The sequence below is a fragment of the Magnolia sinica genome, chromosome 1, assembly GCF_029962835.1.
Source record: "Magnolia sinica isolate HGM2019 chromosome 1, MsV1, whole genome shotgun sequence".
Classification (NCBI taxonomy): Eukaryota; Viridiplantae; Streptophyta; class Magnoliopsida; order Magnoliales; family Magnoliaceae; genus Magnolia; species Magnolia sinica.
In genome coordinates this window covers 132,969,151-133,039,439 of record NC_080573.1, presented here as the reverse complement: position 1 = coordinate 133,039,439, position 70,289 = coordinate 132,969,151, and the positions used below count along the sequence as shown (strand labels likewise).

The window sequence follows — 70,289 nt, the reverse complement described above, 5'->3', positions numbered from 1 at the left end:
AATCAATAGAGGAAATTGTTTCTTTTTTCATGGCCCACCAAAGTCTATTATCAGGCTGAAAGTTTGGCATTTGAGGTTTCAAAGGGTGCCGCATCATGTGGGATTTTGTGCCCATGACACGTGTGTAAAGGCGCACACAAGTGCTCACATAAGAAAGTGCACAAGCATTCCTCTATATATAGAGAGAGGGTTGGCCTAATCAATCAATCCAAATTATATCCTAATTAAACCTAAACATAAAAGGAAAATAAAAAATAAAAAATCAATTCTTTCTTAATTTTTCCTTTTAAGTTTGTGGGGGAAATCCATAATGTCTAACTTATGAGTAAATGATCAAATTAATCCGAACCAAGAGGTTTTATGAAGCTGTGAACCCGTAATAACCACAAAGAAGAAGACACTAATAGGATTTCTAACAAAGGTTCAACAGAGGATCAGCTAAGAAATGTGATGATCATGTGCAGCATACTATTGGAGTAGATTTCAGTGTCTTATCCTGAGCATGGACGAGATCTGTCCATAGAAGGGGCCACTGAATCAATGGCTTAGATCAAGGGATGTCTATGATACCATGACAAATTTGAGAAATAAAATATGAGAGAAATGGATTTTTTGTATTTTTCTTGTATTCCAATTAATGCAATACTCCGTATATGTATACAGGAGGGATGCCCCCAATTAAGGGAGATTACAATCAATCAAATCAAATCATATTATAATCAAATCTAAATATAAAATTAAAAAATTTTAAAAAGATAATCAAATCTTTCCTAATCTATTAACAAGGTAACATAAACCCGAATGAAGGGAAAAAAAAAAAAAACAACATATTATCTACCATCATTCACATTCTTAGCTATTATATTTCTATACATTTTTATTTACCTTGTTCGCTTGCTCGGGGGTTGCTCATTTCTGTATAGTAAGGCTAGGACTTATTGTGGACTTATTCTACCTTTGCATGCCCGATCCTATTTTAAGATTACGCTAAGCATGGCTAGACATATAATATTTCCGCAAGTTAAACTTCCCTTAAAAGTCTCATATCCCATAAAGTAGATATCACACGATGCGCGAACAGAAGATGGTGTGTAATCCTTTCCTCTTCTATAACCGAGACCCTTATCTAGATTTTTACAATCGCAAGCCAATCCTAAGAGTCATCTAGGTCAAGGGGTTTCACAATCCCCCGACCACGAGGTGAATCCACAAACCCCAATCGACCATAAATATAAGCAAGTCTGATTGAACTAGTGACGACTCCAAATATTCAAACGTACTTTTTTCAGTCACTTTTAAAAGGAATTGCACAACTAAAGAAATGAGGTAAAGCCAATCAAACCATAACACACCTTACATTACACCAAAGGGTAAAAGGCATGTGAGCTTTCTCCCTCCTCGTGATCAACTGCATTGGGATGGGGATCGAGCCCGTGGGCGGTGTTACGCCCCAAACTTGGAAACCGGGCTCACAAAATTTTTGATTGCCGAATCCGGCACGACAGCCTCCGTAGTACCCCATTCTCGGCTCCTAGCGCCCATATGCCATATTTCCGATCCTGGGATCCTATAATGAGGATTTTCAGTGTAAATTTTTTTTATAAAGGAGCATAACCACAAGTGTACCCAAATCATAAGAGCAACATCATCATCACATATCCACTAATATAAATCGTTGATTACAATGCTGAAAGGAAGTACATGTATATAATAAAATCTCTACAAAGCTCGGCCACAAGCTCCTACCTCAGCGTTAGTACGTCCTTGCGTCACCTACACACATTATTGTGCATAAGCTTATAGAAAGCTTAGAGGGTGGTATACGTGTATGCGTAACACAGGTGCCAAGTATACAATACAAGTCCGCAATTCATACAATATCGAAAATATTGGCAAGTTCATGAGTCATACAGTAACAGAGTAAGCAGAAATACTGACAAGTCCATGAGTCATACAATATCAGAGTAAGCAAAAATACTAACAAGTCCATGAGTCATACAATATCAGCGTATATAATGCAGATTGGCTATGTAATACGGGGTCATCGTAAACCAAATGTCATGTGTTGCGGATGCAATGCAATATGCGGTGCGAAAGAAATGACCAAGCTAGGGCGTGAAGTCGGGATGATAGTACGTAGTATCGCAGGCTATAGGGTCCATCACAGAGGACTTCTATCCAAACCAGTCTCATACCTAAATTTGGATAGGTAGAGTCAATGTGGTAAACTCCTGAACTTAGGTTGGTCGCGCGCCCAAACCAAAATCCTAGCCATTGCAAAGGTATACACAATGATTTAATTGCACACCACCAGCCCGAGTGGATAGTGAATGAATGAATCAATCAAATGCTAAGTATGCAACTCCTGCTCAGTAGGTCCACATATCAATACCGTACATCTCTGGGATCATCACCGGGGTCTAGTATAATCCACACTGACCGCCGCCTCCCTAGTCGCGCAACCAAGTGAGGGAAAAAGACCTCACTACCTGCCTACCAATGTCGGTCCAGATTGTCAGTAGCAGACCCACTCATGAGCTGGTCAAATTCAGCCTAGCTTACAGCCCCCTCACTCGGTCGAATAAAGCCACACCCCCTTCCAACCAACCACGACACAATGGGAGATGCGGCCTAATGGTATACGGCCCTCATGCGCTCATATATATCCACTCAGTTTAGACGTTGGAGCATCCTCAAGTACCATGAAGGTTTAGAAAATTTCACCCAAGGACATCTATTGCACCTCATGTAAAAAAAAAAACTGGTGTCCTATCTGACCATCCATGATATGTCTGTGAAGGCCACAGTCCTGATGTCGCTTGGGTTTACAGTGGTCATATCAACAAATGTGAGATACATGAGTCATACCATCCAGTCATGCATCAGACATGCACTTACCGCGCACTCATGTAGGGCAACTCCATCTCACAAGGAGTTCCATAATAAACCAACTCAATGGCATATGCTATGATCAATCACTCCTCATAACAAGCATACATATGATGCGTATGGGCATGTATCATGATGTAATAAAGTACATAAGCATGATTATCTGATAGGGTAGACAATAATAATCCACAATCGACCATCACCAGCATATCACATACAAAGAGTATGAGCTAAACGACATGCCCCTTCTACAACGATAGGAGTCCATGTGGTATGTCCTATATTAGACTAACATTAGCCTCCCAAAGCACCAATATATCATATATCCCAAGACGGGGTCCACTGGAAGGACAGCGGGTCTAACCCATACATCGAGATAGGCTCTACACAGTGGATATACTAAATCTGGTACCACATATTCTCCTATCTACGACAAGAGGTGATAGTGTACTAGCGTCAAGGATAGGCCTCACACTTGTCCCAAAGAAGTAAATGAACAGTGTGGATGATATATACGTGACACTGAAGTCCTAGCACTGGATATAAGGGTAAGATATGTCTCATGGGGTGAGTCAAGTGGGTATACAACAAGTGGGCTTTCCTTTCCCATGGGGTCCAGTATGAATACAAGGCGGGCCTCGGTATGGTCCATACATCTAGGACTATGTGTCCTTACAAACGGGTCAGTAGTTCACCCATCATCTAAGTGGGCCTCGGTCTGGGTCACTAAGCTTGGGCAAACCCATGCATCTAGGTGGATCACATTTACTATGGAAGGTCTGATACAAATCATAAGGAGGACTCCAAGGTATGGTGGAAAGCATTATTATCAATGAGGCCCAATGTTTTGGGGTAGCCCGTCAATACATATGATGCATATGGGCAAGAATCATGAGGTTATACTAAGCATGATCTGCGGTAATGATGTACTCATATATATATATATATATATATATATATATATATATATATATATATATATATATATATATATATATATAGAAAATTTCATGCAAAGACCCGAGTACTACCTCAATCCTTTAGAAGTTAAATGCGGGTTAACTAGCGCTAAACTTGATTACCTGTAAAATTGGTACCGATTACTTTAAATTCGATCTGTAAGACCCAAAACCTGTAGAATTATTAGCGCTATGTTTTATGGACTTATAAGACTGCTTATAAGACTCCGATTGGAATATCCCCATACACATTAGTGTATGGGAAGGCTTGTCACTAGCTTGAGGAATTGGAACATAGATCTTACTGGGCAATAAATAAATTAAACTTTGATATGGATCAAGCAAGTGGACAAAGGAAATTAGAGTTGAATGAATTAAAGTAGCCGAGGAGAGACTCTTATGAAAGTTCTAAAATATACAAAGAGAGTACCAAAGCTTTTCATGACAAAAACATCATGAAGAAGATTTTTGAACCTCGGCAAAAGATACTATTATACATTCTCGTCTCCAGTTCTTTCTAGAAAAATTAAGATCAAGATGGACATGCTCCTTCATTGTAAGGAATGTTTATACTCATGGGGCTGTTGAAATTGAGAATCCACGTAATGACATTGTGTATAAGGTTAATAGTCAGATATTGAAGTCTTATGTGAAAAACTTTCATTTGGGACAGGAGTCTGTCCCTCTTCATGAGTCAGAATATTCAGATTAATGCTCCTAATCTGACGGAGCATTTATGTAGGATTTGTATCGTATTCAATTTTTTTTAGTGTCACCTAGGTGAGTTCTTCATGGTAGGTAGTATCTACCATTTCTTTTATTTTTATTGTTCTCTGCATTAGATTTTAGGTTTAGGGTGTGGATAGGCATCCATGTGAGTTTTTTTTTTAAAAAAAATTTAGGTTTAAGTTTAATTTTTAGGTTTATAGACAAATTTTTTCAACATGTTCAAAATAATATGTTTATATACAAGAATGTGAACATGATATTATGCGAATTCCAAAGGCAAAGTTAATATTTATTTTAAGTTAATATTAGTTAGAATTCTGATAACTAAAAATTATAGACTTGAGTTCGATTTTCTAATCACTAGTTTAGAGTGAGTTGTAATTTGATGTACTAAATTTATAATATATCTTAGCTAACTAAGTGAGGAATATGATATGTGTAACGCCCTAAAAATCGGGGGTCGAGCAGAAGCTCAACTCCCGAGTTTCAACGCATCACTTATGCAACATAGATAATGATGTTTAAATATTGTCCATATTAGAGCATTAAACTTGAGTGAGATTATACTAAAACAACATATCATACTCCAAAAATAATTAAGTTAAGCAAGCGGAAGACTGAGATAGGTATATAATGTATAAAGGTGTTTCTCAATCCTCAGAGTATGAGTATGATTCTAGGCTGAATATATACATGTATTGTCCCAAAATTTTATAAAATATGAAAATGTAGATGTCCAACTAATCTTTATAGTCCATGTAATCCCGTCGATCAGTACATGGTCTATATAGACCTGCCTGATAGTTGAACATAGGAGAACTCCTCCTCGTCTATGAAATCCAAATCAGCAGCGTAGACATCGTTGCCACCTGCATCTACAATAGAATCTGGTTGGTATTTTAAAACACCAACCCAGGTGGGAATGAGTAGTTAATTCAGTGGAACTATAAAGCAAAGGTTAACATGTTATCAATTCAGTCAAGTAGTAATGATAAATCAGTACAACAATCATGTCCTAAGTACTCTTGTTAATGCAGGGATGATATGTTATAACAATGCATGCCCGCGCCTGCACTCCCTCATCGATATTATCTCATGGTCACACATGCAACACTCCCACTGTGCTCAACTCCATCACCAAAGGCACATGCATTACGATGCATGTGCGTGTTAGCCAAGCTCTTAATTAGACCTATTCATACAGCAAGTTTGGAAAGTTAAGGTACCTCCTTTTATATCATTTACCCAAATAATGATCCATCTAGGGTCATCAATCCTAGTTAATCACATACGATAGGCAAGTTCGAGAGTTTACACTCTAAGTCGCTACGAGAAGCTCGTCACCTTCAGCGTAGGCCTATTTTGTACTCAAGGTCACACCACCAACGCCCTACCAACTGGTAGTCTATTTTTGAAGGCTCATCACTAACCCGACTGGGGACCACAGCCAAGCTACGCCGAGGTAGGCCTATTTTATACTCGAGGTCAATACAGGAAAGGTTCGTCACCTTAGCGTAAGCCGACAGCTCGAATACAGTTTTCCATACCACCGCATTCGGCTTACGAGTTTGGGTTGCTCACTGGTCACTACGGGGAGGCTCGTCACCCCAGCATAGGCCGACAGCTCGACCACGGTGTCCCATACCATCGTGCTCGGCTCATGAGTTTTAGCGGATCGTGGTATCAAGGTTAAACGGGCTTTGCATTGGTAAGTGGTACCTTATATTCAAGCAGTAACATTCATACATAGTGAACATACATTAGGCCAATCGGGTTACTTGGACAAGCTCGACTGGTACGAGCGCACGTTGACTTAATTGACATGGAGCACATAAACACTCCGCGTGGCCTAACCACTGTTGACAAACAGCGTACGACTCGGATTCGTCGAACATGTCTTGTGTGGCAAAACAATCTCAGCCACTAATTTGGGAATCATTACTGATTGTCTGGACTACGCAGTAGTCCCGATCATATTCATACACAATAGGCATTCATATGTGATAGTCAAACAGCATGTGACAACCAATTTCAGTATAAATCTCATTTGAGCATTTTTAACAAATACATCGTATACATATTGTCATACATAGGCATTTCATCCATAAAGCACGTAGTAGTAAGATAGGTTACATGAAGAAAACTGTAACTATAGATAAGGTAATCGAGAATCCTATCTCAACACCTTCATCAAATACATTTCCACCAGTATTTTCTCATTCAGGCATTTTATCAAACACTTAGACTATACATATCAACATACATGTAATAAATTAGTTATAACGTATATTGTAGTAAATCCTTTCATAAGGGAGTTGCCACATGTACAACAATCATATATTCTCAAACAAAAATCATGGCAAGCACAAATCATAATTCCATATTCATACAAACATTTCAATAAACACATGGAATGCATTAATTTCAACATAGTTTATATATATGTGTAATACGCGAAAAGCATCGCATCTAAGCATAATTGATAGCAATCAAGTCAGTCATAAATTATTAACTGACATTGAAAGCCTTGAAAACCATAATCTAAACGTTTATAGTCCGCACCTTTCGTCGGTTAACTCGTTTCGAACTCGGTTCGAATCCTGCGCTCCCGTATACAGAACAACGAGTACTTAAATCACGAAACATGTTAACTATTTCACTGATTCCTCTATTAGATTCCTAAAACAAGATTAATGTTAGGATTTCTTACCCAAATCGAAGTTGGATTCGACGGTGTAGCCAGATGTAGAGGCGATTCAATGCGTGGAGAAGCAAGAAGGAACCACGACAGCAAACTCTAGGGACCTCCCTTTAATCTCCACTCCTTTCTCCCCTTTTCTCTCTTCTTTCTCCTATGGTTTGAAGAAAATCGTATGGAATAGAAATGGGATGGTTTAAGGCCCTTATATAGGCCCAGAATTGATGTCAATGGCCCCAGGGCCATGATATACTTAGGTCATAGCCAAAAGTCGTCTGTTTCGGGCTAACGAAGCTCATCTGGAAGTCCATACCTCGCATACGATCTAAAGAAAGTTTTCTGACAATGGATCTATGCCAGGTTAAAGTTTCGGTCTGATCGAATTTGTGGATCAACCATGGAGAACCTGTTTCAGTTCAACGGATATCGTCACTCGATCAGGGCCACAATTGCACTGACATGTGAAGAAAAAATTTTCTGATCCAAGGGTGTAGTTAGGTCAAAATCTGACGGTCTGAAACCTTAAATTTGGCCTACAAGCGAATGGCCCAATTCACTTAAGTTGGAGTTCATTTTCTAAAGATATTTGCGTTTCTCACACACTTCGCTCCGGGCTCAAGTTGTGCGTTTTTGGATACTATTGGGACTTGATTTCTAAGATGGTTGTCAAGCCTAGTAAGGCGACCATAACCGTATAGTTTCGTGTTAATCGGACTTTCGACGCGCGGTTCAGGTCCGATACGGAGTTTTAAGATGCTCCCGAGAGCAACTGGGTTTTGAGATTGATCCTAGGTTTATAGGAGATGTTGGGTTAATGATTCTAATGGTTTTAGGTCTTGCAGTTCGTATAGAAATTGGTTGGAGCTAATTTTACTGATTACTTAGTTTAATACTTAATCAATTTTTGTCTAATGTCTAAAGGATTCGGTCCTTAGTGATTTCTGGCTGAGATAATACTCGGATCTTTGTACGGATTTTTTCGAGATGTTACAATAGGTAAACTAGAATAACAAATTTTGATTCAAACAATGTTGAATGAATTAGTGTCATTAATATATGCTTAAAAAAGAGAATATTGAAGAAGAAAAGTGATGAAAAAAGGAAATTTTTTATTATAGAGCGTGAATGCAATGACCATAACAATCGTGTCAGTAATCCGAAGTAAGGATACCTAAGTATCCATTGCTGTTACCGTTACAATTATAATACCTTAGGTTATGAAGCAAACTCGGTGGGAATCTTCATCTAAGGGTGGTTTATAATAATAAGGATATGATGATAAAAGAAGAAAAATGCATGAAAGAAATGAGATAACTAGAGATTTTATATTCTTAGGATAATTGAAAGAAGTTAGGATAGGGAACATTCATATTTCTCAAAGTTAAACTAGTGTCAGTGAACACCTAAGTATATTGGATTATAACTATTTTAAATTTTGATTAGATCTCTAAACTCAAGGATGTAATGGATTATGAAATTGAGATTCTAACTAACTTTAAACTTAGGACAGGTATTGCTTTGTTTTGGAATTCATATAATGAATGGAGGCATAATTGTATAAATTTCTAAGTGTTGAACTATTTCTCATGTTTTCAATGTTTGTGGGTAACATTTCTGAAAACCCTTATGAGATTATAACTCGTCCACTAGAGGAAACCTAGGGGTTTAAAGGCTTGTTGCATATGCTAAATGTAATCAATATTACTTACAAAAGTGGTGTAGTTGAAATTTTTGTTTTCATTTTAATTTTGTTTATATAATTAGTTTTTATTTTTCTTTGCTTATTTTGCTCGGGACTAGTAAAATGCTGGTTGGGGGGTGTATTGAGACTCAAATATTGCATAATTTTCCCCATTTATATCTTGGTTTTATGAACAAGAATTAACTTAATGTTCTATTTTACTCATGTTTGTGTTGCAAGGTGAATTTAAGAGCTTGGATTGAAAATGGTGCTAAAAGCATGAATTTGATGCTCAAGAATCACCAAGGTAAGGAATGGATCTTAGAAAACCAAGATTAAAGAATTCACATGCCAAAGACCCAAGAAAACCACGTAAAGAATGAAGAGAATCAAAGATTTGAATTGAAGAATCTTGAAATCGTCCTGAAAAAACATATTTTAAACTCTGAAGTCTATTTTGAGAAACTGTGCAAAATGAAGTCTATTTTAGCAAACTGCGTAAATTTGAAGCGGTTTCAGAGTTTTCCAACTAGGTGCGAAAGTTGAAGTTCTCCACTTATAAATAGAGATTCTCAGAGCATTCCTAAGCATTATTCAAGGCATTCCAAAGCAAGATATATGATTTTTAGAATCTTTTCTCTAGAGTTTTTGAAAAGTTTCATAGTTTTAATTTATTTTTCTTTGCAAGCTTTTTATTTTTTCTTGTTGCTTTTTATTTCTACAATTTAATTATGTTTTTCTTAGTTCCCTCTAGCCCAAGATAGAAGGAAAGCACATAGGTTTAATAATTCTTTAAGTTTTGATGATTGACTGTTTTAATGACAAGATGAATGGTGTATGCATGCTATTAATTGTTTAGGTTTAGTTTTTTATCCTCATGTGAGATCCATATGTTCCCATCATATGAGATCCACATTGATGGATAGGCTTACCTTAAAATAATTAGATTTCATAGTTAAGAGAGGTTCTCAACCTGTTACATTTCTCTTATATTCATTATCGTATATATATGAATTCTTAAAATCACTGGCGCTTAAGAATATATATTAATGGTGCAAATTCATGATTTTCTAATCTTTTATATCATTTATTTAAAATGTTTAAATTGTTTTATTTTTCGATTAAGCTGACCATAGTGCTCGGATATTAGTTGTGTCATCAAAGTCATCATGATTTTGGAACATTAACTTATGTGTGGAACTTTGAAGCTTGGACGTTGTTTTAATTCAGTTGAATTACATCCATTTAAAACTCCCAAAATCAAAGCATCAGTTTAGTTGTTATTACATAGTTTGTTTTGCATTTGATTTTATCATTCTCGTAATTCATTTCCTTGTGGGATCGACTTTGTATTCACGGGATATTACTTACGAACATCTACACTTAGAGGCAAGCAATCAACTTCCAAAGATAATCTTAACAATTTTGATATGTGGATACATATAATCATATAATGATCAATGGTTTAAGTCCATTTTAGAATGGTCAAAATCATCCTTACAGAAAAAAGGACCATCCATTATGGTCAAACCGGGGTGGGCCATATACCCCTTAAGCAGGCTGACACTGATCACTTGGTCCAACCGGCAGACTACAATTTCAATTCATAACTCGCGACTACCTTCCTTTTACCCATCTTTAAATATTGAAACATGTATAAGATAATTACGGGGAAGATAATGTGCAAGTTTGCCCTCGCGAAATTACAATAATATCCTCATAAGATTTGCTTTTCTGTAGGATAAGCTGGTCATTATCCAATTAAAATAAATCAACGGTTATTTAATGACCATTGATTATTATGTCCTTAAAGGCACCTAATCTGACTTCAAAATAAACAGGAGTTTTGTTGCCCTTGCAGTGTGTGATGTTGATACACAGGCACTAAGAAATTGTATAAGTGGCATCCGATCGGCACAAACTAAAGCGTCCGAATTGTGACTCAATTTAGATTGATGAAATTTCAAACTTTACACTGCCGATTGATGATTATTTTAATTTTACTAGGAACGTAGACAGTCAATGGTCTGAGTTCAATGCGAAACATCCATTATATTTTTTTGGACGTAGGAAAAAAGGTCCACTAACCTTAGAATTGATCCCTACAACCTATTGTAAGCGAACCTAACATGTGGCACATTTTTCAACATTTTTCAATGGGAGCAAATTTGGTATAGCTGAATGTACCATAACTTATTGTCTGCCCAGGTCTTTCTCATCAACATTTAACCTGTGTAGGAAATCCGCACCACGCAAACCATTGGGCCCATCATGAAGATCACCTAATACAAAAATCAGGCTAGCCTGGTGTAGACGCCCCATCTTATGTTCATAAATTGATTGAGATTAAACAAACCCTTATCTATACTCTCCGAACCCAATCCAAACCTTAAACCCTAAATCTAAATACTAAAAATCTCAAAACTTTAGGAATCAACCCTAAAGCCAATAAACTTAGTTATATAAACCTGTCAAAAATTTAAACCTAAACCTAAACTCTAGGAAAACCTAACTTATTGACTCTACCCATGAGTTAACTCGTTGAGCCAACTCATTGAATCAACTCACCTAGTCAACCCATATAGCCTACCTATTTAACTCACCATGTCAAGATAGGTGCATAAACCCATTTTAGCCCAAGCCCATGCAAAAGCTCAATCGATGTAATAGAGAAGACAACAAAGTAGCTTTGGATGACCAAAGTTGTTCACGTGTACGGAAGAAGCCTCCATTCAAAGCTAAAGCAAAACCAAATGATGAGCGGCCTTCATGGTGCCACTTGCCATGTGATGCTGGCTGTACTTTTGCCAGCCACTCAGTCTTGTGCAAATTGCCTCTTTTTTACATCCTTTTCAATCTCATGCACGTGCATAACGTTGAAGTTACTCTAATGCCACTCCTTTAAGTTCAAATTACAACCTATGCCATCAATCCAACTCATAAGATCTTGTCACATGACGGTCTCAAATCTTAGCCATCCAAACTCTTTTTAGCCACAAGCTAGGCTGGAGACTTCTCTTTTTTTCTTTTTTCTTTTTTTTCTTTTTCTTCTTCTTCTTTTTTTTTTTTAGGTCAGCTTGTTAGTACACACCCATGTCAGTACACACACTCCATGTTAGCCACCCCCGCTAGGGATCAATACCAAGACCTCAAGTGTTGAAACGAGGTATCTCCACTCAGTCTGCCAGTTGATTTATGGATCTGGGTATAGGTTGGAGGCTATAAATACCCCATTTCCCTTCACATTTCAAACATTCATAAATTCACATACACTCTCATTTTCAGCCTTTTCACTCACTTCTTAAGCCTTAGCCTAGCCACTTCATCCCTTCACTGAGGAAAGAAAAAGAGTCATAAGAAAGAGCATAGCCCAGGTCCAGCTAAGTCCAACCCTAACCAAATCCAAAGCCACCTGAGCCATCCAGATCTCGATCTAAGCCTCTCAACTTGACCCTTGCAACATTACTGTACACCCAACCATTCAATCTTCAATTAAGCTTCATCTAATCCAAGCATTTGCATTGTGCAACATTTATCTCATTCATAGAACACACATTTGCACTAAATCGGTTTGAAAGTATGCTTTGCGGCTTACTGATATAATCGGATCGTATCCATCAGAAACCTTGCCGATTCAGTCACAAGCATTGCATTAAATACAGTATTAGCATACGAGAACTTATCCTTAACCCTTAAGAATAACAAAATCTTGTGAAGCAAAGACCATACATCAATACGGGTAGAGTGAGTGCTTAACACCTTCTCTTTTTGTAACTGCGATCGCTTACTTAGAATCTCTAATCACATCCCGCATAATCACTTTAGGGGGTGCTTGGTGCATGGTATAAGATGGGATTAAGTGGTATGAGATTAAAAAAGTATAATTATTATATGTGACAAGATTGTCCCCTATTACCATAGGATATCATGGCACAAACACAACTTCATACCCTATTTGCGTCATGGTGACATTCGGTTGTTAGTTTATTGCCCATTTAATAGTTTTACTAACTATCATTTGGAATTATTAAGAATAACATATGTGTTATATTTATACCGGCCATTCATTTTGCAACTTCGTTTAATGGAATAGGCCCAAAAACGAGGCGGATCTAAAGCTTACGTGGACCACAACATAGAAAACAATGGGATAATGATGCCCACCATTGAAATCTTCTTAAGGTCCACTGTGATGTTTATTTGCCATCCAACTTGTTCATAAGGTCAAATAAACCTGGATGAAGGGAAACACAAATATCAACTTGAACTAAAACTTCAGTAGGCCCACGAAGTTTTCAATGGTAAGCATTCAATCCTCATTGCTTTCTATGGTGAGGTCCACTTGAGCTTTAGATATACTTGATTTTTGGGCTTATGCCCTAAAATGATCTCGAAAAATAGGTGGACAATGTGGATATAGTTTATATATCATGGTGGGACCTACAAAACTTACTCATATATACAAAACTTTTAAAAAATTTAGGCGGGAGTTATCCTAATCCAACAAGGACCAAATAGAAATCTATCTAACTTAATCTCAACCTTTTTCATTCTCCACATGTGGAATTTGCACGGTACCAAATACAATTTCATCCCACCTAATCTTATATAATACCATGAGCCAAACACCCCCTTAAGTTGAGAATTCCCGGATTCTCTATCCCAACGTTTCTACAAGGTCTAGTCTGTTATAAGAATGAACAACGTTTCTACAAGGTCTAGTCTGTTATAAGAATGAACAATTGGTTAGTGACAAATCTAGTCAAATTTAAACTCTCAATTATAACTAAAGGAGCCTTCAGAAAGGAGCCTTCAGAAAGGCACATGTGGAAAGCGAGCTGATTCCATCCCCCATGATCCAACGTCCACACCCACTTATGTGGTAAGCCACAACTACATGTTAAATCAGGCTCTAGGTTTTCCATTTATTCCAGCAGTGTGGTCCACCTGATGAGTGTACCAATGTGATTTTCATGCTTGGTGATCTTCATGATGGTCCTACCATGTACATTTTTTCTACATTGGTGGCACCATGCTGGGCAAGTGTGAGGCCATGCGTTTTAAGTTTACTATCTGGGCCTGAAAATTAGCTCAATCAAATTCTCTGGTGGCCCACAGAACTGGTAAAAAGGTGGGACGGGACACTGACTCTTGATACTAGTCAGTGCCTACTTGTGCAGAAGAACAGCCTAATTTTGTTTTTACCCTTCACGCCGGACAGATAAAGGGTTCGAACGGAATAGATTTTGCATAGACAACACGGTGGACCCCATACAAACCAAAGGTGAATGTAACCTCTAACTCGTTCCCTGTTCCATGCCCAAACGGAGTTTCTGTTGGAGCTGATTTTTGAGCCCTAAGTTAAAGTGAGGCGATGCGTCCGATGTACACATCAGTTACATCAGGTGGGCCCCACCACGCCGAATAAATATTTAGAAGTCCCAAAAAAGTTTGTTGTACCATACAACTGGTAGGCGATGCACTCTCTCAAAATAAACATTTTACTTATGCTCTGTCATTATTTAATACTTAAACAATCTCATTTATACTGATTAAATTGTGAATTTGTTGGAATTTATATCCCTGTTCATGCCATTTATTACTAAAATATCTCAACCCATTACAGATCAGAATGACCCATTTATCTCCACACGTGGTAAATATTGCGATTGTTTGGGAAATAATGTAGAAATTACACGTTTTATAATGGGTAACAATCCAACCAGCCGCAGAGATCCATGCATGCAACATATGTAGCAGAGATCCGGACCGTTCTTCAAGTACTGAGTACTGTGAGCATACCATGTACTGAAAATTAGGTGGTATACTCATCAAGCGAGACACATATTTATATTGAATTATCACCGTTGGATTTTTCTAACTGCCTTTCTTCTTGCCACGGGAGCTATCTCTGACTGATTATTGGTCCATGATATGTCCATGGTGTACCCTACTTGATGAATGATCTAGATCTATAACACGTGTCACGCTGCAGATCTCTGACAGGCAATCCACCTCCTCAGACAAGGGGCCGCTCGCCGAGTCACAGCCCGTTTTTTAAGGGACAGGAAGCATGATACTCTTTTAAAGGGCACAACATCAACGTGCAGAAAACATCTAATGTCATTTAAAGATGGCCGGCAAGAATCCAGTCAGCATTTCAATTTGCAAATTTGGCAACCGCCCATTTTGAAATTAAGATTCTCTGCAGCTATTATTGGCCGGTGAGACGTATGTGTATACGGATCATCCATGCACACCATGCACATTGAAACATTATCCCTTTCTAGAGTATACTTATTATAAAAATAAAAAAAAAAAAATCAAAAAACAAAACATGGGTCTTTTTAAAAATTTCACATATCTTGGATACTAACTTCTTGGATCTTAATTCTACTTCCTTAATAATTAATTTCCTTAAAAAATAAAAAACTTTTACGTCCCTCTTTTTTTTTTCTTTTCTTTTCTTATTGAATTGTTTTACAAATGTCAATTCATCCAGCACTTTCACAACTCACGTGGCACTTCTTACACTAATAAAGTTTTGTTAAAATCAAAGCATTTTGAAACTTAGGTGGGCCTCCTAATAAGAATTTAGGGCCTGCTTGGTGCGTGGGATTAGGTGGTATGGAATTGCATTTGGTCTCATTTAAGAATTTGATTAATCCTATATTATAACATCTAGTGCCGATGGTAGCCAAAATCCATTACATCTATAGGCTCCACACTAATCCATGTGTTTTGTGCAAGTTGTCTATCCCTATGTGCCCTTTATATAGGACATAGGGACTGATATCATTTGTGGAATCTAGCATGTTAATTATAATTTCATAGTCCGCTAAATGTAAACTTAACTTGGTATAATATAATTTTCAAAAGAAGAATTTGATCTCAAATATTGGCTTGAATGGTTGAAATACCATAATATTTGTAGACATATATTTGTTGTGTAATAATGATGTTAATTTCATCTAATACAATTTTATACCATTTAATCCTATGTTCTAAATATTGGATTAGAGGTTTTAAGTATGATTTTACACTGTTTCCTATGATAGTCTTACTTAAGATTTGGATCAGTCCAATGCTTGAGTTTAAGGGCACATCATATTAGGTGGCACACCTGATGGACATGTAGTAGTTAGCTCCACATCGGTTCCCTAGTGGGGTGTGCACTAACAAGCTAACCCAAAAAAAAGACAGAAAAAAAAGTGGTGAGCATGACCTTTGTACGTAAGCAAGGTAAGCTTTCACTGAATTATAGTCTTCATGGGCCATGTTTTAAGTGGGTCCCATCATCTTTAGCGGGGACCAAAATCGAAGTAAGGATATAATTGTAAATTTGTAATGGGTTTCTGCCTGTACCTTTTCTCTTTCATTGATTGAAGCTAACCAATCTCAGATTTCTAGTTCAACAAACTCCACGTCACGTTCTTGCAAATTATGATCCCCAGCAGGTGGTAAGTTGGTTAGGTCCAGGTTGGGTAAACGTCAGCTCATACCTGGTCCATTTATTGAACGGCCCAGCAACTATACCTATGAAAATATTATATGGCACGGCCTCGTCCGCTCATTTAAAAATGTATTGGAAGGTTTTTTAATGCACAAAATGCATTAAAGAGGGAGATAAAATTAATAAAATTAATTCTTTTAATTCATTTTGTCAAAAGAAAAGCCTTGTACCACAAGTAGCTGTGCAATGTAAAAATATCCTGCGCTCATGAACGGGAATTGCATGTTGGAAATTATATAGATTGATATAATTTATGTATAATGTGGAAACAAAAAATTGCAAATAAATCTGAAATATGGACAGGCTGAAGCACGTCTGAAACGTTGTCCTTAAAGCGTTGTTTGCCCCTACTCAATTGAATTGAGTATGCTGATAGGTTACAAGTAAATCGCTTCTAGGATACGATGAGCCTGGTGCGGGTCTACGTTCAACAAACACGAAAGCCCACTTATTGGAACTCTATTACACTCAATCTGACAGAAATACAATAAAAGAAAAATCTCAGAAGAAAGAAAAAGAATAAAATTATGATTTAGACCACTGCACTGGTCAAGTCTTTGGCCACTGATTCAATTGAACCGTTTTAGACCACGCTGTTGGTCTGTTCTTCTTGCAAAGGTTTAACCGTTGCTATCTTATTGAAATTACTGGAGTATAGAGAGAGGAGTAGTGAGTTGTCTCAATTCGTATGGTAGTGCTGGATTGGGTTGTGAGATGGTTTGGAAACCCATCCAGACCCTCCTTTTATAGGCTATGGTGGCTGGGAGTTATGGTCGAGGAAAATAAATCTCATGACCATTTTCTAACTATTGGAGAAAACTAATCGTTTTATGATCGTTTTCTGACTGTTGTGCATGGGCCATTAATCTATTGCATGCTGACTATTATGAGACAACAGCTAGCTGTTTTCTAGTTGTTGGGCTAGTCATGCAGCAGTTTTATCTGGATCCTGCACTTATGGCACAACTGTTACAGATTTTCTGCAATAACTCTTTTTTCAGCCATCTATATATTCTGGAGGACTCTTCTTCAGTCCTCTAGTCTCTCATTCACCCAACCATTTGCCTTAGCCACTTAGTCGCACCGCGACTCGCACACGTCTTACTCTGGTTCGCGAAGAGAGCGACCCTCTACGACACAATACGCACGTGCGAGGTGTAAAGTGTGTCACTAGCGCCTCTACAACTACACTGCCTCACATGCCTACTCTCTTGCACTGAGCCCATGCCCCGTGCCCGTGCACGTGCCCGAGATCGAGACCGAGCCCGAGCCCGAGCACGCGGGTGTTCCAATGTCCATAGTCCTTGGAATAAGTAAGTAAATATTATAATAATTCACTATTTTCATTTAAACCATTTTTTCTTCTCTTCCCTTTTCCATGTGGGACTATTCTTAAAAACTCGCAAAAGGTATTTTTCAAACATATTATATATTATATTATATTTATTTTAAAATATATATTATATATAAAATCAACATTTTTTGTAACAATCTCCTACTTGATTTTTATAAAATATATTTTCTCAGTTAAATATTTCTATTAGAATAATCAGCTTATATGCATAAAGAAAAATATCTTTTGATTTTAATATTTCCTTAGTGTAAGTATCTAAAAACTCTGTCGAAATGACTGGTAGCCGTAGCGTTGAACCAGTTATTCCTAGATAATAGAGTCGGAGAAACCACACACATATTTGCTATGTATTTGTTAGAATTCCCACAATCTTACTTAGCACAATTAATGGTCATGTGTTTATCCTAATTCGTGAACGATCATGAGAGAAAACTCCTAACTCTCATGAGAGATGACACCATTTCTATGTTCATATAGGTAAAATCTTTCCAGTGTCTCCGTTATTATAAGACACTTGTCCTATAGATTGGATTTCATTAAAAGTTCTATGACTCAACCCTCTTTCGTAACGCTCAGCACTTATCTATTATGGATGAGATTTTATAATTTAATGCTGAAAATTTTCCACATATCAGTGACTTGTTCTCACCCATTAAACCTAAAATTATAAATTTTTTGACTTTAGGTTGGGTTACCATCACTGGTGGAACTTTAGTTGAAGAGTTTCAACTCCATCCCTCTAGATGTAGCATTTATTACCTCTCTCGGTAGAGGTTTAGTAAAATGATCTGCCAGGTTATTGTTTGATTTCACACAGGAAATACCAATGATTCCATCTCGAACCAATTGTCTGACATAATCACGTCGAAAACTGATATGTCCAGACTTTCCATTATATATGCCGCTATAGGCTCTAGCTAATGTGACTTCACTATCACAATGTAGTGACACAACCGATATAGGCTTTACATAGAAAGTAATTTCCAATAGAAGATCCCTTAACCACTCAACCTCTTTGCTTATTGCAGCTAGAGCTATAAATTCAGACTCCATAATCGAGTGCGTTATGCAAGTCTGTTTCTTAGATCCCCAAGATACAACTATACCTCCTAGGGTGAATACCCACCCTATAGTAGACTTGTTGTTCCCTGCACTTGATATCTAGCTCGCATCGATATATCCTTCCAATACGGTAGGAAACTTTGAATAAAATAGTCCTAAGTCTCTGGTTGCTTTTAAATAATCAAAAACTCTACTGATTGCATTCCAGTGTTCAGTACTAGGGTTATTAGTAAACCTACTAAGTTTACTCACAACATATGCAAGTCTAGTGCATTGCATAACATACATAAGACTCCCTATAACACTCGCATATTGTAATCGTGCAACTGTTCTTCCAATATTTTCTTTTAACTTGATACTTGGATCAAATGGAGTTTTTGCTTCCTTTATATTTAGATGGTTAAACTTGTGTAGTATCTTATCAATATAATGAGATTGACACGAAGTATAATCCCCACAATGTTTTTTAACTTTGATACCTAGGATGGTATTAACTTGTCCAAGATCCTTCATTTTGAATACGGAAGATAGAAACTTCTTTGTTTCAGTTACACCTTCCATTTTATTACTTATTATTAACATGTCATCAACATACAGACAAATAATAACGATATAACTACCATCTACTTTAAAATATATGCATTTGTCAGCTACATTATACTTGAAACCATGATATTATATATTAAATTATATTTATTTTAAAATATATATTTTATATATTATATTATATTTATTTTAAAATATATATTTTATATAAAATCAACATTTTTTGTAACATTGCATGCTGACATGGTGGACGGCTCTCTGTGGGCACTATGATGTATGTGTCCTATCCATGCCATTCATTTATTTTCAAGCTCGTTCTAAGGCATTAACCCCCCCCCCCCCCCCCCTCCGGGGCAAATTCAAATATCAGGTGGACCACACTATAGGAAATAGTGGTGATTGAACGTACATAATAAAAAATGTCTTAGGGCCTCAAAAGTTTTGGATTAAGCTGATATTTGTGTTTTCTCTTAATTAAAGTATGTGTCATCTAATCAATAGATTATATGGCAAATAAACATTAAAGTGATCTTAGGAAGTTTTTAATGGCAGTGTTAAATTACCATTGCTTTTCTGTGATATAGTGTACCTAAGATTTGGATTTGCCTCAATTTTATATGGTGCTCTCAAAAAATAGATGCACGGCTTGAATAAAACACATAAATCATAGTGGAGGCCACACGGTACTGTATCAGTGTCCGCATACTAACGGCTTGTGGCTAATTACATTACCACATTTTGGGGAGCGGATTAGGTGGAAATTGGATTGCGTAGTGAGTTACTCAGTATGCTAACGGTGCTGAGTAAATCCTGTTGAGCCCACCGTGAATGTATGTGGTTTATCCACACCGTCCATCCGTTTTCGCAACTCATTTAAGTGGTTGAAACTAAAATTGAAGCACATACGAAGCTCAAGTGGACCATAGCACATGAAACATTAGAAATAATGATTTCCATCGTTGAAACATTTCTAGGCCTCACATTGATGTTTATTTATCATCCAACATGTTCATAAGATCAAAAAAACATGTATGAAGGGAAAATACAAATGTAAGCTTAATCCAAAACTTCAGTGGCCCTCAAGAAATTTTCAACAGTAGATGTTCAATTCACACTGTTTACCGTGGTGTGGTCCATTTGAGCTTTTGATATGCTTTATTTTTTGAATTAATCCATAGAATTATCTGGTAATACGAATGGAAGGAGGGGATAAAATAGAATTATCCGGTAATATGAATGGAAGGAGGGGATAAAATATATAAATAATGGTCGACCCAAAGAGTTTACGCAGTACGCAATCCGCTTCAATTAGGTGCTACCAATCGGTGTGCGGAGTGGACCTGCAACGTGTTAGGGCCTATTTGGCTGGGCGAATCCCATGGGATTAGGAGGGATGGGATGGATTTTAAGGTAATGATGGTGGTGTCAATGGATTGGTTTAAGATCCATGGGATTGCTATATCTTCATGGATCTGTTTGGCATGCCCAGCATATCTCGGGATTTTACCTTCCAATCCATCCAACCAAGGGATGGGATCAATTTTAAGGTATTGATGGTGATGTCAGTGGATTATTTTAAGATCCATGGGATTGCATATATCCCGGGACAAGTTCATCGGGTCTGTTTGGCTTGTCATGCATATCCTGAGATATCGCGATTCCATCTCTCCTAATACCGTGGGATCAATCCGGCCAAGCAGGCCCTTAGGTGTTACCCAGTTAACCCGATAGTGGGTGTTAGCCAACAGTACAATACCCACCTCAATGAATTTGTTATATATCCATCCTGGCCATCCATTTTTCCATCTTAATTTAGGACTTAATCCTAAAACTTAAGCAAATCCAAAATCTCAAGTGGACCATACCACTGGAAACTGTGGTGATTGACGATTAAAAGCCTTTTGTGGGCCATAAATTTTTTGGATCAAGTTGATCTCTGGTTAATCCACGTCTGTTTAACCTTATCAACAGGTTGGATGGAAAATAAACATCACGGCGGTCCTAGTTAGTTTTTAATGGTGGGTATTAGGGGAAAGTGGATGGAAGGCGTGGATATAAAACACATTCATCAAGGTGGGCCCTACGGTCCAGTTAACAAGTGAGTGTTACCCAGGGTAACACCTAATCCTCTCCCCATACGTTGAGACTTGGCCGTGGGATTAGATTCTTTTTTAATGACCAGTCCATGTACGTGATAGGACTGCTAAGAAAAATATAATAAAATAAATAAACTAAATATTTTAATTATTAGATTAAACAAAGGCTACTATGGCCGTTCATATTCATACCTAAAGAGCCCTATCATCATCAACGTGTAGAAATGATCTAACATGGGTGCTTTTATTAATTAGCATCCATCATACAAGGTGAGACCCACAATATAAACGGTTTGGATCATTGCAAGATAAATCAGACTCAAACGATAGGGTCCCAGCGTCTCCTAGCTATCCATGGTGATGCATTCAATGGGAGCGGATAAGGTAAGACCCCCTGCCCGTTTTCCACCCTGCCCGTTTTCCAAATCATTTTAAGGCATTATCTAGAAAATAAAACAATGTGATTATTAGGTGGTCCATTTTCTAGGAAACAGTGGTGATTTACCATTGATGGGCCATCCAAGTTTCGGATCAAGCCACTCACGTGACCTTATTAAGTGATTGGATGACAAATAAACATAATGGAAACATTAAAATGGGCCTAAGAAGTTTTTAACGGTAGGATGTTCAATCACAACTTTTTCCTGAAGTATGGTCCACCTGATAATTGGATCTTCTTCATTTTTTAGATCACGCCTTAAAATGACATGGAAAAGCGGATTGACGGGGGTGGATACAGAATAAACACATCAAGTAGGTCCCACGGTCTTGGGTGAGGCCGGGGCATCACCTAATCTGCTAAACGTGTTTCTCAAGGTTTTCAACAACCCGCGGGCAGTGGCAGACACGTTTACACACTCAAACCTACCATGTTACGCGGCAACCGTCTCGGGGTGACCCGAACCGTTCATATGCTAGGCCATCATGTAAACGGTTCATAATTCAAAGTTTGTGGTGATTGGACAACCATAGCTAAATGATACGGAAGCGGATTGGCTGGTGTACCACACACCAGCTACATAACTGGCGTATTGACGTCAACAAGTTACGTGGATAACATCACGGGGTATGTGTTATATCCAAACCGTCCATATTTTTTGAGCTAGTCGTAAGGCTTAAGCTTAAAAATAAGGAAGATCTAACGATAAAGTGAACTACACTGCAAAAAAAAACAACGGGGATCAAGCGTCTACCATTCAAACTCTTTTAGGGCGACAAAAGTCTCGGATCAATATAAAATTTGCTTTTCTTCTTTGGTATTTGTAATCTTATGAATAGATTAGAAGGAAAATAAACGTTACTCGTGGGCCCTCTTATTCTTTTAATTGTGAAAATTATTAACCTGGTGCTATTTTTGGTGTGGTTCATTTAAGATTATTTTTGGTGTGATCCATTTAAGCTTTGGATATGATTCGGTTTTTGGCTAATGCTTTGAAATGATATCAAAAAATGGATGAACAACGTCATTGTGGGGCCATGTAACTTTGATATCCTTTGAACCGTTCGGACAACGCGGAGCTCGAGGAGCGTCAGCGCTCGTCTTTGCACGCCACGTATTTACGCCCGATATATAATAGCTGGTGTGTGGTACACCAGCCAATCCGCTTCCATCTGATACCACCGAGCGTGGACGCGGATTTCCTGCGAAAGCCTTTCGCAGGAAGTTCCTGCGCAAGGATGCTGGGTAGGGCCACCACCATTGTTTTTGGGAAATATACTCCGTTCATCCGTTTTGCAAGATAATTTTAGGACAGTCTAGAAAAAACGAGGTGGATCCAAGACTCAAGTGGGCCACACGAGAGGAAACAGTAGGGATTCAGTTAGAACCGTTGAAGCATTCTTATGACCATAAAATCTTTGTTTCAGGCTAATTTTTTTATATTTTCACTTCATCCTTGTGTTAATAACCTTATAAACGGTTTGGATGGCATATAAACATCAAGGTGGAGCCCAGGAAGCTTTCAACGCTAGGTATTTCTTTCCCTCTTGTGTGGCCCACTTTAGTTTTGGATTCACTTCGTTTTTGGTCAATTCTCCTAAAATGAGCTCACCAAACGGATGAACGGAGTACATTTCCCAAAAACATGATGGTGGGCCCCACACAGCATTCTTGCGCAGGAACTTCCTGCGAAAGGCTTTCGCAGGAAATCCGCGTCCACCGAGCGTACTGTTGCTTGAGAAGCGACCATTCTCATTTCTCGATCAACTGTTTCTAAACCGTACATTGCTCCCCCGTTGACGCAGGGGTTAGAATAATTCAATGGCCATGATTAGTGGCACGCAACCTGTGGAAGGATTGGTCTGCTGGATCCATGGCTCAAAATTCAAATCACTTTGTAATAGGGATGTTGCCCAGCGAAAAAGGGCGGAGCAAAAAGGTATGAAACATACCCTATGAACGGTACTAGCATACATCGCGCTAGTTACCCACCGCGGCTACCATATCAAACCGAGAGCCACTTGGGTGGTGCTTTCATAAGATCTACCCCGTTCATCAGGTAGGATGGCTAATTTTAACCATTGAATTCAGGTATGCCACAATGTAATAAGCATATGTAATGAACACGCCTACCATTAGTGTTATAGGGCCCAGCGTGGTGTTTATGTGCCATCCAATCCGTTCATCTGATGTACCTCATCAGGATGGAGGTATCACCCAAAAATTCAGAGATTTTGCACCTGATGGACGGCGTGGATTTCATGCACGTTAATTCGTTTCCCCACGTTACAGAAAATGACCCGGTAGGCACCTAGTGCGCGGTATACAAGCGTTCTCCATACTCTATCGCAGCCACGCATTTGCACGTGCAAGATCATGACCGTTGATCAGCCAAGCCCTGAATTTACTTTCCCTTAGGATCCAAAATCCAACCTGCCCACTCATCATTTGGTCTGCACCTCGACCGATGCTCATCCCTTTTCATACGCACCCGCGGCTCACCAACCGGAAAAGTGCACCAGCGCGATTTTGCACTAAACGTGAGGCCCGACCTATGAACGGCTCAGAGCCCGCAGGCATTTTCCTCTTTCCACGTGTACGGCTGTCCCATCTGGCGTGTGCACATAAATTAGGACTCTTCAAAGCGAAACGGAAAAATGAAAAAAGAAAAAGAAAAACCTATAATTGTCGTCGCCTCTTGGAGCTGAAAAGTCCAGCTTCGATTACATCAAAGAGCGTGATGACGCGGGACACCATATTATCATGACGCCTCATCCGTCTTCCTTCTCTCCTCCCTCTCTTCCTCTCCTCTTCTGCAAATCCATCCTCTGAAAATTCTCTTTAAATATATATATATATTTTATAAAATCCCGTTTTTACCCTCGCCTTTTTCTGTCAATCCCGTCGTCGTCCCTGTTCCGGTTATTCCACTCGTTGAGTCCCATGGCTGGTTTCAGTCCGTACACGCTGCCAGTTCCTGATCCCCAAGGGTGAATCGGTAAATACTGCGCGATCGGAGGGTCTTTTTGTCCTTTTTGTTCCTCATTCCTCCCGCTTCTCCTGGGTTCTGGTATCTAGGGTTAGGGTTAGGGTTTTCGCCTCTCTATGGAGCCTCGCGTGGGGAACAAGTTCCGCCTAGGTCGCAAGATCGGCAGTGGATCCTTTGGAGAGATCTATTTAGGTTCGATCATTGCATTCTCTCTCCCTTTCTCTTTTCTTGTCTGATATCTTCGATTCTCTTTGGATTTTTAGGGTTTTGATGGCTGCTGATATTTTTGTTTTTATTAAAATTCAGGTACGAATATTCAGACGAACGAGGAGGTCGGCATCAAGCTTGTAAATTTTCGCCTTTTTCTCTCTTTAGAACAAGAGGATCTGCAAATTATCTTTTTTTTTTTTTAAATTGATTATTTGCTTTCGGGAGCTGCGTTTTATTTATTCGATCTTGTAATTGTGTTATATTAGATGGGAAACCGGTATATGTGGAATGTCATGGATGGAGATTTAGAGAAATTGTGAATGCGTGTCTTAGGGTACATTTGTTAGAAAAGCGGGGAAATAATCCGTGGATTAAGAAGGGAAGGTTCCGTGAATTTTTAAATTAGGTGAATTTTCTATGAGAATTCTGGTATAGAACTGCACCACCAGTATCTTATGATTACTATTGTTTGCTTCTGTCTTAAAATCATACCATTTGTTTATGAGATTTGGTGGGTTTAGTATATATATTTTTTGAAGTTTTATTAATGATTGGCATTTTACTTATGCTGAGCCCACTGCATGAGTGATAGGCTATTACATAGCATTTGTGGGAGTTCTGTACTCTCATTGCCAGTGTCAAGCCCTGATCATAAAGGAGGGTTGCATCAGTTTGGCAGCTGGTGTGATACTTTTGCTATAAATTTCATCGCAAATCTTGACAATGTGGCCCTTGATAGAGTGGAATAGGATTTTCATGCAGCTGACCCCAGTTAGTTGGGATCAGGCTTAGATGATGATGATGTGGAGCTCACCGCCTTGGAGTGCTTGGACATCTAAACTTTGTTATTTTGGGTATATATTGTTGTCGGACTCATGCCGTTGATTGGGAAGTTGACCTGTCCGTCACTGAAAAGCTTATGGTTTATGTTTCCTTTGACAAGGCTTTTTTATTGTATGCTTCATGACAAATGGATGTTACTCTATGGCGTAGCCTAATTCGTTGCTCTTGGAATTGACATGCAAGAGCACATTTGCAGACTCTGCACATGCTATTGTGTTTCTGTATCTACCCAAAATAGTTAAGTTTCACCATCTCCATGCTGTGATAAGATTTTTATTGTGGTCATCATTATAGTTTAGTCCATACTCAATTTATACCAATAGCATTGGATTTCTTGTATGAATTAAAATAATAGTCTGTGCATATGGTTATATTGCATGTACTTGTTAGTTGTACCACTGTGATATGAATGGTTGTATGCTAGGGGCAGAACATTCTTGAACTAGTAGTGTTCCATGTGCCTGTTCCTGTACCACATACTGGAATGACCTATGTTCTAGTTATCCTTACTTGCCTTCTACTTAAGGTGGGGAAAAAAATCTTGTAGAGAGTCTGGTGACTGTGCTATGTCTATTTTGGAAGGAATGGGATAATAGGTTTTCTCGGAGTAAAAAGGAAAGCTACATCTCTGGTAGAAATTAGAGGCTGGATCGCGGGTATTGGTGTGGACAGAATTTGGGTTTGTTAGGTGTGACAATTCTAATGAAGTGGTGGTTGGAAGTTAATTGTGAGAGGACTGTACAGATAGGGCAGCTCAGTGGATACTCCAGGAAATGACTTTTTGAAACTTAACTGTGACGGACAACCCGTGTCGGCAGGTGTTGAAGCTTTAATCAGAGGGTGGGATTAGTTGCAATATCTTTGTAGGTGTTTCTCCTGTTTAAAATCGTGCTCCAGCTTCCTAGTTATCTGTACTTGATAACATTTTGAAACAAATGCTTCTATTCCTGCTTCACTTCATGCTTTTTGCAATGTCAGGGAGGCCAATATTCGGGTGTTGTGGAATGGGATCAGGGAGTTGTGCAGTACTTCGCAGGGTCTGGAGGTGTGATAGAATGTGCTTCAGCTAAGGCTATTCAGTGGGCTAGTTGTCCGGGAGCCTTACCCTGGATTCCGTAGACTGGGTAGAAGAGGTTAGGGCCTTAAGTGGGGATGTTTTTCTATTTTCCTCTCATCCTGAGGGAGGGTTATTCCATAGTGGGTTCTTTAGCCAAGCAGGGGTTTTCTGGAGGAGTCTTGCTTTTCATTAACACTATACCTCTGCTGGAATGTGTTTCCTTTTCTCTTCCTTTGGTAAAAATCTCCATTATCGATCTTACATAAAAAAAATCTATTATAGTGAAAGTTCTCTTGCCTAAATTGATCTTGCCTGTTACTGGATATTCATTCTGTATGCACCTTTCTGCTTCAATTCAACATTGCTTGTTCTTTCACATGGGGTTTTGTTAATACATGGTGCATATATTGCCTATCTTTCATCTATATAGTATGATTTTTCAACATTAGTTTCTTACATATTGATTTTATTTTTGCCAGGAAAATGTCAAGACAAAGCATCCCCAATTGTTATATGAATCGAAGCTGTATAGAATCCTGCAGGGAGGAAGTAATGACTTTTTTTTTTCTTTTTAAACTTCTTCTGGTTTTCAGTTGATCTGTTATGTATATAATATTAATTTATTGTTTCCTCTCTCTCTCTCTCTCTCTCTCTCTCTCTCTCAATGTGGCAGCCGGAGTTCCGAATGTGAGATGGTTTGGTGTGGAAGGGGACTATAATGTTCTTGTGATGGATTTATTGGGACCAAGTCTGGAAGATCTTTTCAATTTTTGCAGCAGGAAACTGTCTTTAAAGACTGTTCTCATGCTTGCAGATCAAATGGTAGGACTTTCATCAATTGTTTTCCCACTAGTCTCTTTATAATACTTTGTTATACTTCTTCATTCTTAGTAACCATGATGTTTCCTGTTAAGATCAACCGAGTTGAATTTGTTCATGGCAAATCTTTTCTTCACCGAGATATCAAGCCTGATAATTTTCTCATGGGCTTGGGGAGGCGTGCAAATCAGGTGTGATTTTAAAGTTGATTTCTGATGTTCCCTTCATGAGCCACCCTCATTGAAGCTAAGATGCTTGATTTGATGAATTATGTCCAATTGCACTTGCATATAGGTATACATCATTGACTTTGGGCTTGCTAAGAAGTATAGAGATACTTCAACCCACCAACATATTCCTTATAGGTAAGTATGTTTGATTTAATAGGTGAATTTGTTGGCTTTGTAAAATTAGCTTGTCGATTTTTGCCTTCTTAAATATGCTGCTAGTGTACTTGATTACAGTCAATCTCTTTTGGACCTGGTCCATTAGTCAGTATTATTGTTAACTGCATGGAAGTCCTTGGTTCCTGGAGATTCTGAAATGTGCCACATTGTAATTTTATTATTGTCAAGGATATTTGGATATTTGGCTGTAGAAGCATCTCTCTGAGAGCAAGAATTTAATTTTTCACATCTTCTGAAAGTCACTGTAAGCTTTCCCTTGTTGATTAAGGACACCTCCTTATTTCTATGTAGAATCCGTGGCCAAACAGTCCAAAAGACATAATCATCTAATATTATTTGATCATAGAGGACTCACTCATTGGGTTCAAGGTGTTTGACAGTGTCATTGAGCTTTTGGTTCTTAACTGCATATTACTGATTAAAAAAGTGAAAGAAAGAAAGAGTAATGCTGTTCATATGGGTCTGTTTACACACCACCTGGAAGTTCAATAGATCCAATACAATACATTTTTTTACACACATTTCTTATGCAGATATCTTCTGTATTTCAGACGTGAGAGAAGTGTTTCTCAGGAAAGAAGGGTTTGCGGTAGGGTTCCAGCCAGTTCCATTTGGTAAACTCTTGGATGTGTGAGGAGTTCAAAATAACTGCCTTAATGATACTTGAACTCAAGTCATTGAACTGGATAACCGATGCCTTGTTCTAGCCTGGTACATTAAACTGGAATCCAAATGGATCAGTGTTGATCTATCAAAGTCGATGTTAACAGGTACAGGTGACCGCTGCTCTGGGTTTTCTTGAAACTCTTTTTTTTTTGCAACCAGCAAAGAGGTTTTAGCAAGAAAGAAGAAAAATAATGCAACAGCCATTAAGATAGTGGACTAGAACTGACATAAAGCATAGAATGTTCCATCGCCTCTTTAGCTTTGAAGTCGGTCAACACATTAGCTTCTTGAGAGCCACTATAAAAGATACAGAAAGAAAGGAAAATGTCTCTTATCCTCTTAAAAATGAATGAGAGGCTCCAATGTTCCTTGCAATAGGTCAACGCCCAAAGAGTGTTCTAAGGGTTAGCTAGAACAGGCTCCTTTCAACATGTTGTTTAAGGTATGACAAACCCCATGGGGTGTAAAGTAGGATCGTTGCCCTCCACCTATCTTCGACTACCCCTTTGCGAAGGCTTCCATCCAAATTGTAGTGGGATCTGTTGATTTTTAGGTTGGAAAGAAGATTGGCAGCATAGAAAGGTAGGCACATATCATTGGGTGGAAGATTTGACTCTCATAAAGGCAGCAATAGCAATAGTGCTGGTTTATTTTATGTCTCTTTTTTGATGTCCAACCGACCCAATTAGTTGGGATAAGGCTTAGATGATGGTGATGATGATTTTTCAATGCTTGACAAGCATGGTTTCTAGACTCGGGAAAATTCAGCCTGGTTTCCTTTGGCACGGCTCCGAATGTAAACATAAATTTCACTTGTTGGAATGGAAGGAGGTTTGCAAACCTACTAGTAAAGGGGGCCCTGGTCTTCGACATCTGAAGCTGACAAATGAAGCATTGTTTGGCAATGGATTTGGCATTATGCAACAGAAAAGGATGCTTTCTGGAGACAAGTTCCAGTGGAGAGATGGAAATTGAGAGGATGATCGAGGTACACTTGCTTCCTCGAGATACAGGGCATCAAGACGTTGGAAAGGAATTTGTCAACAGAAAGTATCGTGTGGCAAGGGTTAGAGGTGGAAATCGGCAACGACAGTTCCACAAGCTTTTGGCTTGATAAATGGTGTGGCATCTCTACGATGTATCTTTCCCCCATTTATTTGTAGTGGTGGTGGTTGGAAAGGAATTTTGTCAGCAGAAAGTGTTGTGTTGTAAGGGTTAGAGGTGGAAATTAGCAATGATAGTTCCACAAGCTTTTGGCATGATGGGTGGTGTGGTATCTGTACAATGTGGGCATCTTTACCCCCATTAATTCGCAGTGGCAGCGGTCAAAGAATCAAGTGCGGGGAACTGTTATGAAGTGGTGGGAAATCAAGTTTGGAATCCAATCTTTAGAAGGGACTACCTTGAGGAAGAAGAAACGGAATTCATTAGCATGATGAGGATTTTCTTAGCTGTTGGGATTGACCAAGCTAGGGAGGACTTTTTGTGGTGGCACAGGGATTCTTCTGAATTGTTCACGGGCAAATGCTCACTTCAAAGTTGATTTCTGAAGATGGCCTCAGCAAACCAACAGGTTGGGCTTGGAAATCAAAAGGCTCAACAAGAGTAGTGGCTTTTGCTTGGCTTGCTGGTCAAGATCGAATCCCTGAGGGACACAGAATCAATCGACTATCTTCTGATTCTTTGCAGTTTTTCATCTTTGGTTTGGGGCTGGGGCGGGAAGCAATTGCAGATGGACATGGTCAATGGCTGCGCGTATTCAGTGGTTGTGTTGTGTGAGGCTTGGAAGATCTGCCATTCTTGGAAGAAAAGGAAAAGTGTTTGGGAACTGAGCTTCCTGGTAGCATTTAGGGTGATTTGGAAGGATCAGAATACTGTCCTGTCTCAGATACTATTCTAAGAGTTAAACGGCTTGTCTGTTACATAATGGTAACAGTTGTTATGGTTGTTACGGTAAAAATGGCCTGTTATAGTTTTTTTTCTTTTTTGTCTTTTTTTAATTTTGTTGTAATGGCTGTTGTGGCCCATATGGTAACAGTAATGACGGTGGCCATTACGGCCACAGTTATTGAATGCCTTCAGAAGACCCCAAGAAAGCTAGCTTGATCTCACTTTTATTCTTGTATGGGCTGTGCTCTGCTGGGGCTCTTATGAATCCACTGCATTTAACTGCACACACCCCTCACTGTTTACCAGATGTTCATGTTATAGCCTGCTGGTGCTTATTTTCCATCTGTTATATGGCCTGCTTCCTAGAATATCGGGTCCATCATTTGGTTTAAATTGGATGCAGCAATTTGTTATCTAGTTACTGAAGCCTGTTTGTTGGCATGTTGTGTTTCATGGATATCGCACAGAGAGAATAAGAGCTTGACTGGGACAGCTAGATATGCAAGCATGAACACTCATCTTGGCATTGGTATGTAATATTTATATTGGCATAAGCAATCTTTGTTTCCAATCTATAGAGTCAGTAGAGTGAACATCCCTTGACCAAGCACTTCATTCTTGATCTGCTACTGTAAGGGTCTCTATCTTTAATAGTATATGGAACACCTTGCCCTTACTATTCTGGTTATTATATGACTTTCTGACTAAGTCGTTCTTGTTCTCCCAAGAACAAAGCCGGAGGGATGATCTAGAATCGCTTGGATATGTTCTTATGTATTTCTTAAGAGGAAGGTGTGGGTCTCTCTCTCTCTCTCTCTCTCTCTCTCTCTCTCTCTCTCTCTCTTCTGGAAGTTAATGTTGCTCTTTGCTGCGCTCTTGTTTAATACATGCAGTCCTCTTTTAGTCTTCCTTGGCAGGGTTTAAAAGCAGGAACTAAGAAACAGAAGTATGAAAAAATCAGCGAAAGAAAGGTTTCCACATCTATTGAGGTAATCTCTATTTGAATAAGGAACTTGGTTACTTCCCCCTAAATCTTGTGCTTTGCATCATGAAATTATTACAAGAATGTGCTTCCTTTGCCACAGGCCTTATGTCGGGGTTATCCAACTGAATTTGCGTCATACTTCCATTACTGCCGTTCGCTTCGTTTTGATGATAAGCCAGACTATGCTTATCTGAAGAGAATATTCCGTGACCTTTTTATTCGTGAAGGTTTGTGCTTTTCTACTCTTTATTTGCATCCTTGGAAGTCTGGACTGGAGGTAGAAACTGTAAAAAAAAGGATTAAAACATTAGCTTTTAAAATATAGAATAGAAAAACTGTAAAATAACAAAAGTTTGGCATTACATGTATTATACAATGCATAATTGCATATATTTGTAGGATTGACAATACCGATAATCCAATTACTCATTGGATTTTGTTGATATCTCGTCGATAATCGATATTATCCTATATCACTGATATCTCGTGCTTCTGTTGAGTATATAAGTTCCAAATATAGTCGATATCCTCTTTCGACAGCAGGCATAAATAGCGAAAAAATCCCCCCCCAAAAAAGCAGAATCTCCCAATTTTTTTTTCCCAGATCTTAGTTTCAGTGTGGAAATCGACAACTCCCTTTCATTCCCTGTGGATTGAAGCTCGAATTTGGGGGTGAAATCGTGGGTTGAAAATGTGGTGGGCTGGAATCAAGAAATGAAGGAGAAAAATAAAAAGCTGTTTTTTAAAGATTTTTATTTGTAGAATGGTTGGGGAGTAGTGGATTTTGACCTCTTCCATTTTCGTGGGAAAATTTGGGAAATACGGAAAACATGCGTAACTCTATAAAAATCAGAAGAAAATAGAAAATTAGTTTTTTTTTTTTTTTTAAAATTTTTTTGGGGATCTAGTTGCGGAGTAGATTTCAATCACTCTTCCATTTCGTGAAGCAAATCTCTCAATTTGGAGAAAAAATTGGGAAAGGGGGAAAACATGCGTAAATATGTGAAAATCAGAAAAAATAAAAAAATAAATATTTTTTTTAATTTTGTGGATCTGGTAGGGGAGTGGATTAGACCACTCATATTCAATTTTTGGATTTTTTAATTATTTAAAAATTTGAAAATGGAAAAAAATCTGTTTTAATGACACTATTTCATGAAAAACTTGTTAATGTTTTCTTTTTATGGATGAATGTTGAGTCTTGACGAGTGATTTTTTTTCTTTTTTCAATAAAAAATATTTTTTGTAGTTTTAAAAATTATGAAAAATAAAAAAATCCGTAAAATTTTAAAAAATAAATAAATAATTTCATAATTATGTATGCATGTATGGGTGGATGTATGATATATGCATGTGTGGATGTGTGCATTGATGGATGGATGAATGGATGTGTTATGCATGTATGGATGAATCATGTATGCATGTTTGTGTGCATGGATGGATCGGTGCATTATTGTATGCATGGATGGGTGGATAGACATTTATGCATGTATGCATGGATGGTTGGATAGACATGTATGCACGGATGGATCATGTATGCTTGGTTGGTTGGATGGATGGATCATGTATCCGTGTATGTATGCATATTTGCATGGATGTATGGCTGTATTGGTGTATGTATGCATGGATAGACATGTAGAGATGTATGAATGGATGGATGGATGTATTGGTGTATTTGTGTATGCCTGGATGGATGTATTAGTGTATGGATGGATGGATGGGTAGACATGTGTGTATGTATTAGTGCATGCATGGATGGATGGGTAGACATGTGTGGATGTATGTATGCATGGATGGATGGGTGTATGACTTTTTCTTTGATTTAGAAACAACTTTATGTGATTATTGTGTTTCTAATGATATTATTGGTATAAAATGAACTCATTTTGGTAACTATTGAATTGATTTCTTACAATAGTACATAGCTTTTAGGTCCTTGTTAAATGGAAACTTATTATGTATATATATATATTTTTACAATTTTTTAATTCCTAAATATGAAAATATTCGGATTTTAGTCTCCTGAAGTTTCACCTGAAAAATACTACCATGTTCCCCATGTTTCCTCAATGTTTTCCTCAGTAATGATACATTTTCGGGTATCAATAATATCGTCAGTGATATCGATACATGTTTCTGTGTCCCAGCTAGTGGCACTTGTAATGATATTGATACTATGAATGCTGCTTACATTCTCGTAAAGTAGACTATCTGACTTGAGCCCCTCTATTGTAGATAAGAGTGACAACCAACAAATACTTAACAAGACAACACATAAAATGTTGAATTTTGTATTGCCATCACTCCCCACAAACTCAGCATGGTGGAAACCAAGATCTATTATAGCTTTAAATTGGGCTTTTGACGTCCAATGATCCTTTTCTTAAAATAGTAGGTCATAACTAAACTTGATAACCATCGAGCCATCAACAAGTCATTCACATTTGAAATCCTCTTAGCAAGACACAAGTGCTATACAAAAAGTGTGGGCTTCATCCATTGGGAGGCAATATCGGCATTTGAGAACACGAGTACAACACTTCATAATGGTGAGTGAACTACACAAGTGCAATATTACACAGTGTGTGGACTACATCCTCACATTGGTTGGGAGGCAATATTGGCATGTGAGAACACGAGTACAACACTTCATAATGGTGAGCGAATTGCACCGGCAAGTCATAACCATGGTATACTGTAATGGTAATGGTTAGTGTTTACCTTATCGGTATTGTGTTACGTATCACACCCTTGGGATACGGATACATATTGGTTATCGCATGGGATATATCGGACATATCGGGGAATTTTTCGCACATTTTGGGAACATGAGGAAACATTGGGCAATTGGTCAAATTTTTCAATGAAACTTCAGGGATTGTTAACAAAGACGTCAATGCACACTTTTAAATCATTACATCACAGAAAATTATTACATTCAAAAGCAAAAGAAGTAGAAATTTATAAATATACTTGTGAGTGATGTGTCTAGCCCAATTGGCCACTGATAGAAGTGGAATTTCGAATTTAAAAAGAATATTTTTTTAAAACTATTTTTAAATAAAAAAATATATTTTTTACAAAAATCCTCCAATACAACATGAATCAATAGATCAAGCCTCGTAGATGTTTGATTTTGTGTTTGGACAAAAAGACCAATTTCTCCCAAATTGGATCACCTGGCCTCAAAATTTGAAATCGAAGGTTCAAATGCTTGATTTTCCTGGAAAAACATGAAGAATCAAGCATTTCACCTATTGGCACTAATTTGGTACGATTTAAACAAAAAAAGGGAGCAAAATGCAAAAATACTCACCGAATCAAAACCGGCACCAAATATGCTTTGATCTTGATTCCTGCTTGATAACCTTGTTTTTCTCCCAAAGAGTTCAGAAGGATGGACCGAAATTCACCCTAGACGTGTTTAAAAGAGGGAAGAATGAAGGAATTATGCAAAAAATGGAGTATTTTGCGGTTTTTTTGAAGATAGCTGCAGTTACCCTGGCGTTATTTGTCGATATTGACAGATTATCGATGCATAAGAAAAATACAAAAGGAACAGTGACGATATCGAGTGATAGATAACGATATCGGTGAAATCAAGGATTTTAGATACTCTAGTAGGGTTTCGTATCGCGGACCTGCGATATCAATAATATCAGCTGATATCGCAGGTCAGATAATATCGGCCAATGTTGCATGTCTGATAATGTCGATCCATATATTGATATTGCAATCAATGGTAACAGTATTGTTACTGTTACGATATGGGCTGTAATGGTTGTTATGAGGTTTTTTTTTTTCGAAAAAAAGGCATGTATCGGTCCTGTAGTGGACCATTACAGCTCATATCGTAACAGTAACAATACTGTTACCATTGATTGCAATATCAATATATCGGTCGACATTATCAGACATGCGACATCGGCCGATATTATCTGACCTGCGATATCGGCTGATATTATTGATATCGCAGGTCCGCGATACGAAACCCTACTAGAGTATCTAAAATCCTTGATTTCATCAATGGTAACAGTATTGTTACTGTTACAATATGGGCTGTAATGGCTGTTACGAGTTTTTTTTTTTTTTGAAGTAAAGGCATGTATTGGTCCTGTAGTGGGGACCATTACGGCTCTGTTACATGTCATTTTTTACGTAATGGCCGTTACAACCCTTTATTGCATAATGGGTGCCACCGTTACCATTACAACACACCATGGTCATAACAGACGCCTAATAAATGAAGAGAAGATCAACGAAAGGAAAATCTTTTGTGCAGGTTGAAATCCTCCACATCAGGTTGGGTTGAACATTATGTTGAATAGTTTCCATGCATTGTGAGCCATATCGCTGATACTTCATTGAATGAATCAAAGATTCCTATAGAAAGTAGAAACTATTGGGATCAAAGAATATGACCTTCATTTATCACCCATTAACTAAAATAGTGCAAACGACCACATTTTCTTTTGCAGGCTTTTAATCAGACAGTTTATGCACACAACCCGCACCATTGTCTCCTTTGGTATTTAGTTTAGTAGAATCTGGAACCCTCAGATTTCTTGCTGGGAACACCACTATGCTGACCACACTGTGGCAAATGGGTTATAGTGAAGAAGCGAGGCACAACAAAAATAGTATCAAAGCTGCTGGTGGACAGCAACTCCTACTGGGTGTGCAATCCACCATGAAGACGAACTTCTGTAACGATGACAAGTGACCATGTAAACAACAACAATGGGCTTCTCGCTAGTGGTACCTACACGAGGGCTGACTGGTATGAGAACAGATGGAGATGAGAATGGAGGGTGACAAGGTGAAAAAGCCAGATTTGTTTTCCTCTCGGGCATCATCATGAGCATATCCAAGCCCTCATCTCCAACTTCAACAACAACCACAATAATAACAGCACAAACACCACCAAAAGGCAAAGTCAACAGGATGCAACCTGCTTCATATCATGTTAAAAGAAGAGATTTATATTAAAGGCCACGGGGCTCATTGGAGCTCCCAGGTGGTCGGGTGCCCAAATGGCTACACTGCATACACTCTCTCCTAACGTAGACTATTCGACTTGGCCCTCTTTATGCAGATAAAAGTGACAAAAAAACATTCCCATAAATTCCTTATGTGGGATGGAACTATCAAGGCAATACCATTAGAAAAAAAACCAAAATGTTGAGTTTGTGTTCTCAACATGGACGACCATCCTGTTCAACAGGTTCACTCCACCATGATGTGCACCTAGATAAAAAAATCTGCCCAATCCAATCACTATGTGGGCCACATCGTAGAAAACAATGTACAACCGCATCATCATCATCATCTAAGCCTTTTCCCAACAAATTGAGGTCGGCTACATGAATCCTGTTCAACCATTCCACTATCAAATTCAAGGGCCATAACTTTAGTTAGACCATGGATCATCAAGTCCTTTCTTACCACCTCCACCCATGTCCTTTTGGGTCTTCCCTTTGCCATTTTAGAGCCTTCAACTTGTGCCGAAGCACTCCTAATTGGCACAGCTATTGGTTTCCGTTGAACATGACCAAACCATCTAATTCTACTTCTTCTCATCGTATTACCCATTGGTACCTACTCGTATGATCCTCGAATGCATTTGTTTCTAATTCTATCCGTCCTCATCTCGCCACTTATCCATATCAACGTCCTCATTTCGGTTACGCTCATCCTATGAACATGTTGTTCCTTGACTGCCCAACATTTTGTCCCATAAAGTATGGCTAGTCTTATAGCTATCCTATAAAATTTCCCTTTCAATTTGAGCAGTACACAAGGATCACATAAAACTCCAAAGGCACATCTTTCTTCCACCCCGCTTGAATTCTATGGCCAATATCCTTTGCAATCTTAACTAACATTTCCACTCCTATTATTACTAAAATTTCACACCATATTCCTCATTTCCACTCCTATAGTTACTAAAATTGCACTCCATATACTTTGTTTTTGTTTGACTAATCCTAAATCCTTTAGATTCTAAAAAGCATGCCTCCATAACTCTAGCTTTGTGTTTATGCCTCCCTCATCTTGTCAACTGAAACTATTTCATTTGCAAACAATTACAACACATCATGGGGTTTCTTCCCGCATAAAATTAGGTACAACCACATAAAACCCTCAAATGCAAGTGTGGGGCCTACGTGGTATGTGATGGAATCCAACCTGTCCAAAAGCTGTGTTCCACCAATATAATGGGATTGCCTTAAAATTAGGGCAATCAAATTGTTAGTTGTGCCCCACCACTTGAATTTGTTGGTTGGTTTGTTTGTTTGTTTTTTTTTTTGTTTTTTTTGTTTTTTTGTTTTTTTTGTTTTTTTTGCATTTTTCATTGTTTTCTATGGTGTGAGCTACTTGATGGTTGAATTAGCCTAATTTTTAAGGCATCTAACCACCTCGATGGTGTTCACCTTTTGGACGGGTTAGCTCTCGTCCACACTGGATGTGAGTCCCACGATATCCGGGTGCCCCATGAACATTCCCTATACGCGCGCACGCGCAGAAGCTTAAGTACTTGGGTCCTTTATCTAATAGAGATATACTTAATCATTATGTTTACTTAAAAAGGCAACAATATTTACCAGTTAGTATTAATTGATGCCAAACCTATTCTCTGTCGCTAATTCTAAAAAAAAGACTTGTCTTGTATCATTATTTGTTGCGGAATTTGCAGAAATTGGTCCCGTAGTGTTGATCATTCCTAAGTTTTCTCATCCGATAATTTCAGTTAACTAGTCTCAACTTTATGAGTTGCGACACAAACTTGAAACATATTCCTAGAGCAAAATGATCAAAGCTAAAAAATTACCTAAGATTTTAGATGAAAAAGTCCATAACACCTTATTTTATTTTACTCGTGGGAATCCTTTGAATGGGTAACTTGTTGAATCCTGATTTAAAAAGCATGACTTTGCATTGGCTCAACAAAAAAGAAAAGAAAGCGTTGGGTTTTGCAATAGCATGAAAAGGGCTATGACTGAGACTTTTTTTTTGTTATTTATTTATTTATTTGGGAGTCACTGAATCTTAACCAAAAAAAAACAAAAAAAACAAAACTGGCTAAGTCAATTCCTTTGTTTGTGTGAATGCTCAGGGAAATTTTTCCCCGGGCTGCCCACTAGGCGTTTGAAAGGACCGTATGATGGTTGCATGAGTCGAACAATGGATACACACACACACACGTGCAGTGATAAATATATGACTAGAATTTACTTAGATTTCTGATGTGGCAAGATCCAAATACCCAGCAAGACATAGAGTATGTGTCTTTCATAAATCTAGAATACCGTATGCTCAATTGATACGGGCGATGGCATGTGAAGGCCTAGATCCGAAGTCTATCTAGATCCAGTGAAACCTATAGCGAAGACCTCCATGCTTGAACCTCGCGGAGGGGATTAGAAGAGAGGTTATGATTTTATGTGCATGGTTGATACGGGTAGTAGCGTATGAAGGCCCAGATTCGAAGTCTATTAAGATCCAGCATAACCATAGCTAAGACCTCCATACCCGGACCACGCGAACAGGTTGAGAATAGAAGCTAATAATTATACTTATACCGTTCGTAAGTCCTTATGCAACATGCTCGTATCCTTGGACGCTGAGCCCGAGGGTGTACTTGGTTTGCAAAAACTCGGTATTGTTCTGGGTTGTACACTACCTTTTACAAGATTGATAGAATGACTTGATTGAGCACTGTTTTCGCCACTGGCCAAAATAAAGGCTTCAGAATCCACGGTAGGCTAGAATCCGTGGAATTGCCTTGAGATTGGGAAAACTTAAGAATTCCCTACTTTAGTGACTCCTGGTTTGATCTGTGCCATGGATTCTAGGTAACGGCCTCGGTTACGAAAAAGGAAGAGCTTAGGCACCCTTTTACTGCTTGTGTCAAACACTGTCTCTACTTTGTGAGGTTGTACCCTTTCAAAGGGGATTCAGAGAACTTCTAGTAAAATACTAAAGCTTTAGATGTTTAAATTATAGAAGATAAACAGAAAACAAGATGGTAATAGTAGAAAAAATGGTTTTCTGATAGAAGTACGAAAAAGAAAAAGAACACAAAGTTTTCAGTTACTCATTCAAGTCATGTATTTTGATACAAATAATCCTCAAAAAAGGCAACGGTAGAGCATATTTTACATGATGTCAGAGCAGAGCCTACTACCTCAGGTATTTAGAGTAGTGGGGTTCGAATATACAGACTTGAAAATGATAGATCATGAATACGACATTGACTTTAAAGTTGAAATAGAATAGAAGGTATTGAAAGAATGGAAGATTGAGAGAATAAAAGGGAAGCCGACTTCCTAGCTTTTGGATGGTAGAGGTTAGGTGCAGAGGCAGAGCCTCGACGTTCTCTTTCTCTATCTCTCACTATCTTTCTTTCTCTGTCACAAACCCTTCCCCCGATCTCTCCCGCTAGACTCCTCTTTTTATAGGCATTTGGGGAGAGGGATACACTGCCAGGTTCGGATCTCCTGAGTTTGAGCTTTATTTGAAAGCGAGGCTCTTGCAAACCGAGCTCGAATAAGAGTAGAACCACAACCGGTGGAGCTTTGACTGGAACTGGCTGACACTTTGCCGGTTTTAAACCAAAACCCACAGCTCAACCGGTTTGGGGTGTCCACAGTTTGTAATGTTGCATGTTCCAACCTTTTGAGTTGGTTTTGCTAAAAAATTAGTCAACTCAGCCAATTCACGAATCAACTCATGGATTTCTCTGACTAATGCCCTAAAGCTGCTGGGGCATGTTAACTTTAGTAAATTCAAAACATATGAAAAGTATGGAAAAATCAAATTAGGGTTTTGTTATAAGGAACCCAAAGTTCACATCTGGGTGTTAGTTATAATCAATGTTTTAAATATTGACGATATTGGCTGATATATCCCACGATATATCTTGTATGCCACCTGTGCGATACGAAACGCATAGGTAGTGTTGATATGTCCCACATGTTTGAGCTAGTGAGCATTTTCAATTTTCGATCCCTTTTTTTTTGTTGAAATTATGTTAAATCAGTGTCAAATTGTTATAAATCCATTGATTCTTCATGTTTTGCATGAAAAATAATCGAGTTGGATCTTTAATTTTGATATCCATTGGTTCTTCATGTTCTCCATGTTTCTTATTTATTATTATTATTATTTTTTTTTTTTTTTTGAATTTTTCCTTGAACTAGCTATCAATTCAGACTAATTTCGGTGTATTTAGGAGTATATGATAAAATGATCATCAGATACACTCTAACTACGAAATTTGAGTATAGGTAGTTTGATTTGGTGAAAATTTGGAAAAATTCGAAATTTTCCCAATTTCTCCCAAAGTGCTTGTAATGTTGCACTCCAAGCATGAAATCAAACATGTATGAGGGTTTGATCTACTGATTTAAATCCTTGTTAGTTTTTTGAAAAATAAAAATATTTTTTTAATTAAAAATTAATAAAAAGTTTTTTTTTTTTTTGAAATTTCCCTTCAACCAGCTGTCAATTAAGACTAATTTCAAAATATTTACGAGTGTTTGATGAAATAATCATCACAGACAGTCTAAATGTTATGCATTCAATTTGAATATAGTTGCATTAGTTCAGTCCGACAATTCATAACTAAGGATCCTGGACAAAGGAAACCTATTACGTGCACTTCTTTTTTGAAATGTTATGATTTAAAAGTGTGTATTAAGGTCTTTTTTAACAATCCTTGAAGTTTCATTGAAAAATTCAACCATTTTCATGAAGAACCAATGGATTTGTAACCATTTGACATCGATTTAACATAATTTCAACAAAAAAGGGATCGGAAATTGAAAATGCTCACCGGATCGTACGTGTGCATTTCGTATCGCACAGGTGTTATACAAGATATATCGTGGGATATATCAACCGATATTTAAAACATTGGTTATAATGCAAACTATGGAAAATCAAATTTGGGTTTTCTTATAATGCAAAACATATGAAAAGTATGGAGAAATAAACTTGTGCAATAGATGCTATAAGTAATAAAAATATTGCCATGTGAAAACCTAGGGCTGTTACTTATGATGCAAAAGAGAGTACCATGGTGCTTCTGTGTTGCTAGCGCAACTGATATGCATATATGGCAACGTACAATATGTCAATCCTGGCAACAGAACTGCGATTACCAATTTTACAATCAATCTCATCAGTAAGGTTATTTTCATCTTTTTTGTTGTTCTTTTCTATTGCAGGCTTTCAGTTTGATTATGTCTTTGACTGGACCATTTTGAAGTATCAACAATCACAGATTGCAACTGCTCCTCCACGTAATCTTGTAAGTAATATTGTTGCGTGAGGTAGCTTTTGCTATGTTAGAGATTCTTGCATTCCGAAAATTATTTTCTTTCCTTTTCTTCAAGGGTCCTAGTGCTGGAACAAGCTCTGGAATGCCCCCTGTCATTGCCAGTGCAGATAGGCAGTCAGGTAATTTTTCTGTGAGTCTTCCCTCTGTATCATATTTTTACCATATTTGGTAATGGTGGATTGAGTATATAATTTCCTAATTTGGATTATATATCTCCCCACCATCTCTCTACCTTTCTTTCAACATGCTTGTCACCTGCATGACTACATGCATACATTGCTTCTGTGGCTGTTTATGCTTTAGATGTATACTTCTTTTTTGGTTCCGAAGTGAGAATAAATCTTAACTCGCTACCTTTTCCTGAAGGATTGTAATCTTCCATGGTCAGAAAGACAGTATTAATTGGTATTTTATAACTTTTGCCTCAGGTGGTGAGGAAGGAAGACAAGCTGGTTGGTTGGCGAATGATCCTTCTCGTAGGAGAATCCCAGGGCCTGCTATAAATGCTGGGAGCTTATCGAAGCAGAAAAACCCAGTTGCAGCTGATTCAGCTGTCACGAAAGATGCTATGGTGAGTCCACATCTTCGTGACAATCCTCTCAAAGTATGAACTCCATCTCCCATCCCAAAGCGTCCTCTTTGAATTCCTTCCCTACTCCATGTTTGAGCATCCTACTACCTTACTGTTTTACGAAATACTCAACTGTCTTCAAGTAAGATGGATCACTATCCCTCTCCTTTACTCAATACATTGGAGCTATGACTGTTCTCCACTAGCCTCCTATTGCTTTGTCAAACTTCTTACCTCTATTTTCCTAGCAGCTCCCATTTTTTCATACTGCTCCTCTACCTCAACATATATGTTGACTCTCTCTCTCTCTCTCTCTCACACACACACACACTTTTTAAATACATATGCACATCCGATCTTAAAGTGGGTCGCAATGTTAGAAAAATCATTTGATTTTTTTTTTTTCTGAACCTTCCAATTGTTTCATAAAGTGTGTACAACCTTACAAGTGAACTGGCCTGATTTATGTGCAAATGCATATTCAGTAGGTCCATCTAATTGAAGGTTTGGCTCTTGTACCCATAGTGACAAATCTTGTTCCTGGCAATTTCTCAGCCCGTGCGATATTATCGGGAAAATCTCTTGAAAATAGATTATTAGAAATATTCATTATAAATTAATAAATGCTTTTAAAAAAGTTTTAAAATATCGGTATAAAATGATTTATTTTAAAATTTAAATAAAATTTGCTTTAAATTTGGGATAAAATCGCAAAAAAAAATAATAATATAATTGCTGAGATTTTGAAAATCTCATGATATTATCGTGGTAATATTGTTTGATATCATGAGATTTTAAATTTCTAGGAGATTTGTCACAGTGCTTGTAGTATATGCCACTGATGGCACACATGGTGGAGTTCACGTGGGTACTGTTTTCGCCATTTTTGGCCTTGAGAGAAACTTTTAGCTCTCTAGCACAGTGTGATGGATGACATGCAACACTACTTAAATAGAAATACTCAATTTACAATGGAAGCCTCATCATCACCGTCCTCTAAGCCTTATCCCAACTAATTGGGTCGGCCACATGCATACTTTTCTGCCATTCCACTCTATCAAGGGCCATAACTTAAGTTAGGTGGCGTTTGGCACCCTGTATTTGAGTGCATTTGGAGGTAATTGGGTGTAAATGCACCTTTTTGGTGTGTTTGGTGCCATTTAATCATAGGTAAATGGAATCGGTGATAAAAGAAAAATTAGTTGTGTTTTGAAATCCCTTTGTTTTGCTATGAATTCATTGTAATTGGTGTGAAATGCCTTTTTTTTGGGGGTAGCAGAGTTGCACGAGTAACAAAGGTGTCAATAGGCCACTAATCAACTGCACATGTGGCACGTTGATGATACCCCAAAACATTCCAATTATCGGCTGCATCACTAAAATCACACCGATAAAATGAATCGAAGTGCCCAAATGTTGGCAATCTAAATGGATGGTTAAAACATGTTGGTGAGCTGCTCGTTTGTGATCCTTACATTTGTGGCCCAGCCGAGGCTTGGAATCTCCTCATTTTTGACTAAAGTATATATTTCTGTCAAATATCACATATGTATACTAATTTGGGATATCAAAGCTGACTTAGTTAATCAAATTCAGTTTCCTGTGAATGTACTAAAGAGTTCCAATGCATTCCAATTACAAGCATCAAAACACAGTTTTTGGATTCGAGTGCATTCCAATTACAAGCTAGCAAACACAAGTGGGGGTTCCAATTCACATTGATTCCATGGTAATTGTGATTTGGATTCCAATTAATTCCTAATACAAGCTCCCAAACGAGCCCTTAGACCATAGGTCAGTAAGTCTTTTTCGTACGACCTCCACCCCCATCCTTTTGGGCCTTCCCCTTGCCCTTTCAGAGCCTTCAACTCGTACCACTCACTTCTAATTGGCGCAGTTCTTGGTATCCGTTGCACATGACCAAATCCCCCAAGTATACTTTCCCTCATCTTATTACCTATTAGTGCTACTTCTAAATTCCTTCAAATGCATTAATTTCTAATTCTATCCTTGTTTTGCCACTCATCCATCTCAACATCCTAATTTTAGCTACGCTCATCCAATGAACGTATTGTTCCTTAACTGCCCAACATTCTCTCTCATAAATCATTACTGGTCTTATACCCATCCTATATAATTTCCCTTTCAGTTTGAGTGGTACACGGCGATCACATAAAACTCTAGAGGCATATCTCCATTTCCTCCACTCCCCTTGAATTCTATGGGCAATATCTTTCTCAATCTCTCCTCTCATGAATTATCGATAGAAGAAATCAAAGTGGTCATTTTTAGGAAACTTCTTGGTCAGCAATCTTAAGTCTTAACTAATTCCTTGTTCCCACTTCTATTGTTACTAAAATGCACTCCATATGCCCTGTTTTAGTCCGTCTAATTTTAATTCCTTTATGTTCTAAAGCACCCCTACATAAATTTAGCTGTGTTTACGTTCTCCCTCGTCTTGTCATTTGGAAAAAAAATTACTTTCTTTAAATCTATTCATCTTGCAAAATCTTCCACTGTGCCTTTCTCCACTGCCACTCACCAACTTCACCTTTGTCCTGACATTGCTTTGATACACATCCTAATGTCTTACCATATCTACTTCCCTTGAGAAGGGAGTACATATGTTCTGTAGATAATGGAATTTGTGACTATGTAAAAGGTTCATTGCATAAAAATAGACGACAGGATAGTTGACAAGTGAATGCTGCAGTCTTAAGTTACTGCTATCACCTTCAAGGACGTGGAGTAACTTCCCATTCCATCTCTTTATTAGCCTTGGCCCAACATTACAGCTTTGTGATTGCATACCCTCCCTGCTCCTAGCTAATTGATAATGTCAGTATCTGGTAAAGCTAAATAGTTGCATTTGTGATTCTTCCAAATGCGATTGTGGAGCAAAGGAGGACAGGGTTGTTATTTTCTTCCTGCATGCTCCAAATTGTTTTTCCTGCAGTAGCATTCATCAAGGACCTTACTTCCATTAATCCATGGCTAGAACACTGCTTGCTACCATTCCAAAACCTGTATCAGCTTTTGGTAAACACAATAACCCACCTATCTTTTGGGGTTTTACTGAGAGGATGCTGCAGAGTTGCATGAGCAACTTCCACTCATTTGATCATTGGAATTGAATTTTCTATCTGAACTGGATATGGTCAAAATGATTACCATCCAGAGACATTGGCTGAGCATTACTTATTTGATGTTAGAAAATACTTGCACATGCTCCCTTTTTTGTTGCTATTAAAGGTGTTCCATGATTTGCTAGTTCCCAGTAATGCACGAAGTGCATCTAACTTTAGAATATTGTGTAATTATGTTTGTCAGCCTACTAGCTATGTATGTAACATCAATATAGTAAATGAATAATGATCTGTTTTAGAATATTGTTGAAGTTAAAAACAGTTATTTTATGTTTATTCTGTTGTCCTTCCTATAAATGAGTCCTCATGCTTGAACCTTACAGCTGTCCAGTTCCACGTTCCTGGGGCGATCAAGCGGATCTTCGAGACGAGCTGTTGTTTCCAGTAGCCGTGATGCGGTCTTGGGGAGCGAGGGTGACCCATCTCGTCCCCGCACCACAGAGGCAAGCCCCGGAGGGTTCCGCAAGGTCGTGGGTGGGCAGAGAAGTTCGCCCGTTGGCTCCTCGGAACCCAAGCGCTCATCTTCTGCCAGGAACAACTCCAGCATAAAGAACTATGAGTCTACACTCAAGGGTATGGAGAACCTGAAATTCGACACGGACGAGCGCCTGCAGTATTAGCCGAGGCTGTTTTGTGTACTTCTATTTCACCCTACCCTCTTTTGTAAATCATGAACTGGTGTACTAATACACAGTCGGGAGTGAAGTTCTTGTTACATTGAGTTGCGATTTGAGGGGAGCTATATATCATTTGGGACCTAGGATGGTTACTGCTGTGCTGGTCAGGAAAGGCTACTTTTCAAAGGCCTACCACACAATAAGAGGAAAAGGTGTCCAAGGAGTCGTGCCTAACTGAGCCACCAAGCTGAGGTAAGGTTCTGTCCATATGTTTCAAGTTGTGTTGGCGTGGGTCCTGCTGTTTCTTTTAGCCTTACCATTTCATTCCGTACATTCCAATGTTTTTTGTTAAAATTTTTTAAATATCATTTTATGTTTTACGTCTGTGCCAGGCGACTCATTTCAAACACTGTGGCAGTGGTTGAGTTCGGCGTTTGTATTGATTTTATTTTTCTCCCTCCTTAAATCCGGATTTCAATGCTAGCTTTTGTTGGGCAGCTCATGGAGCCATTGGTATTATGCACTGTTTGATATTTGTACATGAAGCTATATCATGATTGCCTGCCTCATGGAAGTTTTTATAAAGGCGCATGTGTTGAAGTTTGAAGTGGTTGCTTTTTCTTGACCGCCACTTAGGTGGGCCATAAAAAAATTGCAGTGATAAGATAATCCTAGCCATCTGATCATTGTGACTTTTGCCTCATAATCATTGCTTTGTTTGCTCACCTGCTCATTTTCAGGTCACCGCATTGTAATTGCAGAGCAGATGCACCCTGACTCATCTTGAATCTCTCTGTACAATCCATGGATAGCAATGAAAGATGAGTGTGCATGCAAGCTACTTGCATTTTCTTTCAGGCCAGCATTCCGTACAGGTGGTGCCCGTCCCCACAATGGGTGGGGGCAGTAAAAGAACTTTCACATCAAGCAATACTAACAACCATTTTGTTCAACTGTCCAGTTCATGCCCCATTTACTTGGATGGTTAAAGAGTCACTTGATCAATGCAATTATGAGCTGTGATCCATCCATCCAACATGGTCTTGTAATTTTAACAGAATGGATTCTCATGTATGGTGGATGAGTTACCAACTTAGTGAAGTGTGTGGTGAACGCCGGTTATACTCCTATCCTTCCACTCCAGATTCCGCTGTTAAAAAAATAAAAAAATTCAAACGCTAGGGAAAGATTGCTTTTTCACGGCTAGGTTCATCGACGTGCAGAAATCATTTCCAGAGGGTGAAGATTGGCTTCCTTACACGGCTAGGTTCATCTATATACAGAAATCATTACCGGTGGGTAAAGATTGGCTGCTTTTCATGGCCGGGTTCATCTCTACATAAGAGAAATCATTTCCAGAGAGGGTCAAGTTTGGCACTACGACCAACCCAAAATTTTCTTGATGGATTGAAAGAAAAGTTCTTTTTCTTTTTAATTTTTTTAATTTTAATTTTAATTTTTTTAAAAAAAGCAAGAAAAAAGGAACTCTGTTTGGATTGAATGAGAAGTTACAAATAGTAAGGGAAAACATTGTTTTCAAATTGTATGTAAGGGACGGAAATCTGTTTTCCTTTCCTTCTTTTATCCCATGAAAATGATTTATTCTCTATTTGTTGACTATTACGAGTGATTTTAACCCCTGTTTGTATGTATTTTTAACGTATGCAATCCCAACAACTGAAAAATGTTGGAGAAAACCCATTTCTAGCAAAGCATTTCCTTTCCACGTAGTTAAGTTATGATTTTACCTCAAAGCTTATGCCATGATATTATTTGTTTTCCTTTTTCTTCCTTTATTTTCATCTAATGGAAGCATTCCCTCAGAAAGTCTGCCGCCGATTTGTTTTGCCCCAATCTCCACCATATATGTGAATGAAGGACGATGTTTGGGATTTCACAGCTGACCCATAGTTCTGGTCTATACATTTGCATGCCACCAGTTGGATGGTTAGGATTTGCCCGATTGGCAAACAAATATTGCATAATGGGACATATATTGCAGGGCTCCAACCTTTAATGGCCTAAAGGACGGTGTGGTCCGCATCTCGCTTGTATGACATTAATACCAAGAAAACGGCAGACCCCAAGATTCCAAGAACATGATCCCCCTTGTGGAAAATCAGGCTGCTCTGTTCATTAGGTGGGCCGCACCTCAATCCTGAGTCCGACCGTTGGTTTTCCCTTGATTCGAACAGTGTCACCCATATGATATGTTCCAGTTGATCTTCAGGATGGGGCCTGCCCTTTTGGAGGGACTGATGTCCTCCGCAAATGGCCATGTTGGTGGGAAAGATGGTGTTATGTGATTTGTTCTATTGTTCTATTTTTGGAATTTTACACGGAGAGCCGTCCCCTGATGGAAAGCCCATACAACTGGGTTGTATACTTGCCTGCCTCCTACTTTACTGTGGGGTCCACCTTCTGGAAATTCAAATCGTTCACGCAGTTGGTCCTGTGGTTTATGGGAGATAGCGATAACATTCTCCCCCATCAGATGACCACGGCTGTCAGATTTGATGCCCGTTGGATGTAAATTTTCATCGAATGGCTAACGTAAATCTGACAGGGGAAATGCCAAGGCATCCTATTCCTACCCTTGATGAGGTCCACCAGATCAAATAATTAGGTTACCAGCAACAAAGTTACTACTTGCAACATTTTATGGTCTGAACAAAAAAGAGAAGTCCATGTTCCCAAAAGAACACACATCTGCGACTTCCAGACTGTCCATCTACTCTAACCCCATCATGGACAGGCCATGTGCCAAGCTTCACACCTGCCAAATGATCCTTTTTTCAACAACTTAATTGGATATTTCATAACTGCGCATTTTGTAATCTTCAAGACCCTACCCTAATCAGCGTCTAGCATCACCGGATCCATGGTGGGCTCCAATTGATGAAAGGTTCGGATTGTACAAAGCACGTGAGCAGCTACTATAGATATTAATGCTTGATAACCAACTCAGGTAGTATGGTATGGGTGGCATTAGATCAACTCCGATAAAAAAAATTAAAAAATAATAAAAATATTCACTTTCAGAAAACATGTGGGCCCCCCAATTTATGCAGTGAAATAGTTAGGAGGTCATGACTAGACTTTGAACCTTACCTTCAATCTGTCCTTCCCTGCTTCCAAAGAAAAAGCAAATAACATAAGTTATAAACCGGTTCCAGCGAGTAGTGATTGGAGAGGTGATTTGCGGCACACGTGATAACTCTTTATACGTGTGTGTGATCTAGACTATGTAGAAGATGGGTCTCGATGAGTACATGCTTTTTTTTCCAAAATACAGGCTTCTATACTCTTCTGGTTGCCCATACGCGGACGTTGAAGATAGGCCGTTGGTGATTTTCCTTTGAACCGTCCGTTTTCCTCTACACGCAGTGCTCGTATGATGAATGTATAGGGCTGATTTGATGCCGGGGCATGTTTATTGATGACCCCACGTAAATGATTGGCCTGGATATTTTACACGTGTTCCGCATCGGTATGCGTGCGGCGATTCACCTCTTCAACCTGTCACGTGGATCGCCTAAAAAGAAGACGTGTCTATTCCAATAATCAAAGGCCCCACTTTCGTCCCTCTAGTCTACGGAATTCACCGTCAGGTACAGGTACAACAATTTGTGGTACTGTACCATCCTTTCCTGCCAACCTTACATTTTTTGTAGGACATCAGTACCATGAAAAAGGTGGCTCCCACCATGAATAATACCTGAAACGAAAATCTGACTATTTCTCTATTCAAGTGGGCCACACCGTTGGAATCAATTTGCAAACAATACATATGTGGCCTGTCTACGGAGAAGACAGCTTAATTTAAAAAAATTAAAAATGAGGATATTCATGATAGGGCCTATCGTTCTCATGGTACTGATTTTCTGAAAGAGATGATATTGGTAGTAAATGTAATGATGGTGCGGTACCATATATTATGGTACGGCCGCCTGTAGTTTTTCATTTTTCCTAATCCATTGAGAAGGTTCCGGTGAGAATGGGCAAACCACAAGTTGTAATGATGGTTTACCGGAACCATTGATTTGGTGGGGCACTACGTGGATGATCAATATCCCAAAAACTGAAGTGGTTGGACGATCCTAATTTTCATATTTCTGTGATCTTTGTGCGTTGAATCTGGACATTTGCCTAATTTTTGCTCCAGTTTGTTTCAACCGTTCATTTTCCGGCTACCTTATTTTTGGCACATCAACATGACGGCCCATCAAAGCATCTCCACACATCTAGGTTGACCAGGGCTTTCATCTGACGTGTCACAATGTGGACAGGCTAAAAGCCCAGAAACAACTGTGACCGTTGATGGAAAAATGTAGCCATCTCACCAGTGATAATTACCCATTGAATATGGACCCCACCTTGATCTTTTTCCTCAACTCTTCTCAGCCATTCATCGGCATTCCACGAAAGCAACGGCTAAGACGGGCCCGATCTACTGCTATCTACTAGCCATGGCCCAACCATGTCGTGGTCCACCACATCTGCCATGTACAATATATCGAATCTAGGATTTTTGGTGACAAACCATAGTTTTCATTTCTTAAATCAGTTATCATTTGTGACTGGTATTCTATCTTCATCAAGTTGATACGAAGCCTTAAACATATATGTATGGTGATCCATCTTTCTCCTTTAAGAAAATATGATTAAGGAAGATATGACATGGGTGGGCCCCACATGACACCAGAGCCATTGAAAACCGGACGTCGCGATGCAAGGTCACGATCGTGCATCTGTTACCACATCGGGCCCCACTGTAAGGCTTTCCTAAACATGATTGAGAATAAAAATAATTACATTATTTGGGCTTGAATTAGCATATAAAAAAGTTTAATAAGTAGATATGAGTTAGCTGTCAGTGGACCATCAATCCAACTTTCTGTTTTGACTTTCAAGACGAATTATTAGTAGTTTTGGAGGGTTGATGGGGAAGGTGGCCAGAAATCTCGACCGCACATTTTTACTGCCATCACAGCTGTCGCTTTGACTCGACGGTTGGTCTATGTGGTGAAAGGATTGTTGGATCGGCGCAGTTTTCGGGCTATAGCTTGTGAACATGATGCCCCACTACACCAACGGTTCTGATTTCCGTAGATGTGTGTCAGATGGATTGTACATGTGCTTCTTTTCTTTTTTCTTTTTTTCTTTTTTTTTTTTAAAAAGGAAGGGTGGGTCAATCACTCTAATTTGAGAAGCTTTCAAAATAATGAAGGGATCATGGGCCCACTTGTACGTGTCAAGAAAAAAAGGCAGAGCCATTTAAAAGTATGTGGGCCAGGGATGATGAGATTTATGGTATGTTGATGACAGCTTGGCAGATCCGAGGTGGGTGGAGTTCCTACAGCGACGGTCTCTGATCGATCGACGCCACATGCATAGGTGGGTGTTCCTATCAAGTGTATTGTAACTGTCCATGAAGGGACCACATAACTGTACTCCTACATTATACACAGTTATGAGTGTATGGGCCACATGTGGGCCCATCGACATGGACCATGGCAAGGTACCTACCTCGGTCTAATGGGATCTTAAATCTAGATTACGTGCTTTTGGGGGACATGATCCGGTGATCTGATCGACCCCATCGTGAAATCTCCCAGATTTGAAGAACCCCAACAACGGAAATAAGGCTTTTTTAAAATAAAAAAAAAATCAATGTGGACCGTTGCTGTATGTGCCATTATATCTAAGGAATGTGATCTTCCAATCTGGGAGATATCCGGGGGATTCTCCATCCACTGTTGGTGCCAACAAATCAACGGTTGGATAACTGAATACATGGGTCCCACATGTAGGATAAGATCCTTATCCGCATATGGGTAGGGGTCCCTTTCCTTGGCCGCCCTTGTTTGGATACAAGAGAAAAGGGGAATTTGGATTAGTTATTCTCGAGTATGCTTGAAAAAGAAGGTAGTGGAAAGGCCCATGAAAACAAAAGGACATCATCTTTCTTGTGGGGGGACCAATGTGATGAAAGTTCACACGTACAAAGGGCGGCCAAATCTCGTAATAAGTGACTTAGTGGGTCATGTGGACCAAATAAATCAGATGAGGTTTTCAACGATCATCTTTCAACCCTCTTTTCTCTCGTGGGATTATATGATACTCGGCTGATTGTGACGCTTGCTACGCAGGCATTCAGAAATTGTACACGCGGCATATATTAACTCAAATAAACCAACCAGATTGCTCAGCCCACTCGACCAAGTCATAATCCAAGATTGATTGAATAATCCTAACCATAGATTCGTGGACAGTTGTTTGTGGATGTAGGGCCGTTGGATATTTTCCATTTTTAACCGTCCAAATGATGTCCACCAATCCGATAGTCACATAATCCAATAAGCTTAATTTTGGTTCTTGATACATCTATACTGGGTACTGTAAATTAGACGGTTTAATTTGACTTTTTATATGCTACTAATGCAATTTCTAAGAAATTTCTACCTGTGACACAGGATAAATTTCAAAGAATGCTAACAATGCTACGATGCATTCTAAGGTCAACCGCAAGTGGAAGTAGTCCATCAGAACTGGGTTCAATCTCGCATGCCCAGCTAGCCTATGTGTGTATTGGCCAAATCCTACGTAGGGTCTAAGCCTATGCATGTATCGGCCTTGATCCTATGTAAGGTATGATGTAACTAACCCAGGTAAAGGTTTGGGTAATACTTCTGCACCCACCACCACTATCGCACACAAATGAAATATCTAAGCCATCTATCATGTGGACCCTACAGTGTAGATGCTACTAAACATGTAAATGTGGTCCACTCTATTGTTATTCAATTCAGATACATGGCCACACATGTAATGAATGACTTGATTGCATTATGCGTGTCTGAGTGTGTAAGTGTTGGGCATGCCAGAGTCGTATTCGAATTTAATTGAACTAAACGCTTTATGACCCTAGGGGTAGAGAGAGACCGATTAAGACTGGATCTGTAAATATTGACCATCTATTCAACCAATGATTTGCAAAATAATTAGACGATTTATGAAGGAGAGATTTCATCCTTTAGATGAATTCTTTTTTACTTTGAAAACAATGACTTTACATATATAAAGATTTAAAAAACGAAAGAAAAGAAGACTACGTGCAGATTTTATTAATCTAGATATAGAAGAAGTACAATCAGTAGTTAAAGAAAATAAAGCATAATAAACTACCGACGACAGTTAAGTAGGTGAAACAGCTATGGTGCTGAGGTATTCCAAGTTTGAATGGTCATAAAACAGTTATGGCATTTGGATAGCATGTCGTGATTGAAGAATCACTAAATAAGGACCTGGAGACTTGAACTTGGAGATTTGAGGGATCTGACATCGTCGTCATGGATATTTAACCTAAAACTAAAGAAGCTTGCTTTAGCAATGCACTGAACAAAAGCAGAAACTAAACTAAACACTTTAAACTTGTTATCGCATAGAATTGAACAAAAGTAGATGGATTTGAACTAAATTAATTGAAATGTCCATGAGGAATGAAAGAGAGGCACTGTTGAGTTGAAAAGAGTTGTACTAATTGCATTGGTTCTACATGTGGTATGTTCAGTCTTGCCAACGTGTAGGTTTTGGTGTAGTGTTTATGTCGTTGGACTCTCCACATGGTAGGGAGTTACTTTTTTGTAGAACTTTATCATTTAACGCTAGCTAAAAAGTTGATTTTGTAAGACATTAGCATTTAATGCTTTCCATGTAAACACGTCTCTAACCATTCTTTTTGACTACGAGTGTACATCGAGTCGAACCGAGTCAAGCTAGCCTTAGCTGGGCTTGGCTCGAACAGTGGCTGACCTCAACTTGAACTCGACTTGGCTCGGTCCTCGAGCTTGACTGGCCAGCTCGGCTCGATTCCGTCAGCAGCTCGGGCCAAGTTCGAGCCAAGATTGAGCTGTGTTCGCCATTGAGGCATTTCCAAAAACACCTGAATTACAACTTCAAAAACCCACTACTTTACAAATAGAGGCAATGGTTTTACAGGTATTTTCTCAAACACCTTTTAAGTAACATCAAAACAAAAAACAAAAAACAAACAAAAAAAAAAAAAAAAGAGAAAAAAGGTATTTGTTTCCTGTACAAACCGTCCTTGCCACCAGCCACATTTTGTTGAGTACTTTTATCAAACATTTGGTGAGCAACATCAATGACAAAGTAATTGAGTCACCGAACTAGCTTGATTCGATCCGAGTTGTGTTGAACTCGGGCCTTCGCGAACTCGGCTCAAACTCATCTTCGAGCTCAAAAAATCAGCTCGACTCAACTCGAATTGAGCTTCGAACCGAGTTGAATTGAACTTTTTCGAGTTGAGTTGAGCGAGCTAACCGAGCTAGCTTGGTTCGTGTACACCCCCACTTTTGACATTCATCTATATCATGTGTGATATATGGCCACATCTCTAACAAAGCTATTCAAACGCCAATCGAATTCCAACCCCATAAGAGGATTTTCAATATGGAGACATGGGTGCACCTCCATGGCGATTGAATCCGTTAGAAATGATGCGTTTTAATCCAGATCTGGATCCCTTAGATGTGATTCTGGTGGTTCAGTTATCAAGACCATTGATCCTGTGGGCCCTACTGTTCAATGGGATGTCCCCCAAATTTAGAAGATCCCATGGGGCCTTTTGATCTTTAGTCCTTTTTCCCATTGAATTTAGACTAGTGACCAGTGATTGAAGGATTGGGGCCGCCACCAATGTGGGGCCCATCAAACCAACGGTGAAGAATACCTGAGCCATGGGCCCCACATAGCACACATAACATTTTTTTTTGAGCAATCTGGACCTTCAAGAAAGCACTAGAATATTTGAAAATCTATTCAAGTTCCTAGGAATTTAGTTAACTAGATGGAATAGAAATGTCAGCCTCAAACATCCCAAACATAAAAGGCTTGAAATGATACTTGAGAGCATTAGGATTACAGCCCTTATGGGTACAAGTTTGGATGTATCATAAACAAGAAACCATTCTTATTTTATTATCTAGCTATTAAATTGAAGGAAAACTATTGGGCAGTTAAAAATGAAAAATATCCAGTTGTTTTGTTTTAGGGAACAAGTGTCCATGAATCAAAGGTTAGGATCGTTCAATCAATCTGATTTTTAGACTGTAACCTTATGATAGGGATTCCACATATTTTATCCATTGAATTTGAGTTGATTTGAGCCACATGTACCATTTTTATGTGCATGTGTATTGAGCGTACATGCAGTCAGAGTATCAAGTAACTCCCTCTAAAATATGAAGGGTATTTTGGGTAAAGGATGCTTCTTTCAAAGAGGAGGATGTTGATACAATTGAGTAGGATAAAGCATCAAGGGTTGATAGATGCAATAGGATTGCCATTCTAAGCAATTGTAACAATTTTGAATGACTACTATAGATGGTTGGACCATGTGGTAAGAAAATTAAAGATGGCCCCAATGTAAAGTTTATAATTTAAATTAGGGTTAAAGGGCCTTGATGGAAGACTAGATCAGTGCTAGGTTGGGCTGGGCCATCACAGCTAGGCTCCACATAATATATGGTTCATATTAATGGTCAGACCTTTTATTATTATTATTATTATTATATAATCAATATAAATTATTCATTTTCATAAGCATTATTCAATGTGTTATCCAGGGTCAGCCTAAATAAATTAACCATGTCAACTATCTAATATTATTAATACAAATCATCCATTTCCATATGCATTGATTAAATTATTAAAATCATTTAATCTAAGCAATCTAGAGGGCGGGTCATGGACTTCTTCATAGTATAATCAATACGAATAGTATATTTTCATATCCATTTCATTGGACCTTGTATTTCAGCTATTTGGACCATATAGTAGGTTGTTTACATGCATGTTAATGCGCGTGATGGGGTACATATAGTAGAGCTCATATAAAATGTTGTCAAAAATGTGTTATAACAATGTTATATATAGTGGACCTATATCTAATATTTCATGTGGTGTAGTCTTATTGAGTTTTAGATATATTTGATTGTGGCCTACTTGAGTTTTAGATATATTTGATTTTAGGTCTCATTTACTGAGGTATGCTTAAGGAATTAGATGTCACGAAGACAACTAGATGGCCCCAGAGAGCTTTTAGTTGCAGGGTAATCTAGGGGGGTATCTTCTAAGGCATCAAATTTGGCTTGCACAACTTTTTTTTTTTCCTAACACACGCACACATACCCCCACACACTCACGCTATAGTGGGATTTCACCACCAATGGATATTCGAACCCTTGACCGGTGTTGAAACTCCAGTGAGTCTACCACCAGAGCAAGAGTAAGGATCTTGGCTTGCACAACTTGGATCCGGAGCAAAATTTGTACACTACAGCTGGAATATCGCGTTTGTATCATTTGTCAGCATAATCTAAAACATTTATATAATAGACCTCACCTAAGATCTCGCAAATCAGAGGATCCTAGCACGGTGAATGGTTAGTGTATTTCCTTTCTAACTGTACACTTGACAACCCTAATCGTACATGTGTGCACATAGGCCGTGTGCACACGTGCGAGAGTCACACATGTATTCCAAAAGGGAAGTGGATTGCATGCCATAATGTATGCATTTTAAATCCGTGCTAAGTTAAAAAATGAAGCAGATCCAAAGCTTAAGTGAATTTTATTACAGAAAATAACGTGAATAAGCCAAAAATTGATGCAGATTCAAAGCTCAAGTGTATCACACCACAGTAAATGGTCGAGATAATGACACCCACAGTTGAAACCTTTCTGAGGTCCACATGGATGTTTGACATTTAACCAGTTGATAATGTCATGAACCTAGATGAAGGGAAAACACAAATTTTAACTTGATCCAAAACTTTTGCTGCCTCTAAGAAGGTTATGTGGTCTACTCGAGCCTTATACCTTTTTTATTTTTAGGGTTATGTCCATATGAGTGAACAAAATGAACGAACGGTGTGGATAAATAATTATACATAACAGTGGCCACATAGGCTTGCCTGGTAGGTAACCAGGCAATTAGCTTCCAAAAGGGAAGCGGAATCCCTGGCAGTCCAAAAGAGTCTGCATAGTAACCCATTTAAGGCAAAGGACGTCTTACTATTCCAGCATCTGTTTTTTGGTACAATCTAACATTGGTCAGTAGCCTGTACCGTCCCCAAGACCACAGCAGAGAAAAACTTCCACATTCTCCCAGATTCTAATGGTGGTTCAGACGCATGCACTCTAATACAGTACACGTGGCATATGTGCCCTCAAAGTAGACCATACAAATTGTGGGGTCCACGCTAGATGGATAGTAATTCAAAGAATTAGACTCAAATTACACCCTGATCCATAGCTCCAAGTGGTAGACCGAGTAAAAGATACCTCATTTCAACACGTCTAGGCATTGATTCCCAAGTAGGGGTGGCTAATAGTAAAGTGTGAACCGACAGTGGTGTACTAACAAGCTAACCAAGAAAAACAAAAAACTCAAATTGTCTTAAATGGTTGATTAGTGGCCATTTATGGACGGGTTACAACAAACAATGTCAATTAAGTCCACCTACCAAGGTTTAGGGCCCACCCTGATATATATGTTTTACATTTTGAAAGATCATTTTAGGGCATGAGCCCAAAAAGGAGGTTGATTAAAGGTTCAAGTGGACCACACCGTAGGAAGATGGGGTTTTAAAAACAAAAATATCAACTTGATTCAACTTTTGTGCCCCGATAAGTTTCAACGGTAAGCTTTCAATCCCCATTGCTTCCTATGCTGTGGTTTACTTAAGTGCGCCGTGGTTTACTTGAGCATTCAATCTACTTCCTTATTGGGCTCATGCCCTGATCTTTCAAAATGGATAGACAGTGTAGATAAAATACATACATAACGGTTGGCACCACAGAGCCCCTAATAGAATCATCCATCCCTAGCTAGGTCCTGGGAAGGGTAGTAGCCAATCCACGCCCATGTAGCAATTTGATTCGCCCATCACGAGCTCTGACAATTGGTGATTCACCCCAAATCATTCCCATGTCGAAGGATGCAGATTGCCTGCAGCCCTGAGCTTACTGAGGCCCACTATGATGTAATGTCATATCCACTCAAATCATCCATTTATCCACTACCAGCTCATTTTAGTTCATGAGTCCAAACATGAGGCCGATCCAAATATCAAGTGGACCACACCAGGAAACAGTAGTGAAGGAGCACCCACCACTAAAAACTTCTTTTTGAGTCCTAGATTAGTTTTGGATCAAGCCAATATTTGTATTTTCCCTACACCAATGGAAAATAAACATCACATTAGTCCATAGGAAAGTTATAAACATCACATTAGGCCATAGGAAAGTTTCAACGGTGGGCATCATTTTCCCTCACTGCTCGTGTTGTGGTCCATTTGAAATTTGGGTCACCTCATGCTTGGATGCATGCCTTAAAATAGGCTAGCCAAACATATAAACAATGTAAATATAACACATACATGAGGATGAGCTTCATGGAGCTTAAGGCCGCAAGAATACTTTTTAAAAGGCAAGAAGAAATAATAATAATCAGACAGGCACACTTTACAATCTACGCAACGATCGATGATGTATAAATGGGCATTGATTATTTTTGGTGAGCATTTGAAAAGGAAATGTAAACATCCGGTCAAAATACAACGGCTTAGATTGACTTGGGTAATGACTTTTTTGTACGGAGATAGAAGTACTCAGTCAAAATTCACTGACCTGGTGTCAGTGTAATCAGTAATAGGTCCCACCCGGATTATTCTAACTATTAAAAATCAATGGCCCGAAAGAAATAGGTCAATGTAGGTAGCATTAGTACTCCCATCGTGGCCAATTGGAACCGAATTTTCTCACTCTTTCCTCTTTGCCGTAACTTCAATGTAAGGAATATTCCTAAGGAGAGCATTGTGTGCCATCCGCGTGTGGAGGATACCAAGGCTGTCAATAGCCATGGTTTCATGGATATTTTGTTATTAATATGGGGGAATTGATCTCGGGTTTTTGGTTTAAATAGCACTCTTATTGTGATGTGGTCGTGGCATGAGCTTATACATGTTAAACTCAAAATTTTATAGCCATAAATTAATTTTTTTTATTTTTTAAAGGACAAAATGTCCTCTACCACAAATGTCACTCATACGAGAAACTCTCGTCTCAAATAATGAAAGATCATTTTAAAAAGGGATGTGCACTCCACCAAAAATTAAAATTCGACCCACCCTTGGCTGATCTAATCCGTTCATTTTAATCAGACAACCTTGAACTCAAAGGAAGATTTTTTCGTTTTCTGTTTGAAGATGTTTGTGGCTTATAACTACACTAATATCGTGCATTAATTTTGAATTGTTTCTTTCAGTGTGGTTCATTTGTGATAACTTTTATCCTCAAACTTTAACCGATAATATGAAATTAAAATCTCTTACATGTGGACGAGTTTGATTTGCTTCACGACAACCCAATGAGCTCCAGGTAAGATATGGATGGGTTCGAAATGTGAGGCCTTTGCCACATGAGGCCATTTGGCTGTTTTTTTCTTCATTTTTTCTTCACTTCCTAGGACCCACACAAAGCCAAAAGTTCATCGATAATTGGTAGTTATACAGCCGGAGTCCATACGCTCTGGGTAACGACAAAAAACTTCGGTCAAGCTTCTACAAAATTCAAATGACTCTCTGTTGTAAATTTTTTTATTAAAAGTTTTTTGGTCATAATCTCTAAAGTGCAAGCTATGGCGAGCAGAGGTAAGTTTTTTACATTTTTTTATTTTCTCTTTGTTGGTAGGTATGAATAGTGGAAGTTTGCGAAAGGGCGGAGGGTGTGGTAGTTCGTTTACCAATGTTGTGGGTTTTTCTTATTATATGAATAAATGGTGGGAGTTTGTGAAAGGAAGGAGAGTATAGGAGTCCCATTTTTTTATTATATGAATGTTAGTACCACATGGATCATGAATGGTCATTGCAGACCATTGATAATCACTGTGAACCGTGCACGAATATTAATAGTGGCCCATTGATATTCATCGTGGACTGCAGATAATATCAGTAGGCCACAGTTAGTATCTGCGGTTCACAGTGAATATTAGTGAAATTCACCATGTTGGTTCCTTTATAAATGTTGTGAGTTTTTCTTATCATATGAATGAATGTCGGGAGTTTGTGAAAGGGAGGAGAGTATGGGGATCCCAATTTTTTATTGTATGAATGATGGTATCATATGGATCATAAACATTCACTGTTGACCATTGATAATCATTGTGGATTGCGGATATTAATAGTGGCCCGTTGATATTCACTGTGGACTGCAGATAATATCAGCGGGCCACTGTTAGTATTCGCAGTCCACAGTGAATATTAGTGGAATTCATGGTGGATCGTCGATATAAACCATGGACTGCTGATATTTATTATAAATCATAGATAATATCAGCAAGCCACTGTTAATATCCATAGTCCATAGTAAATATCAATGAAATTCACTATGAATTGAGAATATTAATAGAAGACCGCTGATATTTACTGTAAACCACAGATAATATCAGCAAGCCACTGTTAATATCTGCGGTCCAAAGTGAATATAAGTGAAATTTATTGTGGATCAGGAATATTAACGAAAGACTGCTGATATTCAGTGTGGACCACAGATAATATCAGTGGTCCCCCTGTTAATATCTATGATCCATAGTGAATATCAACGGACGTCTTTTAATATCAGTATTTCATAGTAAATTTCAGCAGCCCTCTTTCAATATCAGTAATTCACAGTAAATTTCAGCGATCCTTTATTAATATTCGTGGTCTTTTGTAAATATGATTATCTTTTAATATAATAATTTATCATTCATATACTACAAAGTCCTTTTGCGAGATGAGGGAACATGACCCTTTGCTTAGAATACTTCAATATAAAGATTATTACCAAGTGGTTATTACGATTTCTACCTACATTAAGGGATGAATTCAACAAGTACTCTATCAAGGTGAAAATGTTTAGAAGAACCCAATGCGAGTATCTGATTTCGATGGAGGAAGGATGGTAAAATAGATCATTGCTCTACTACCTAATGCAAAGGCACCTCGGTGATCTCTGATTTGACTTCGCTAGCACCATTTTCTAATTCAAGGAGATGAACTTTGCCTTGATTATGGGTCTGAAGTGGGGAATACCAAATAAATCGAAGCAGACTAATCAATGATCATCAAGAAGAAAGAGTATTATGAATCGATTTATTAAGGATCAATCTCGTATTACAAAGAATGATTTGCTTAAAATATTTCGACCTCTCCGAGGAGGGGGTACCAATGACGTGATCGACGTATAATTGGTGATGTTAATATGTATAAAGAACTTACTCGTTGGATCGCCCAAAAAGAACGCGTGCATGGATAAGTATACACATTTAATAAATAATTATGATGCATTTCATAATCACCTATGGGGAAGTGTAGGGTATTAGATCTTGAAAGAATAAGCGAATACTGTGATTAAGGAACTCCTTCTGGACTTCTACGACTTCTGCAGATGTCCATATAGCCTACATGTAATTTTTTTCTATGAATTTTTATAAACTATCATGCTACTATAATATGTCTTATTTTAATATTCTTTATTTCCCTCATTTAACATGTTTGGGCATATGAAGTCATCCTCGGCCTATGTTGCTCGAAGAGTTAGGCCATTAGAAGTAGTTCGATCAAAATTTCATGATTTCTGAATTATAATGCGAATAAGGTGAAAAAATATAGGGCTCTAACAAAAGTTTTTATGAATACGTGGGTAAGGTGAAATATTATCTCAAACTAGAATTATTCGTGTTGTATTTTAGTACATTGCATATATATTATTGCAGCTTAGGATTAGCAGTAAACTCATTCTCACAGTGGATGAGGATAATATTGTCGCTCTAGTGGTGAAGAAAAGGAGTATGAGGAAGAATATTAAGGAGATGGAAGTATAGGCGCGAAGAAGAATAAGAATAAGGAGAAAGAACCACTATCAAACTCAAATAGTGGAATGAGAGAGTCAGGGGAGGAGAGTGGGGGGAGAGGAATAAACTTCTGCTTGAATGTGTTATTTGAAAATTTGAAGGTGAAAAAGTTGAATATCCGCATGCGCAATGAAGTAAACTTTCTACGGGCTAGGTGAAGTTATTGATAATATTTAAATTTTCAATTGTTATTATGTATACGTCTTTTTTGTTGCGATGTAACCAATATATGTGATGCTCATGCAAGGTGCACATCCCACGTTAACAGGTGTCATGATGCGTATCCGAGCAAGAGACCCAACCCACCATAAGTCTATATTTATGGACCCATTAAGAAGGCTTACCTTCGAAGAATATGAAATTGTTAAAATGCCTATGTAAGAATATACGGGTTGATAACAAGGTAAAATTTGACACAAAAGTGTTTTACGTACTTCATTTTATATTATATATGTTTACTGATAATTTGGAGCTTGCATAGGGAATCGACCTATATATGGATTTCTTGACCGATCGACGTCTACAATATCCTGATATGTATTATCAAGAATGCATGTTTGTGACGGCATTGTTTTAGGTAATATATATTTATTGATATGCATAATTAATGTATATTTAAATCAATTTAACTTATATTATTTTGATCCATTCGTGAGATCAACTTTTTAAGGGCAATATTGAGGTAATACAAGAATATGTTGTTGGACTACATGCTTTAGAGCTCGAGATGACATCTTTAAGGATATTAATCCTCAGGTTTTGACTATTATTATAGTAAAGCATTTTCAAAATGAGATGTAGAAATTCGATTGTGTAAGTTTGTTATTTCAATTTTGCATGACTTATTTAGCTTAGTATTATACATAGTGTTTGGTTTAGATGTAATTATAGTGTTTTATATGTGTTTTGTAGGTATACTTTCCATGTAATATCTGAAACCAATATTGAGTTTTGATTATCGTGCACCAAAAAATAAGACTGATTCAATTACTCGATAACATCCATACTAGATGGGGGAGGAAGTACAATAAGTTTATAACCAACTTCATAGATGGGTTGAGAAGGTTGTTTCATATATGTGACGAGGTAATAAGCATTGGGAAGTTAAATATCTTTTCAAAATAGTAAGTGGGGTTCCAAAACATACTAGTGGAAACAAATGTTAAGTCTTTGTGATGAAATACATCGACTACTTATGTAGCAATGAGAGATTGTATTCAATCTAGTTAGATTCTTACAAAGTATTCCTCAGTTTAATTCATTATTACTTACTGGTCATGTCATGAATAAATTAGCTTGAAACTTAAACTGAAAGATGAAGTCTCCTATAGTAAAAAAGACCTCTCTTTTTCTTTTTTTTTTGTCTTCAAAAATTTAGAAAGACTAAAAAGACAAACCGAACCGATTGAGGCTGAAGAAGAGCAAGATGAAGTAGAATTTATAAATTTAAGACTCCATAATATGACACCAACCACATATAGATTCATTTCGAAAGAGGAAGCCAAACCAACTATAAAGTCCCCTAAGTGCAATCAAACGGGTCACAATCGGATGACGTACATTTATCTTCCAGCTTCTAGTGAAAATTGATTTTTTTTCCTATTTGTCACTTTTTATTACTTAAAATATCATATAATTTACTCTTCTTTTTTTTTTAGTAGATGTATAATGTAATGCTCACTTATGTTAATTTTTTTAAAATAATGCTGAATAAGTCGGATTTCATCATATTGCAAAGTATATGGATTAATATTCTCATTTATCACGTTGCAACATATATGGATTGCATTATATATCACAGATATTAATAGAGGATGGCTGATATTCACTATGGATCGCTGATATTATAAAAGGACTACAAATATTTACCATGGATCGTTGATATTAATAGAGGATCGCTGATATTCACAATAAATCGTAAATATTAATATAAGACCACTCATATTTATAATGAATTATGAATATTAACAGAGAATTGTTGGCATTCACTGTGGATCACCAATATTAACAGTGGTCCCCTATTAATATTCACAATCCACAACGAATATTAGTAGTCTTATGTTAATATTGACGATCCATAGTGAATATTAGCGATACTCTGTGAATATTCATCCATTGCACATTTTTCCATTATAATATTCATCTATTTCAACATTCCTTTATTTCTCCATGTCAAGATTTTTTCATTTCAATAATCATCAATTCTCTTATTTCAACATTCCTCCAATTTAATATTATTATATTTCAATTGTCATACCATTTCAACACCCATTACACCAATTAGGGGTGTACATCGGGCCAAATCGAGTCGAACCGGACTCAACCTGGCCCGGCCCGGTCACCAGTTAAACTCAGCCCGAACCTGGCATGGCCCGGTCACCGGGCCAACATATCTAGCCCTAACTCGGTCTAATCAGCAATCAGGCGAGTTTGGGCCAGTTTCGGACCTTACAACAAGTTCATGGGAAGGGATTTGACAAGTTCAAATGGTTAGGGTAAGGATATATATATATATATATATATATATATATATATATATATATATATATATATATATATATAAAAGGCCCACCAGTGCAACCTATTTGATATACATGAAGCCCGATGGCGAACTCAGTTCCGGGTTGGGCTGAGTCGAGCTTTTTCGAGCTGAGTCGAGCGAGTTAACCGGGGTAGCCCGATTCATGTACACTTCTAACACCAATCATCACATTCATACAAAAAAAAAAAAAAAACGACAACTCCCACCCTTCATACAATAAAAAATCCACAACAACTCCCACCATTCATACAATTAAAAAAATTTACCACAACTTCCATCATTCATATTTTTCCAAAAAAAAAAAAAAAACCATTACAATTCCCACTATTCACACAACGAAAAAAAAAAAACCTACCTTTCGACACAAAATCTTTTTTGTTGGATATTGTGTTTGGAAAAGTTATTAAAAAAAAACCATGCGTTCTGAGATTCACATAGAATGTGGTGTCTGAATGTACAATTACTACCTAATTCATCATCATGTGGGTCTTAAGAAGAGAAGAAAAAATGAAGAATGAAATGGCCAAATGATCTCATGCGGCGAAAACCCCACACTTTAAACCCATCCATATCTTATATCGGGCCCACTTGGTTCTCGTAAAACAAATTTAACTCATTCGCATGTAAAAGATTTTAATTTCATGTCATTGACCCAAGTTTGAGGGCAAAAGTTATCACAAATGGACCACATCGAATGACATAGTTCAAAATTTATGCGCAACATTAGTGTAGTTGTGGGCCACAAACATCTTTAAAAAGAAATTTGAAAAAAACTCTCCTCTAAATTCATCACTGTCTGATTAAAATGAATGAAACAAAAAGGATATGAAATTGGCCGAATTTCAAAATTTAGTGAGCTCGTGTATATTTTTTAAAAGACTTCATTTTTTGAGAGGAGAGCCCACCATATAAGTCCATTTTTGTCCTCTAAAAATCTAAAAAATGCATTTAGGATTACAAAAATTTGAGACACCATTAGACCACATTTACAGTAAGAGAGTATTTGGACAAAAAACACCCGGGGATCTCATATGGTCAAAGATAAACAACATGACAGTTTAATAGGCAATCAGGACCATTATAATGGTACGATCCGCAATGAAGATCAAATGAAACAAGAATCATGTCTTTTCACTCGCTAGGTGGACAACACAGTTGGATTCAATGACTGACCGGTGGTTGACACAAGTAGATGTGTGGCTCATACTGATAAGACGACCAGCTTCATTTCGGAGAGTGGCGATCTTTACAGGGGCTTACCATTTTTATGGCACTGATGTCGTACACAAGTAGTATGTCGGCAGGAAGGATGGTACGGTTGCCTGTATGTATGGAGGAAATAGACTCAGCTCGAGAGGACTTGGTTTGGATACTACGCCCGCCACGACCTAGCTATAGAAACGGACGGTCCTGTCAAGCTATCTGTAGGGCCTGTCGTGATGTATATGTTTTATCTACGCCGTCCATCCACTTTTACGGTTCATTTTAAGGTATGAAATAAAAAAATAAAATATATCAAAGGCTCAAGTGGACCACAATACAGGAAGCAGTAGGTAATGAAAGCTTACTATTGAATACTTCTTAAGGCCACAGAAGTTTTGGATGAAGCTGATATTTATGTTTTCCCTTCATCTAGGTCTATGTGACCTTATGAACAGGTTGGATGGAAAATAGACATTACGGTGGGCCCCAGGAAGTTTTCAACGGAAGGAGTTCAATCCCCAACTGCTTCCTGTGGTATGGTCCACTTGAGAATTCAGTCAGCCTCCTTTTTGGGATAATGTCCTAAATGGATCTGTCAAAATAGATGGATGGAGTGGATAAAACATATAATCACGGTGGGCCCCACAGAGCTCTGACGGACCGTCCTTTTCTAGCTAGGTCTTGGTTGGGGTAGTACCTAATCAGCGTCCAGCTGGAAATACGTTTAATATTCCCAACTTGTTGAATTAGTTCCAATTATTTAACGATCCAACCGTTGATCTGATGGGATTGCCTTGAGGAGTCTATGCCGGAAAATGTTCTGGTGGGACAATCCTAACCCTTCGATCGATGGCTGAAATCGATGGTTAAAAAAAACTGCAATGGTTCGAGTGAAACAAAAAGGAGCCAAGGAGGTTTTCATATCAATGGTCTGGATCACCAAACCGTGTGGCCCAGTTGTGAGGCTCCATGGACACTCTGGCCGATGATCCAGTTCTTAGATGACTCGAGAGAGATCGGCAGCTGGTTATGTGATCTTTCAGTGATTTTTGACTGTTGATCTAACCGTCGAATATCTTGCCTTCTCTCATTGAATGTGGGAGTTGCTGAACTTTTCCTCAATTGTCTCAACGAGGACATTCTTTTGGGGGGCCATAAGCATTGCACAGCCGGGCTATCAGATCAACGGTCTGGATTGATGAGCCAGAGGCACAGTATTAGGGACGTAGGGGCATGGACATAGTATTACACATCTCCTCGGCAAGGTATCAAATAACAGGGTTTTCCAACTTTTTGGGAATTGATATCTACACCCACCCTGTTTGACAGATGCCCCTAAAGTTAAAAATAAGGTGCACTTATTCCAAGGAGCAAAATAAATAAATAATGAAAAAAGGAAAATGAAAAGAAAGAAAAATGTATTGGTTTACCGGTTCTTCTTCTTCACCCATCCGGATTGCTAAAGACATCCATCCCTTCTACTTTTGACTGTAGAATAGTAAAAAATATGGGTGTGTATAGCAATAGAAAGGACCGGTTATTTAACAAGGAGAAAAAACTAAAAAATTCTCTCAATACTCCCGCAGAGTGATGGTTCATGCGCATGTAAGTGTGTTATATTTGTCATTTAAATTAAACTGTCCAGATCGTGAGCCCCACTTTCATAAGATCCATGACAGAAACATACAGCGAAATGCTTTGTTAACTAACAGATTTATGGACATTTAATTAATGGATAACAAATCAAACTATAATAAAAGGTTTAACTAACAGATTTATGGACACTTAATTAACGGTTAACAAATCAAATTATAATATATTATGATTTTTATTTCAATCCAAACTTTAGAATATGGCCTACCTTTTAACTGTTCCAATTATTTGGACGATGTATTCTAAGTTAAACATAGTCCACGCGTATGACTTATGAATGCACGTGTATGAAGCATCATAACTTGCGAGAGTATTTATTTATTGTTCTTTTCCGGCTGACTCTCTGTAGCACTAATGGTCTTTTAGACTTTCCAATTACTCAATGGTCTTTTAGTCTTTTCGATTACTCTCCGGCAAATTTTTATGCTTTTTTATTATTTTTTCTGCCAGAAGATCTCACCTCTAAATAATTAATTCTTCTTCATATTTTTTAATATGTTAAGTTGAAATGTGCTTTCTGGAAAAGAAAATGAGACGAACAAATATTTAAAAAAAAAAAAAAACCACTTTTGAAAAATGAACTCTTTTTGAAAAAGAAAATGAGATGCAGTGAGATGAAAATATATAATAAAAATTTTGCTTTTATAAATTGAGTCCTTATTTTTAAATATTCTAATTAGATGAGTCTTTTGTCAAGAAATATATATAAGGTTTGAAAAGAGAGATAAAAAACTACACGTTGGTTCTTATTTCTTTAAAAAATTTACTTATATAAATTTGGTTAGGAAAAAAAAAAAAAACCTAATAAAAGCAGATGAAAGACATCAAAAGATGAAGCTTAAATGAGTCTTTTGTGTGCAAATGAAATGGTTTTAGCTATATTTGAATGGCCTTTGAATCATCTTCCCAAGAAGTTTAAGATTGACTCGATTTGAATTGTAATGAGGGAATTATGATAGCTTCTTCACACAATGTTAGAAATACTGTGAGTGTGATTGTTGTTTGTACACGCAATCACTTGCGACCACGTGCTTATCATAACAAAGATTGTGGCCTGTACATGACAACAATTGTGGTCTATAAGAAAGATAGTGTACAATGTACTTCAACATACTAAGTAAATTGCATAGGGCCCACAACGATGCATGTGTCTTACCCATGCTGTGCATACTTCTTTTTCAGCTCATTTTAAGGGATTAGTGTAAAAAATTAAACCATATCCAAAGCCTAAGTGACCGACACAATAGGAAATAATGTGAAATGATATCATTAAAAACTTCCTAGGGTTTACAGAAGTTTTGAATTAAGCTGATATTTGTGTTTTCCCTTTATCTATGTCCATTTACATGGATAAATTGCAATCCCTATCATGTATAGATTGTGATTGCGATTGCTTGTGTATAGACCATGATCTTTGTTGTGTACACACCTTGATTGTGATCGCTTACATATAACAGCTGCAATCATAATTGTGGTTTTCCAACATCACGTAACCTCATGAAAATAATAATAGCTCTCTCCTAATCATTCATATTTGGATATCGTTTGGCCTTTTAAAAGTGAGCTTAAAGTCCAATGCTTAGCAAAAGATTTATTTAAGCTTAATCTTTTGATATATGTTTTCTTTAAATAGACCTACTCAAGTAAAAAGAATTTACCAAAAAAAAAAAAATCATTTTTTAAAAAGTTTTCTTCTCTTTTTTCTTTCATTATATATAATTTTTTGGGAGAAAAAACTTATCCAAGTAAAATCTTTTAAAGAAGAAAGACAACTAATCTTCTAAAAGTAAAAATTTTATAATATTTTTCATTTCCTTTTCTTTCCAATAAATTCATTTTGATATAGTAAGTAATGAGAAGAGAATTTTATTTTTCTAAGATGAGAGTTTCTATCGAGTGAATTTTTGGAAAGCATTAAGGATCATCGGAATAGTAAAAAGGCAAAAAGATCAAGGGAGTGCAGGCATAAAGGAAGAGTTAATCGGGAAGTATTGATAAAAGGCCTGGAAATGGATCAGGGCATTTTCATCCCAAAAAGTTGAAAAAGACGTGTTGAAATAGGATACATTGTGAATATAGCCTTTGAAACTTAGGTCATTTTCGAATGAATCAAAATGAGATTTTGATTACTTGACCTTTCGCTTTGAGTATGAACCATCACCATAGCCTCTCTGCAAAATCAAAAGGTTGGAATATTCAAACAGAGAGGTTTTTCGGGAAGCCCATCTAATGGGAGGCCGGTCACCTGAATAGATTGAGTCATGAAAAGAATCCAAATCCATCGCATCCTATTGCAATATACTAAGATGTGTTTTAGCCGACTTTCTGTTAAAATAGGTAGCCGATTGCCTGTGGCACCCGCCGCAGGGATATCCCTATCGCGCAACGTGGACCAATCTCT

General features: G+C 38.0%; 1 protein-coding gene across 5 annotated transcripts; it reads left to right on the top strand.

Moving 5' to 3' along the window:
- Positions 1 to 24,619: 24,619 nt before the first annotated feature.
- On the top strand, positions 24,620 to 47,008 carry LOC131218321 (casein kinase 1-like protein 2). Of its 5 annotated transcripts, XR_009157646.1 has the most exons (15): positions 24,621 to 25,147; positions 25,262 to 25,302; positions 27,545 to 27,614; positions 27,739 to 27,887; positions 27,980 to 28,075; positions 28,179 to 28,249; positions 31,315 to 31,376; positions 31,576 to 31,639; positions 31,752 to 31,836; positions 31,933 to 32,059; positions 42,065 to 42,147; positions 42,233 to 42,296; positions 42,606 to 42,781; positions 46,218 to 46,763; positions 46,904 to 47,008. XR_009157646.1 is itself a non-coding variant. In XM_058212976.1 (14 exons), exons 1-14 carry the CDS (start codon positions 25,072 to 25,074, stop codon positions 46,280 to 46,282), a joined length of 1,188 nt encoding a protein of 395 aa, XP_058068959.1. In that variant the 5' UTR covers positions 24,620 to 25,071; the 3' UTR covers positions 46,283 to 46,325. The 5 variants fall into 5 exon arrangements, 4 of the variants coding, with proteins under 4 accessions (XP_058068959.1, XP_058068958.1, XP_058068956.1 ...); XM_058212976.1 differs by lacking the exon at positions 46,904 to 47,008 and having other exon boundaries at positions 24,620 to 25,147; positions 42,606 to 42,748; positions 46,226 to 46,325; XM_058212975.1 differs by lacking the exon at positions 46,904 to 47,008 and having other exon boundaries at positions 24,620 to 25,147; positions 46,226 to 46,325.
- Positions 47,009 to 70,289: the final 23,281 nt, after the last annotated feature.

Bases quoted from the DNA above. Each gene is read 5' to 3' on its own strand.
- LOC131218321 (XM_058212968.1), top strand. From the start codon at position 25,072: ATGGAGCCTCGCGTGGGGAACAAGTTCCGCCTAGGTCGCAAGATCGGC. The intron at 25,148-25,261 runs GTTCGATCATTG...ATTAAAATTCAG, and splicing joins CTTTGGAGAGATCTATTTAG to GTACGAATATTCAGACGAAC. The intron at 28,076-28,178 runs GTGTGATTTTAA...ACTTGCATATAG, and splicing joins TGGGGAGGCGTGCAAATCAG to GTATACATCATTGACTTTGG.